The sequence below is a fragment of the Helianthus annuus genome, chromosome 16, assembly GCF_002127325.2.
Source record: "Helianthus annuus cultivar XRQ/B chromosome 16, HanXRQr2.0-SUNRISE, whole genome shotgun sequence".
Classification (NCBI taxonomy): Eukaryota; Viridiplantae; Streptophyta; class Magnoliopsida; order Asterales; family Asteraceae; genus Helianthus; species Helianthus annuus.
Window position 1 is genome coordinate 51083796 of NC_035448.2, and position 72089 is coordinate 51155884.

At 38.1% G+C, this 72089-nt stretch overlaps 2 protein-coding genes, 1 long non-coding RNA gene and 1 pseudogene across 10 annotated transcripts in view; all 4 read right to left on the reverse strand.

Annotated features, from left to right (window-relative positions):
• Positions 1–31586: 31586 nt before the first annotated feature.
• Positions 31587–53955, reverse strand: LOC110918794 (annotated as a pseudogene).
• Positions 40096–46169, reverse strand: LOC110918793. 2 transcript variants are annotated; one of them, XM_035985921.1, is made up of 10 exons: positions 45536–46169; positions 45348–45419; positions 43623–44560; positions 42820–43488; positions 42151–42445; positions 41960–42067; positions 41414–41875; positions 41153–41336; positions 40657–40891; positions 40096–40586 (listed from the first exon to the last, which is right to left on the reverse strand). In XM_035985921.1, exons 4-7 carry the CDS (start codon positions 43399–43401, stop codon positions 41745–41747), a joined length of 1116 nt encoding a protein of 371 aa, XP_035841814.1. In that variant the 5' UTR covers positions 43402–43488; positions 43623–44560; positions 45348–45419; positions 45536–46169; the 3' UTR covers positions 40096–40586; positions 40657–40891; positions 41153–41336; positions 41414–41744. The 2 variants fall into 2 exon arrangements, with proteins under 2 accessions (XP_035841814.1, XP_022018769.1); XM_022163077.2 differs by lacking the exons at positions 45348–45419; positions 45536–46169 and having other exon boundaries at positions 43573–44562.
• A 2292-nt stretch (positions 53956–56247) lies between the features above and the next one.
• Positions 56248–59540, reverse strand: LOC110917030. Of its 6 annotated transcripts, none has more exons than XR_004884582.1 (7): positions 58931–59540; positions 58700–58837; positions 58556–58609; positions 58113–58233; positions 57781–57823; positions 57504–57579; positions 56248–56971 (listed from the first exon to the last, which is right to left on the reverse strand). It is a non-coding gene; the product is annotated as an uncharacterized LOC110917030 (long non-coding RNA). The 6 variants fall into 6 exon arrangements; XR_002580249.2 differs by having other exon boundaries at positions 56248–56783; positions 56915–56971; positions 57781–58233; XR_002580248.2 differs by having other exon boundaries at positions 57781–58233.
• Positions 59541–65794: 6254 nt separating this feature from the next.
• LOC110918434 (O-acyltransferase WSD1) overlaps positions 65795–72089 on the reverse strand; it is a 10014-nt gene continuing 3719 nt past the window's right edge. Inside the window, exons 1-6 of one of the 2 annotated variants that reach the window (XM_022162750.2) lie at positions 68742–71903; positions 67937–68009; positions 67761–67828; positions 67343–67558; positions 66298–66435; positions 65795–66200 (exon numbers count right to left, since the gene is read on the reverse strand). In XM_022162750.2, the coding sequence (XP_022018442.1) occupies positions 66054–66200; positions 66298–66435; positions 67343–67558; positions 67761–67828; positions 67937–68009; positions 68742–69476 (1377 nt within the window). In that variant the 5' untranslated portion in view covers positions 69477–71903 and the 3' untranslated portion in view covers positions 65795–66053. Of the gene's footprint in view, positions 66201–66297; positions 66436–67342; positions 67559–67760; positions 67829–67936; positions 68010–68741; positions 71904–72089 lie in introns of those variants that run through there. The other variant, XM_022162751.2, reaches the window with a different exon arrangement.

Consider the following 72089-nt stretch of genomic DNA (forward strand, 5'->3'; position numbering starts at 1 on the left):
CAAGTGCTTAGAATCATACGAGACAACATCACATCATCATCCATTCGGAGATAGTATTGTGAACCGAAGGAGGAGCAATATGACTCAAGGCATCTTCACAAACAGCAGCGTCTTTAAAACTGTCGTCAATTTTCACCGACCAACCTGGCACATAAACCGCATCCGGATCAAACCCTTCAACATCCATGCTTGAAGAACCCTGAACAGGAGTAGCAGTAACCTTCTTGGCCGAAGCCTTTTTGCCATGAACAACTAGCTTCTTCTCTTTCTCAGAACCCGCCTCAACACCCTGATCCCCAGACACTTCGACATCATCACTCAACTCCACCGGTTCAGTAGAGGTGGATTGATGAACACCTTTTAAACGACGAGTAGATCGCTGGGTCGAAGTCTTGGGGACAAGAGGTTTAGAAAAACCCTTCACGTTGGAAACACTAACATACCCAGTACCCTCAAACCTTTGTTCAGCACCCTTAACCACAACATTCTCATCAGGAATAACAGGAACATCCCCAAAACCCACATCCGAAGTGTCGTCACTTTTAATGAAATCCAAGGCAGACATAACTGCAAGCAACAAACAGACAGAACATAAGACACAAATTAAGAAAAATACAAGAAAAGTGGAAAAGAAAGTGCATACCCGTGCCATCTCTCATCAGAACCGGATCCCGATTAGCTTTTTCCCATAACTTACTAACCCCTAACAAGACTAGCAAATGCTCAGGAAAGGGACGAACCCTTGAAGGGCATTCCCGGATGGCTTTCAGAAAAGCATCATTCAAGTCAGATTCAAGGGGTTCCGGTTCATTGACAACAGCATTTGGGTGCCTCCACACCATTTTAAATGGAACAATAGTATCGGAAACCCAGAAAAAACGATTCTTCCAAGTCCCGAGTGTTGTAACCATAGATGAAATAAGGCAAGATTCAACCTTGGATGTTTCAAAGGTAAACCAATCGCCATTTTTGGCCAAACAAAAAAAACGGCGAAAAAGCAATAACGAAGGATCATATCCGAGGGCACGACACAAAACCTCAAAATGTAAAACCCTAGCCATGCCCTTCGGATGAATCTGACCAAAGGAGACTCGATAATACTCCAATAAGTTCAACACAAACAAGGAAAACGGATAACGGAGGTTTGAAAACTCGAAATGACGACAATAAACAGCGACAAAACCAACCGGACATTTGTCAATCGAAGCATCACACGCAGGGGCAGTAGGTTTAAATTTAGTCCCAATACCATATTCCATACAAAACAACTCTACTTCTTCCTAGGTTAATCGGGAAAAGGATTTTGCTAAATCCTTAAGAGCACCCATTTTTTGCAAAGAAAATATGAAGAATGTAACGAAATAAAGGGAACCGGGACTAACCTTGAGAAAAAGGAAAGGAGTTGCAGAGAGAAACTTGATGGAATTGTGAGGAAAACAAATGAGAAAATGTAAATGTAATAATCTAATATAGGGGTAATAATGGTAAAACAATAAACCCTGCAAAAACCGCCACCCTACGAACTGCCATACATCAATCAAATCAGTTGTCAGACATTCAAAATTCAAACATTAACCGTCGACAACCTTCCAAGCCTTCAAGCACTGAACCCTTAAAACTTCCAGGCTATAAAACAAATGCATAAAAGTCAGAAGTCTTTGAGCTACTTCCAAAAACCTCTGACTTGAGGGGGCTGATGATGGGGGTAGCCCAAGACTAAATAAAATGACCAAATACGTAAACGCCCAAAAGGTTAAAAGGTTCAATGGTTGAAAAAGCTGAGAAGATAGAGTAAAGTAACACGGGAACAGTAAATAAGTCACGTCCCCAAACAGTCTCACCAACCACAGCCGTAAAAGCAACGCAGGTCCACAGAGCACACGCTATTATCCAGGGGTCAAAAGGCTTCAGCCCCCGAAAGGGTAAGCCCCTCGCTGCAAGCTAGTTCACTAGTCAAATGAATGCCTCTTTGGGAGATGTCTTCTTCTATATAAGTGACACTTCATTTACTGAGTGGAGACATTCTGATCAGACTTACTTCCTTAAACTCTGGTCCTTTACATCGTACACTTGCTTCACGCAAGTGTCTCTCACTCACATTCATTTCACACTTATTCTTTTTGTTCCTCCATCCTTTTCTGGACAACACTTCAGAATTGGATCTTCAAACAAGAAAAACAAACTAGTGAACCTCCTTCCACGTCTTGCAAACGTGGAGGGACCCCACGACCTGCGTTAGGCAAGGTTAAACCCTTTAACCCTTCTACCTAACCACCCTCGCTACTACATTTGGTCTATTATTTGTTGCTTCAACAAAACTAAACTTGAATCGACTCCACTATGAAGAAGTCATAGGGCCACCTTAATCTAACATCAAAGTTGAGAATATTTCAAATCAAGCATTGGATTTATTTTTTAGAACGTAACGAAACAAAAATGTACGATTTTGACCTTTAAGTAAATAAAAACATGGTAGTACAAATGAATAAAAAGATGGACCTTTTTCCAGTATACTATGTACCTATGAAGTACGGGGACGGCTATGAGCCTCTAGTACCCGTCCCAGGAACAGTTTGAGGCCGGAAACGCCGCGGGGACGGAAACGCCGCAGGGACGGCTGGAGACGTTTCAAAAACGTATCTTGAAATCGGGGGACGGCAACCAAACGTTTCGGGGATGACAACCAAACGTTTCCTTTCATTTTTAGGATTTCCAGGAAGAAGAAGATGAAGAGCAGAAGAAGATGAGGAAGACAGCGGCAACCAAACGTTTCCTTTCATTTTAGGGTTTTCAGGAAGAAAAAGATGAAGAGCAGAAGAAGATGAGGAAGACAGTGGGTGGGTTTTTAGGCTTTAGGGTTATGCAACTTTATGTATTTTGACATTTTGCCTCTATCTTTCACTAGTTTTTATTTATTCTCTAAAACTTGTAAAAATTTACATAAAAGTGTAAAATTAGTTTGTACATTTTATCATTCAACCTTCTTTATTTTCACTAGTTTACATTTGATCCTTGAAAAGTATAAACTAACATCATATGTGTATATATAAATTATAGATAGCTATTTTTTTATATTTTTTTTGCCGTACATTTGTCATACACGTATCTTGGATTTTTAAGTTTTGCCGTTCCCCATACCCTAGTCCTGTACCAGTTCCCGTGCTACATTGTTGTGTACAAATATACACATTGAAAATAATTAAACAAATACTATTCAGCAACCAATTTTATATGCATATATATATTTTTAAATTTGATCGGATAAAATCCATACGAGTTAGGTTTCCCCTATCTTGTAAGTAACGATCCTTGGACTTCTTGATCTTTATGCACTCAATATACTTTGAAATTCTAATAACTAGCCTAGGGGCGGATTTATGTGTATCCCACTTGCATAGGCTATCCCCAATTTTATCGAAGAAGTGCAAAATACCCTTAAATGAACAGTAAAAAAAATCTCCGTTTTATGAATGTAAAACTATTTTTTTATTAGATACCTCTGAGTTTTTCTTATATATCCGCCACTGATTACCGGCGCCAAGTAAAAAGAATGTTCTCGCATAAAAGGAATTAGAGAAGGGTGCTTTGAGCCATTCTCCAAGCAAAATTTTGTTAGTATGGTATTCAACATCGTTAGTTTCTTATTGTTTGACCTAAATTGTCGTTGGTAGAGAAGTTGAACTGAATGTAAAAAAAAATTAATTGCGATAGTCGGTTGAAAGGTTTTTACTACACTACTATCTCTCCAACTTAAATTATTTGCTCATTTTCGCATCTTCCTTTGAAAATTTTAGAAAATAACCAGACAAGTACGTGAGAGAAATGAAGGGATTGATAATTTCAAAGTACGTTTCAAGTAGGAATTAATAATTTCCATGCAAGAAAAGATCAAATGAAAGGTTTGAAACAGTCCACAAAGGGATCAAACATCGGGCAGCGCACGTTTAGGAGAAAAGAACGGCGACGACTAATGTGTGCAAGGAAGACATCATGTTAAGAGTCTACCAACTTGCCAAGTAGCACAAAAGAATTATCATCTGACTATTATTTTTTGTAACATAATCATTAAGTTCATTTTCTGCTTATTTTGTCATAAACCATTAACAATAATGAAAGAGTTTACATTTCCCTTATCAAAATGTTATTCGGCCATTCATATTAGTTAACGTGATTATACATAAAAAATGCCCTGCTTGTACATAATATATATAGGTAGGGACTCATGTGAGAACCATCCTTATTGTGAGAACCTTGAGAACCAATGCGAACACAACCTAAAATAGCTAAAAAAATCTAACCCCCACCCCCTCCCCCCAAGCTAAATGCTAAAAAAAACCTAAAAAGAACCTAACCCCCCCCCCCCCCCACCCCCACCCCCAAGCTAAAATGCTAAAAACTAAACCCCCAAAAAACCTAAAAAAATCTAAAATTTTTTTTTTGAATTTTTTAATATTTTTTATGTTAAAATCGCTACTTTTAGAAGCAATTTTTTTTTTTTTTTAAATTTAATTTTTTTTTTTTGCTTCGAAAAGTAGCGATTTTTTTATAAAAAATATTAAAAAATTCAAAAATTTTTTTTTTTTTTGTGATTTTTAGCTATTTTTAGGCATTTTTGGTGTGTTCACATTGGTTCTCGCGGTTCTCACAATAAGAGGTGGTTCTCGCATGATCTTCTCCCTATATATATATATATATATATATATAGGGGAGGGTTTAAATGAGAACGCTAAATATTGTGAGAACAAATAAAAAAAACCATGAGAACTTGGTCAAAAACAATTCAAATTCAAATTTTTTTTTCTACACTTATCATTATTATTCGAATACAATGTTAGAAATTCAATTTACACATTTAAATTTACGTGAATTCGTAAATAAAGAAAATTTACACATGTGTAAGTTTGCCATTTACACATGTGTAAATCTGTTATATTTACACATGTGTAAAAAAATCTAAAAAAAGTTATTTTGAAAGGAGAAATGAATTATTTGATGTTATAAATTCTTGTTTTGATGATGTATCTTAATTACAATGAGGTTTGTATTAAAAAAATTGGTTTTGATTGCTTTTTTTCATTCGTTCTCACGGTTCTCGCAATATTTAGCGTTCTCAAGATAACCCTCCCCTATATATCTATTACTATATATAATAGATATTGGAGAGAGAACCTGGATATGTTGAAAGTTTAAGAGTTTACCTAAAGAAGAAGGGTTAAAGGTGAGCATCTATTCTTCTTTTGTGAATGAATCAAATTGAGGAAAATTGGGCGGCTTCTGTAAAAAAGAAGATTCAAATTTTGAATCCATCACGTTTGATACTTTTAAAATACAATTTACCAGTCATAAATCTTTCATTCCCCCAATTTCATCTTTTCTCCCCCTTCAGACACACACGTCTGTACACACAGAAACAGAGAGAACTGATGATGGTGAACGGCCGGTCCAACTCTAGGGTTTAGTGTAAAACAAACGACAGGTCTGGTGGATAGAACGAACGACTGAACAAAACCCGATTTGGGTCAAAACCTACTAAATCGCATGATGGCGGGGGAAAGAGTATAAGCTGCATACGAGGAAACGACATAGTTTTATTGTTATAGAGCTTTCTGAGGTGTTAATTGGATCTCAGGCCTAGAAAACGATAGACGTTTGGCTGGGATGTGGCTCCTCTAAACGCCAAGGGTATGGTTCTTGTTTAGTTTACTTTTATCTGTGGATAATTATCATTGCTTTTGTTTTTTCAATCACTGTTTCCGGATCTTGTTGAAATCGATAACAGGTAAGAATAGTAGGCCTGATTTGTTTAACCTAATTATTTTACGATTTGTTTTTGATGAACCGCCATCGAAAATATATGGTTGTCTTTTGAGTTTGAATAATTATGATGGTAGTTAGCGCTTTTAACTAACTGTTATGATGATGGTTTAGAGGTAGTTATGAAATAATTTAGTTTCATTGGATCTAGCTTTATGAGATAAACTAACCAACTTTCATCAACTTCCATCGGCAAAATAGTGGTTTAGTTTACACGTATTTCATTTGTAACATTACTTAAACGCTTAGGACCTTTCAACAGTGTTTAGTATTGTCGGGGTGAATTTTTGTCAATGTTTAGTACCATTCATTATGTTCTTTGTTTTATGTAGCTATTAAATATTCGACTCTAACTAAAATAAATAATGTAATTGCAGCTGATGTGCTATACTACTTGGGAAAGAGTCATGAAATCTTTTCCCCTTTATGCCAACAATTGTTCATTGGAACTTCTGGCCTTAGGAGTTTTGCAAAAGGTAATAAAGTACATTAGTCGCTGTAGGTGGCAAAGGGGTGGGTTGGACAAGCACAAGATGAGTCACAAGGTTGACCTGCCACCATTTTCTGTCCTTATGCTTTCATAGATAACTATTATATAATATATGATTACAAAATTTAGATAACTATTATCGCTCGTGCATACTCTAAATTTGTAAATTTCAGTACTACAGAGGTGCATTTGTGCGTTTCATTTTGTTTTTGTTTGATATTACACTATCCGATATGAATTTGTTTCTATTTTTGTTTATGTGACAACTGGCACAAAACCGGTAATTTCCGTACACTTTAATCATTATTTAATGACTGCAATTATGTGCTTAAATATCAGCATTGACTGATTGATGTTAAGCAAGTGAATTCATGCACGTTGTATACTACAGAATACTGCTTTATGCATAAACAAGAGCGTTGCGTCAAAAAATACTAAGTAAACTCACCGGTAAGACACGATGTGTCAACAGAACTGCAGAAAGCAGTCAGACATTAGAATGGAGGCCTAGGTGTAGGTCTTACGACAAGAATACATTAAAACCCAAGGATACATATAAGGGTTTAATATATATACGTTGCAAAAGCAAAATTAAGCACCAAAAAGCACCCGAAACGCACTTTAACTGCAGAATATGTATAATTCAGCAATAATTCAGTATTTAAGCATATGAATATTATGCAGAAATGTCGTTTTAATATCCGGAATATGTCCCTAAGTGTTGGGCATCGAAAGGATACAAGAAAGGTACTTAAAGGACACTAAAAAGCGTAATTTAGCACTTTAACGAAACACTGTCTAACCGAACAACCGGACTATACCCGGAACATGAAAATATTGTTAATAACAATATTGATCTTTTCTGAGCCAGTTAGGGTCCCTGAATACCCTAACACCCACATAAAAGCTCCTCACACCACTAACCGAGTTAACCCCTAATCTAACTTGGTTTAACTTAACTAATCATCAACTATCTAGTTGAAATTGAACTAGACCCCCCCCCCTTTGGGCCGAATTTGGTTACCATGGGACTAGAATTGTACAAACTTCATTATTTTATTAACTCTTGTCTCATATCAAGAGAACATTGAAACCTTTGGTCCATAATCTCTAAATTATCTATAAGTAACTAGTTAGGCACATAAGATCATTCACACCTCATAACTTCACACATCACACTCCCTCTTGCTCTCTCAAGCTCACGGCCAAGCATCCCTAATCACCCATCAATTTTTCGAGCCTTATTCAAGCCATTCCAAGCATACCCAAGCATCAAGGATCACGTATTAGGAGGCTTGGTGCACTCGGAGCTCGAAGGACCTCTTTCTTTAGCTTTTATCCACTCATTTTTCGCATAGAATCTTCCCTAGCCCCGAGCTAGAGGTATAACACTTAAAACTCATACTTGTACTAATCTAAGGTGGTTAATACGATATGTAACGGTTAAAATTCGGAAAGTTGCGTTTTGAAGCATAAAAGTCTACTAAAACATGAATAATGTTGGTTAAAAGCATATAAGTTGTGTAAAAGTTGTAGTAATTGAAATGTGTGGCTATTTAGGCCCGATCTACGTTGTGGTAGCTCGGATCACCGTTTAACCCGACTTTGTTAAGATCATAGATCTTGACATAAGCTTGTTTCGGACGGTACAAGGGTTAAAAGGTGAAACTCTACCACACGAGAAACATGAACTTGTGTAAAAGTATTTTTTACTTGTAAAATAGTGTTTAAAACTTGCCGATCTATGAATCTACAAGTGGTATTTTCAAAAGACCAAGCGTCAAAAGAAACCACATGTTCTAACCGGATCTTACACAAACAAAAGTGATTTTTGTGAACAAACAAGTGTATGGACACTTGTGTAACAAAAGTTTTAACAAAGAAATAATTTTCGTAAAAACCGACTAGAAGTTGTGAAACTTTATATTCTTTGAAAATAAGGTTTTTAAGAAACTAAACTTATTTTTAAAGATAACAAGACTTACTAAATGTGCTAGTAAGTTACTACACAATTTTAGTAAATAACCAAGTTCATAAAATGGAGAAATTAGTGATATTTGTGGATGATTATTATTGATAAGTATTGTTGATAATTGTTGACGATTTAAAAGAAAATAAACACATGTTTTGAAAACATGGGAAACCTCCATTTTTATGGGAAACTCTGCCAAAATTTTTATAAATTTTGATACTTAGAAAAATATAAGTTTTTGAGGAACTTATTCCCTAAAGATGTATTTAAGAGTATTACCAAGGTTTCCCTAATTTTTGGTGATAAGAAATGAGGATTTCTTTAAGAATGAAAATGGATATAAGTATGTATATTTTTGAGAGAAAAATATATATTATTTTATCACCAACTTCTGTGCTAAGTGTATATAGTATGTGTTATGCGTGCTAGCGTATTAAGACGTAAAAATACACTAAAAACTCATGAGGAGTATAAACATGAAAATACACATACAATATACAAGACACATAATTCGGGTGCAAAGTGCAAAACACAAGATACTTATATTAATTTGCGAAAAATAATATAAGTAAGATACTTAGTTAAAAATATGAAATATTTTTAACACAACAATACGAATACAAAAGTGAGTGACCGAACTTGTACGACGTGAGTCTAGTGACTAACGTTAAGAAAACACGTATAGGTTACGACGTTAAATAAGCAAACCGGTGAAGTTTACGACGCACAGGAACGCAAAGTTGTGAGTTCATGCTCCCCCTTTTCTCTTAACTGTTTTCAGTTTTATAACTTCGGGGGTGAAATACATGTTACAAATATTTTTATGTTTAACAAATGGTATGATAATAAAAAGCACACTTGGTGAGAACGAGTACCAAGTGTGTAGCGATATAAGAATACAAGAAACACACTTGGTGAGAAACGAGTACCAAGTGTGATGTGATATAAGAATACGGGAAGCGCGCTTGGTGAGAAACGAGTACCAAGTAGGATGCGCTATGAAAAATGATGCGAGGAATCGTGTCACGAATAGGGTACAGAAGCACCATTAATCAACAATATACCTAGACCGCAGAACAAAAGGTTAGATCTAACGGGTGCCGGGCAGCCACACTCTCGGTGAGGGCGAGTACCGAGTAGTGCTTTTGTGTCTCAGAATATACCAAATTAAATGCCTAAGGTTTGGTGACTTCCTATGTCGTGTCACATGTTAATGGCTTTGCAACCCATTAACAATCCTGATACATACAGGAATACTTAATTTACATAAAAACTCATACCATTCTAAAACTTGATGAATACTTGAGTACGTGGGGTACTCAAGAAAAGCATGGATTATACTTGAGTACGTGGGGTACTCTAGAAGAATTTGAATCATACATGAGTACGTGGTGTACATGTCACACCCCCAAAATCCACCCGCGGATGACACCCGCTTCGAGGGCGTGACTGACCAGGATCCAGCCACCAATTATACTGACAACTTAAATTAATAACAAAAGTAATACTTACTAACCATAAGATTAGCAAATATCAAGTTCAGAGTTCAAAGTCTTAAGTTCAGAGTAAAATGTAGCGGAAGCATAATTAACAGTTTTAAACATTGTTCATAAGGTAAGCATGATAAATGCCCAACACACGGGCAGACGACCACTACACATCCCAAGCAGCTGCTCCAGTCACTGGCCACCTGCAAAGCATGCAGTAAGGGGGTCAACAATAATGCTGAGTGAGTTCACTAGTTGTCCAGTTTTAATTACCAAAAAACTTGTTTCACCAGTTAATTTATCCGTTTATACATGCCATGGGGAGCTACCCCAAAAGTTAGCGACTAAACTGTTTTTCCAATACCGAACACTAGGTAACCGTTTGCGTTTCCGCAGGATGCCCCGATGTCAATGTTCTATCATCATTGACGGATGCCTGAGTACATTAGTTCACGACCGATCCCATACCATGGCACGGTGTGAGGCTGGTAAGACCTAAATAGCGCTATCAACTAATAACCCGTTCGCCTGGCACCGGCGACTAATCGGTATTATGTAGTAGGGGCTTGAGTGATAGAGTTGCGTTTAGTGCCGTTGGTTGCATTCCGTATAAACAGTAATTAACTAAAAAGGTTTCCCAATACTAGGGAAGATAAAGTAAGTTTGTTCCCAGTAACCAGGGAAGGAATGTAAATGGTATCCCCTTTACAAGGGGGATAGGGTTGTTTTAGTCTCGTGTCCCAAACCACCGGGACGCATGCTTTTAAGTTGTGAACTCACCTTGGGTTGCTCGGTATGATACGTTACTTGGTTAAGTATGTTGGTCACCACGTCCTAACATGGTTACCAAGTATGGGTCAAGTCGGGTACAAGTAAACACACATCGAACACACATGGCAATACACAAAGCAGTCACGTATAATATGCAATACACAAACAGTTGGGGTATTGGGCCTAAACAGTAACAGTTACACAAGCAGTCCAGTTAACAGATAATCCAACAAGTTCTTTGGCCCAATAACAGCCCAGTCGAGACAAGGGTGACTCGCAACCAAGGTTGCGACTCGCAACCGAGGTCTCGGTTCGTCACGTTTTGATTACGAGTCGCAACCAGAGATTACGACTCGCAACCAGCAGTTCCGACTCGCAATCGAACTCGATACGCGTTGATTACGACTCGCAACTGGGAGGTCTCGACAAATCCTGCTGTGGTCTCGAGTCGCAACCAAAGGTTCCGACTCGCAATCGTGATAACGTGCACATGAAGACCTTCTAGAACCTGCAAACAGTACTGACCAATAGGATTGCAATATCATGCAAATTATGTACTATAACCACTAACATGTTTTCTTGTCTAAAATTTGCACAATTCGGATCAAACTTAGCATATTTGAAATATTCAAGTGACATTCATCATGTTCATCATTATTTAAGCAACATTCAAGCAACACTCATCATCATCAAACCCAAATACTATGCATAAAACCCTCTAACCAAACCCTTATATTTCTCGGACAACATCAATGCACACAAACAAGTTATCAAAACAACATTTTATCATGAAAATCCTAAAAATCAATTCTAAACCAAACCGATTCACATGGTGTCACACATATGCAAACCGGTTTTCATGAACATCACAAGTTAATGGTTTGCATCATATTTAGCCACAAAATGTCATGAACACATTAGCAACTTATCCGAAACTAAAAACATGTTAGCCGATTATCCATTTTACACACAAAACAACATCATCAAGCATACAACTACACTAGTCAAATCATGTCATTCATGCTATCATTTAACAACAACAAACATCATAAAGACACTAACCGGTAGAGATTCAAGGTGTGTGGGTATGATGGATCGATGAGTGAGCTTCCGGTTGGTGGTTCTGAGCTAAAGCCGAGGATGTTCTTGATGTTGGTTGAACCCGAGAAAAAGGAGAGGGATTGTAGTGTTGTGCTAGGGTTTTAGGGTTTAGTGAAGAAGGAGGAGTGAGTGAGAGGGAGAGAGTGTTGTAAAAATGGTTAAGGGAGGGGAGGGTTGGTTTATATAATGTACCGAGTTGGGCTAGGGGGTTTCCGGGTTGGGTTCTCGGTCACAAGGCCCTAACCGGCCCAACTGCTACTGTTCACTCGAGACCGGGCATGGTCTCGAGTCGGGTTTCGGCTCCTATATATATATAGCACACATATATATATAAATATATCTATACGTACATGTATGCACACCACACACAATAATGAGCAATTCAATTCATAATTTTTCACTTAATAGTTTACGTACACACATGTTACATCGAAAGGTTGTCCGGGAAAATCCGAAGTGTCACATTATCCCCAAGTTTTAGGAACTTTCGTCCCGGAAGTTAAGGCAGCCACTGTCAAGCTAGCGTAAGTGAGAGTGTTTCAACGGGGTGTCACATCATCCCCCCGTTAGTTTGGAATTTCGTCCCGAAATTCGGCTGTAGCTTCAGTGCTGGGGTTTTCGTTAGGGAACAGCTGGGGATACTTGTGCTTCATCTGGTCTTCCCGCTCCCAGGTATACTCTGGGCCACGTCGCGAGTTCCAACGAACTCGTACAAGAGGTATCTGGCTACGCTTGAGGATTTTGATCTCTCGATCCGTGATCTCAATCGGTTCCTCAGTAAAGTGTAGCTGTTCATCAATCGTCAGTTCCTTAAAAGGAATCACGAGTGTTTCATCCGACAAACACTTCTTCAGGTTGGATATGTGGAAAACATTGTGTACCGCACTCAGTTCTTCAGGCAGGTTCAATCTATAAGCAACCTTACCGATCTTCTCGGTAATTTCGAATGGTCCAATGTATCGCGGGTTAAGCTTGCCCCGTTTACCAAAGCGAACCACACCCTTCCAGGGTGAGACTTTAAGTAGAACCCGGTCACCGACCTGGAATTCCAATGGTTTCCTACGCTTATCAGCGTAACTCCTCTGACGGTCACGAGCTGCCGCCATGCGTTGTCTGATCTGGGCAATCTTTTCCGTGGTGTCTACCACCATCTCTGGGCCCGTGATTTGACTATCACCGATTTCCGCCCAGCAGAGAGGTGACCGGCATTTACGACCGTACAATGCCTCAAAAGGTGCTGCCTGAATACTAGTGTGGTAGCTGTTGTTGTAAGAGAACTCTACTAGCGGTAGATGCTTCTCCCAATTCTTGCCAAAATCGATCACACACGCTCTAAGCATGTCTTCTAGAGTTTGGATGGTACGTTCGGACTGTCCATCCGTTTGCGGGTGATAAGCAGTGCTCATGTCCAAACGTGAGCCAAAGCATTTGTGCATAGCTTGCCACAATTCCGAAGTAAATCGAGCGTCTCGGTCGGAAATAATTGAGGTTGGCACTCCGTGCCTCGAAACTACTTCCTTTAAGTAAATCTCTGCCAAGGTAGAAAACTTGTCTGTCTCCTTAATAGCCAGAAAGTGCGCGGACTTGGTCAATCGATCTACTATTACCCAAATAGCATCATTTCCGCGTTGAGACCTAGGTAGCCCTGTAACAAAATCCATGGAAATTTGCTCCCATTTCCATTTCGGGATTTCTGGTTGTTGGAGTAGACCTGCTGGTTTCTGGTATTCTGTCTTGACTCTTGCGCAAGTCAAACATTTGCTGACGTATGTTGCTATGTGGGCCTTCATACCAGGCCACCAATATGTAGTCTTCAAATCGTGGTACATCTTGTCCGAACCAGGATGTACTGAGTAGCGGGACTTGTGGGCTTCGTCCATCACGAGTTCACGTAAACCTCCAAAGAGAGGAACCCAAATGCGCCCTGTTACATAGTAAGCACCATCTTCTTTCTGTTCTAGCTGCTGTCTCGATCCTCGCAGGGATTCAGCCCTGATGTTTTCCGGTTTCAACGCTTCAACTTGAGCATTTCGAATCTGGGTAGGGAGGTTAGACTGGATGGTAAGTTGCAGTGCTCGCACGCGCTTTGGTATAGTGTCCTTTCGGCTGAGGGCGTCTGCCACGACATTGGCCTTGCCCGGATGGTATTTGATGGCGCATTCGTAGTCATTCAAGAGTTCGACCCATCGACGTTGTCTCATGTTCAATTCCTTTTGCCTAAAGATATGCTCGAGACTCCTGTGATCGGTGTAAATAGTGCACTTGGTACCGTACAGGTAATGTCTCCATATCTTAAGAGCAAAGATCACTGCTCCCAGTTCCAAGTCATGCGTCGTGTAGTTCTTTTCATGCGTCTTGAGTTGTCGTGAGGCGTAGGCAATAACTTTCTCGCGTTGCATTAACACGCAACCGAGTCCATGAATAGACGCATCGCAGTAAACCACAAAGTCGTCAGTGCCGTCAGGAAACGAGAGAATAGGAGCGCTACAGAGGTTATCCTTAAGTCTCTGAAAAGCAGATTCCCGCGCTTCATTCCACTTGTAGGCGACGCCTTTCTGAGTAAGAGTCGTGAGGGGTTGTACAATCTTCGAGAATCCCTGAATGAATCTGCGGTAGTAGCCTGCCAAACCCAAGAATTGGCGAACTTCAGTGGGGGTCTTAGGTGTAGGCCAGTTCTTTATCGATTCGATCTTAGCTGGATCAACATGAATTCCGTTCTTGTTAACTACATGGCCGAGGAAATGGACCTCTCGAAGCCAGAAGTCACATTTAGAGAATTTGGCGTACAGCTGCTCGTTGCGAAGGAGTTCCAGAATAAGGCGTAGGTGTTGTTCATGCTCCTCTTGACTTTTCGAGTAAATCAGGATGTCGTCGATAAACACAATCACGAATTTATCGAGGTAAGGCTTACATACGCGGTTCATAAGATCCATGAACACTGCCGGCGCGTTGGTCATCCCCAAAAGGCATGACGAGGAACTCGTAATGACCATAACGAGTCCTGAATGCAGTCTTGGAAATATCTTCATTACGAACTCTCAGCTGATGATAGCCTGATCGCAGGTCAATCTTTGAATAGTAGCTCGATCCTTGCAACTGATCGAATAGGTCGTCGATACGCGGGAGAGGGTAACGATTCTTGATGGTAACCTTGTTCAACTCACGATAGTCGATGCACATTCGGAATGTGCCATCCTTCTTCTTGACAAAGAGTACTGGGGCTCCCCAGGGTGATGAACTAGGACGGATAAATCCTTTATCCAATAGTTCTTGTAGTTGCGTAGAGAGTTCCTTCAGTTCTGCAGGGGCTAGACGGTACGGTGCACGAGCTATGGGTGCTGCTCCGGGAGCGAGCTCGATTTGGAATTCGACCTGACGGTGGGGAGGGAGTCCAGGTAGTTCCTCAGGAAATACCTCGGGATAGTCGCGTAGTACAGGAAAATCTTCAATCCTCTTTTCCTTTTCGTGGGTGTTGGTGACAAGTGCTAGGATAGCGGTGTGCCCTTTCTGCAGACACTTCTGGGCTTTTAGAAGCGAGATAATGCCTGTGACTTCTCCACCTTTGTTGCCTTGAACGATGAGGGGCTGACCAGAACGACGAGGTATACGAACTGCCTTCTCTTGACAGAGGATCTCAGCGCGATGTTTGGATAACCAATCCATACCAATGACGACGTCGAAGCTTCCAAGTTTGACAGGGAAAAGATCGATATTAAACGTGTGGCCAGACAATTCTAGCGTGCAGTCGTGGATCACATGCGTGGCCTCGATGTTCTTACCATTAGCTATCTCGACGACGTGCTTAGAACTTAATAATGCGGGCGAGTGCTTAAGTTTCTTACTAATGCGAAGGGATACATAACTGGCATCGGCACCGGAATCAAATAACACAGAAACATAACGATCATCAAGTAGGAACTTACCCGCCACGACGTTGGGGTCGTTCCTTGCTTCTCCAGCTCCAATCACGAAAGCTCTTCCCCTTGCATTCCCAGCATTGTTGTTCTGCTCAATGTTCCCAGCTCCCTGATTGTTGTTGCGATTCTGATTCAGTTCAGGGCAATCCTTTCGCATGTGCCCTGTTGCCCCGCATTTAAAACATGCTCTGTTGTTTCCCTGCTGCTGTTGCTGTTGGGGTTGTTGCTGATTCTGTCTTGCCGGGAACTGACTTCTGCAATCCTTGGCTTCGTGCCCCATCTTGTGGCACCGCTGACACTGACCCTTGTTACATGCCCCATTGTGGTGCCTGTTACACTTGTTGCACTTGGGGTAGCTTCCCCGGTAGCCACCCTGTTGCTGAGTGCCTTTGTTGTTGTCAGTTTTCCTTTGCTGAGTTGGGGCTTGAGTAGGGTTAGCATCCTTGCCCTGATTTCCATCCCACTTTCGTTTGCCATCACTAGAACTTCCTTCCGCAGCATTGATCCTTTTGGGCAACCTGCCCTCCTCCACAGCCTGGTTGGTGAGTTTGTGGGCAAGACGAACCACAGGCTGTATAGTGGGGAGGTTAGCCGAGGTTACATGGCTCCTGATCTCTGGGACTAAGCCCTTGATGTACAATTCGATCCTTCGGTACATGGGTCGGGACAAGTTTGGACAAAGAGCAGCGTAGTCGTTGGACAGCTTGGTGTAGGTCTCAATCTCTGACCCAACCATCTTGAGTTCATAGTACTCGTCCTCGAGTTTGTGGATGTCATCCCTGTGACAGTACTCTTCCTTGATCATGTCCTTGAAATCTTCCCACGCAGTAGCGTTAGCAGTCTCCAAACCAAGCATTTGAATTTGCGCTTTCCACCATGAAAGTGCACTTCCCTCAAGAGTACCAGTAGCAAACTTCACCCAATTCGCAGGGGGACACTCGCAGACAGCGAAGACAACTTCGACCTTCTCGATCCAGTGCAGGAGACCTATGGCACCCTCAGTGCCACCGAACGGAAGAGGCTTGCAATCCATGAAGGTCTTGAAGGTACAAACACGTGGTTGCACAGGCGCAGGCTGACCTGTTGTGAGGAGTGAAGCGAAATAGGTTTAGAGGCGAAAAGACGATGTGGCGGTAGGATCTAAACATCCTAAAACAACGAGTTTACCTATAGGGTGAGCTGCGAAAGCTGCAGCCACAGTGTTGAGCAGGTTAGTGAACTGAGCCTGAGTCATGTTGACGTTTCCTCGTCCGCGTCCACTCATTGTCTTCATAACCAGAAAACATAGTATGAGTGTGATGTCGTAACATAGCGAGAATGAGATAGAAGAGAGAAGGTGTATCTATCTAATCAGGCAAACTAGTACGTATAGTAAAGCAGAAAGCATAAGACAATTAAGCGAGTAAATATGGGTCCGAGCTATGAGGTTAGATAAGTCGAGCCTTGTACTTGGAGTGTAGTGTCGTCACGAGTCACGGGTTATAGTCTGGTTTTTCTCAAAAAGATTTTTCCCCTTTTTAAAACCAAGTTCACTATAACCAATGGCTCTGATACCAATCTGTCACACCCCCAAAATCCACCCGCGGATGACACCCGCTTCGAGGGCGTGACTGACCAGGATCCAGCCACCAATTATACTGACAACTTAAATTAATAACAAAAGTAATACTTACTAACCATAAGATTAGCAAATATCAAGTTCAGAGTTCAAAGTCTTAAGTTCAGAGTAAAATGTAGCGGAAGCATAATTAACAGTTTTAAACATTGTTCATAAGGTAAGCATGATAAATGCCCAACACACGGGCAGACGACCACTACACATCCCAAGCAGCTGCTCCAGTCACTGGCCACCTGCAAAGCATGCAGTAAGGGGGTCAACAATAATGCTGAGTGAGTTCACTAGTTGTCCAGTTTTAATTACCAAAAAACTTGTTTCACCAGTTAATTTATCCGTTTATACATGCCATGGGGAGCTACCCCAAAAGTTAGCGACTAAACTGTTTTTCCAATACCGAACACTAGGTAACCGTTTGCGTTTCCGCAGGATGCCCCGATGTCAATGTTCTATCATCATTGACGGATGCCTGAGTACATTAGTTCACGACCGATCCCATACCATGGCACGTTGTGAGGCTGGTAAGACCTAAATAGCGCTATCAACTAATAACCCGTTCGCCTGGCACCGGCGACTAATCGGTATTATGTAGTAGGGACTTGAGTGATAGAGTTGCGTTTAGTGCCGTTGGTTGCATTCCGTATAAACAGTAATTAACTAAAAAGGTTTCCCAATACTAGGGAAGATAAAGTAAGTTTGTTCCCAGTAACCAGGGAAGGAATGTAAATGGTATCCCCTTTACAAGGGGGATAGGGTTGTTTTAGTCTCGTGTCCCAAACCACCGGGACGCATGCTTTTAAGTTGTGAACTCACCTTGGGTTGCTCGGTATGATACGTTACTTGGTTAAGTATGTTGGTCACCACGTCCTAACATGGTTACCAAGTATGGGTCAAGTCGGGTACAAGTAAACACACATCGAACACACATGGCAATACACAAAGCAGTCACGTATAATATGCAATACACAAACAGTTGGGGTATTGGGCCTAAACAGTAACAGTTACACAAGCAGTCCAGTTAACAGATAATCCAACAAGTTCTTTGGCCCAATAACAGCCCAGTCGAGACAAGGGTGACTCGCAACCAAGGTTGCGACTCGCAACCGAGGTCTCGGTTCGTCACGTTTTGATTACGAGTCGCAACCAGAGATTACGACTCGCAACCAGCAGTTCCGACTCGCAATCGAACTCGATACGCGTTGATTACGACTCGCAACCGGGAGGTCTTGACAAATCCTGCTGTGGTCTCGAGTCGCAACCAAAGGTTCCGACTCGCAATCGTGATTACGTGCACATGAAGACCTTCTAGAACCTGTAAACAGTACTGACCAATAGGATTGCAATATCATGCAAATTATGTACTATAACCACTAACATGTTTTCTTGTCTAAAATTTGCACAATTCGGATCAAACTTAGCATATTTGAAATATTCAAGTGACATTCATCATGTTCATCATTATTTAAGCAACATTCAAGCAACACTCATCATCATCAAACCCAAATACTATGCATAAAACCCTCTAACCAAACCCTTATATTTCTCGGACAACATCAATGCACACAAACAAGTTATCAAAACAACATTTTATCATGAAAATCCTAAAAATCAATTCTAAACCAAACCGATTCACATGGTGTCACACATATGCAAACCGGTTTTCATGAACATCACAAGTTAATGGTTTGCATCATATTTAGCCACAAAATGTCATGAACACATTAGCAACTTATCCGAAACTAAAAACATGTTAGCCGATTATCCATTTTACACACAAAACAACATCATCAAGCATACAACTACACTAGTCAAATCATGTCATTCATGCTATCATTTAACAACAACAAACATCATAAAGACACTAACCGGTAGAGATTCAAGGTGTGTGGGTATGATGGATCGATGAGTGAGCTTCCGGTTGGTGGTTCCGAGCTAAAGCCGAGGATGTTCTTGATGTTGGTTGAACCCGAGAAAAAGGAGAGGGATTGTAGTGTTGTGCTAGGGTTTTAGGGTTTAGTGAAGAAGGAGGAGTGAGTGAGAGGGAGAGAGTGTTGTAAAAATGGTTAAGGGAGGGGAGGGTTGGTTTATATAATGTACCGAGTTGGGCTAGGGGGTTTCCGGGTTGGGTTCTCGGTCACAAGGCCCTAACCGGCCCAACTGCTACTGTTCACTCGAGACCGGGCATGGTCTCGAGTCGGGTTTCGGCTCCTATATATATATAGCACACATATATATAAATATATCTATACGTACATGTATGCACACCACACACAATAATGAGCAATTCAATTCATAATTTTTCACTTAATAGTTTACGTACACACATGTTACATCGAAAGGTTGTCCGGGAAAATCCGAAGTGTCACAGTACACATGAAACTGGATTTTATGAAAACTTGATTTATTCACAAAATATGTTTTCATACAAAGTATACAAAAGTGCAAAACAAAACGGCATGAATTCACACCAACATTATGTTGACGTTTTTCCAAAACTCACATGTATTTCAGGTAACTAGGATGGATGTGCGCGTGGTCTCTCTTATGCTCGTGGATGTCGCTTGTGTTTGTCTTTAAATAAAGTGTAAACCTTTTAAGACAATGTTTTATGTTAACTCGCGTTGTAAACGCTAACTTATGATTTCAAGTTATGGTATTTGAAGTTTTTTTCATGAGCATGTAGTATGTTTACCTTTCGTATGCAATGAGAACCTTTCATGATCACACCTCGTGCTTCCGCCGCAGAAAGGGGTGTGACAGATTGGTATCAGAGCTGCGATTGTAGTGAACCAGGATTCCTTCTCGAGTCTAGTCTACAATCTCTAGGATCCTATCACGAAAACAATTTTCAAAGAGTTTTCATTGCATAAAACGTCCCGCGACATCCACTACCTGAAACTGACTACACGAGTCTAGAAAAGACACTACGAGACTTAGGGTGCACAGGAGTAGCACTTGTCTTAGCTGAGAAATTACGTGCAATTATGTGTGATAATTAGCATATACTAGATGTAGAATGTCACAGGTATACGTGACTTTACCTGCAACGATGGCCCATCCGAAGGAAGAGATACGAGGATGAAACGAACTGTGCGGACTGTGCAAGGAGTTACATAATTATGGATGCATACATAATTATGGAATTCAGTGCACAGAAACCACAACAAGTCTCGACGCGTATAGATTCCCTCAGTACAAGCCTAATGAGTACTCTGTTAGAGTAATAATTGTCTGATGTCGCTTATGTGGTATATATACCTGTAAATATATATGATACTACTGTCAAGTGTGACGATATCGAACGAATGCCTAACCCTGCTGTGTTATGTTCTGTCAGAACATGGCACCCAGGAAAGCTGTGAATGCTCGCAATGATGATCGACCTCCTCCTCCCCCACTACCAAAAACTGCTGAAGAGCTGAACGCTCTACTGGAAGAGAGAATCTCTGCTGCTATCGCCCAGTACGAGGCGAACCGTACCCAAGACAGTGGAGGGCCAAGCAGTGCCAGGCGTAACGGACATGGAGATTCGTCCGGTGGAAACGTAGTTCAAGGTAACCTTAGAACAATTTACTAAGCATGAAGAAATTTATGAACGGTCTTTGTTTCATTATCTCTTCGATTGCTCATAAGTAAATTGGTTGGGTTAATTACAGGCTGCACCTTCAAGCAGTTCCTCGACTGCAAACCAATGAACTACGATGGCACTGGAGGAGCAGTAGCATTTGTGCGTTGGACGGAGAAGACTGAGGCCACTATCCGCATGAGCAAGTGTACCGCGGATCAGCAAGTCACCTTCGCTACTGGACTGTTTGTCGATGAAGCATTGACTTGGTGGAACCTACAAGTCCAAACCCTGGGTTATGAGGCTGCGTACGGCATGACTTGGGATGAATTGAAGGAGAAGATGAGAGAGAAGTACTGCTCTCGTGCCGAACTCCAAAGGTTAGAGACAGAGTTCTGGCACTTGACTATGGAGGGTGCTGACATCACTGGGTATACTCGAAGGTTCCATGATTTGTCTAGGGTGATTCCTTACATGGTGACTCCCGAATTCAAGCGCGTTGAACGCTACATTTGGGGATTAGCCCCAGAATTTCGTGGCATGGTGACGTCGGCCAAACCACAAACAATCACCGAGGCTGTAACTCTGGCTGTCAGCCTTACTGAAGATTGTGTTCGTATGGTGAAGTTATCGTTGAACCCAACAGAGAAGACCGAGACACATGTTGAGTCGTCCGGTGACAAGAAGAGGAAGCATTCGACTCTGACTCAAGCAACTCGCAACAACAAGGGTTCCAACAAGAAACGTGACACCAACCCCTCTAAGGAGGCAAAGAATTCAGCCAAAGGATACCAAGGCACCATGCCTAAATGCCAAAAATGCAAGTATCATCATGATGGAGCTTGTCGCATTCCAAGGTGCGACAAGTGTGGTAGATTGGGTCATCGAACAGAAGATTGTTGGAGTAAGGGAAAGAATCAAAATGGAAACGGTGCTGGTAACAAGAATGATAACGGGAAAGGGCGAAACCAAGGATGCTTCAAGTGTGGAAGCAACGATCATTTCATGAGAGACTGCCCAAAGAAAGACAATGCTCAGGCTCGGGCATTTGTGATTGAAGCAAAGAACGCACGCGAGGACCCTAACGTGGTCACCGGTACGTTTCTCATTAACAATCACTTTGCATCCATATTATTTGGCACTGGCGCCGATTATAGCTTCATGTCTGTGGAATTTAAACGCATACTCGGAATAGAATCTAGTAGATTAGAAGTTCCATATTCTATAGAATTAGCCAATGGAAAACTTGTTGAATCAGGCGAAGTTGTTAGAAACTGCACACTAGAACTTGGTGAGCGAAGGTTTAGCATCGACCTCTTACCTATTCAATTGGGTAGCTTTGATGTAGTAGTCGGAATGGACTGGCTGTCCAAGAACAAAGCTGAAGTTATTTGTCATGAGAAGATCATTCGCATCCCTTTGGCGAATAATGAAACTCTCATCGTGCATGGAGAAAAACGAGACGCGCCTCTTCAAATCATCAGTTGCATGAAGGCACAGAAGTGCTTAAGGAAAGGATGTGTTGCCTTCCTAGCACACGTTATAGATAAGAAGGCTGAGGAACCGAAACTCGAAGATATTCCTGTGGCGAAGGAATTTCCTGATGTGTTCCCTGAGGATCTGCCAGGACTACCTCCGCAACGACAAGTCGAATTCCGTATAGACTTGGTTCCGGGAGCTGCTCCTGTAGCCAAGGCACCGTATAGACTTGCGCCATCCGAAATGCAAGAATTATCTACACAACTTCAGGAGTTGTTGGATAAAGGATTCATAAGGCCAAGCTTCTCGCCATGGGGAGCTCCAGTTTTGTTCGTGAAGAAAAAGGATGGAACCATGCGGATGTGTATCGATTACAGGGAACTGAACAAGCTAACGATCAAGAATCGGTACCCACTACCGAGGATTGACGACTTGTTTGACCAGTTACAAGGGTCAAGCTATTATTCCAAGATCGACCTTCGGTCTGGATACCACCAGCTGAGAATCCAAGAGGAGAGCGTACCAAAGACTGCATTCAGAACACGCTATGGGCATTACGAGTTTCTTGTGATGCCATTCGGGCTGACGAATGCACCAGCGGTCTTTATGGATCTGATGAACCGCGTATGCAAACCATATCTCGATAAATTTGTGATTGTATTTATCGATGATATCCTGATTTACTCTCGGACGAAAGAAGAGCACGAGCAACACCTCAGAACCATCTTGGAGCTACTGAAAAAGGAGAAACTTTATGCAAAGTTCTCAAAATGCGAATTCTGGATTCGCGAAGTACAATTTCTTGGTCACGTTGTGAATGAGAAGGGCATTCATGTAGACCCGTCCAAGATAGAAGCAATAAAGAATTGGGAAGCTCCCAAAACCCCAACTGAGGTTCGCCAATTTTTGGGCTTAGCAGGCTACTATAGGCGATTCATCGAGAATTTCTCAAAAATAGCTCAGCCGCTAACTGCCCTTACACAGAAAGACAAGAAGTATGACTGGGGTGTTAAACAAAAGGAAGCTTTTCAGCTACTCAAAAGCAAGCTATGCGATGCACCAATATTGTCACTACCCGAAGGTACGGAAGACTTCGTGGTATACTGCGACGCTTCGCGACAAGGCTTGGGTTGCGTGCTCATGCAACGCCAAAAAGTCATCGCTTACGCGTCAAGGCAACTGAAGGTGCACGAAAGAAACTATACCACTCATGACCTGGAGCTGGGCGCGGTGGTATTCGCCTTGAAAATCTGGCGACACTATCTATATGGTACTCGATGTACAATCTTCACAGATCACAAAAGCCTGCAACACATATTTGATCAGAAGGAATTGAATATGCGCCAGCGGCGATGGGTCGAGCTGCTAAATGATTATGACTGTGAGATTAAGTACCACCCAGGAAAGGCGAACGTTGTAGCAGACGCATTGAGTCGAAAAGAAAGGGTTAAGACCCTAAGAGTTCGAGCGTTAGAAATGACCATTCGAACGAACCTCACTACACGCATTCGTGATGCACAACAAGAAGCTCTTAAAGGAGAGAACCGTAAAGCTGAATACCTCCGAGGTGCATTGAAGTACATGACGCCAAATGAAGAGGGAGCCTTATACTTCAAGAAGCGTATTTGGGTTCCACTCTATGGTGGCATACGAGAAGTCATCCTTAATGAAGCCCACAAATCGAGATATTCAATCCATCCAGGATCGGACAAGATGTATCAAGACTTGAAAGAGTACTATTGGTGGCCGAGACTCAAGGGCGATGTTGCTGTCTATGTTGGAAAATGCCTAACCTGTGCTAAGGTTAAGGCCGAATATCAAAAACCGTCCGGCCTACTACAGCAACCAGAGATTCCCGTGTGGAAGTGGGAACAAATCTTGATGGACTTCATAACGAAATTACCCAGGACCCCGAGAGGGCACGACATGATATGGGTAATAGTTGATCGGTTGACGAAATCTGCGCATTTCCTGCCAATCCGAGAGAAGGATAGCACTGGAAAGCTTGCAGAAATATACTTAAGAGAAATTGTGGCACGTCATGGAGTGCCTATCTCAATCATCTCAGACAGAGATGGACGCTTTATCTCAAGAATCTGGCAATCATTTCAGGAAGCCTTTGGATCTCAGTTAGATCTAAGCACGACATTCCATCCGCAAACAGACGGCCAGAGCGAACGGACTATACAAACGTTAGAAGATATGCTTCGCGCATGTGTCATGGATCTAGGCGGCAGCTGGGATACTCACCTACCCTTAGTTGAGTTTTCCTACAATAACAGTTATCATACAAGCATAAAGGCCGCGCCGTTCGAAGCTCTGTATGGCCGCAAGTGTCGATCGCCCTTATGTTGGGCAGATGCCGGAGATAAACGTATGGTTGGTCCTGAACTGGTTCAAGAGACAACCGACAAGATTGTGCAGATCCGAGAACGCATTAAGGCGGCTCGAGATCGACAAAAGAGCTACGCTGATCCGAAAAGAAAATCGGTAGAATTCGAGGTGGGAGACAAGGTGTTGTTAAAAGTCTCACCATGGAAGGGCGTAGTCAGATTTGGAAAGCGTGGAAAGCTGAACCCACGATACATCGGACCATTCAGAATCTTGAGAAGAATTGGTACCGTGGCGTACAAGCTGGAGTTACCGGAAGAACTTAGTGGAGTACATGATACGTTTCATGTATCCAACCTGAAGAAGAGTCCAACCCAAGAAAACGTGATCATCCCGATGGATGAAGTGCATATTGATGAAGCCCTCCGATTTACAGAAAAACCCGTTGAGGTTACTGACTGGAAAGTCAACAAGACTAGGAGGAGCAGTGTGAAACTTGTCAAAGTACGTTGGAGCTCTAAGCACGGACCCGAGTATACATGGGAACGCGAAGACCAGTTCAAGGAAAAGTATCCCCACCTATTCGAAGAGACTCCTGCGAGGGTTAGTTCATCCTGAATTTCGGGACGAAATTCTTTTAACGGGGGGAGACTGTGACAACTGGCACAAAACCGGTAATTTCCGTACACTTTAATCATTATTTAATGACTGCAATTATGTGCTTAAATATCAGCATTGACTGATTGATGTTAAGCAAGTGAATTCATGCACGTTGTATACTACAGAATACTGCTTTATGCATAAACAAGAGCGTTGCGTCAAAAAATACTAAGTAAACTCACCGGTAAGACACGATGTGTCAACAGAACTGCAGAAAGCAGTCAGACACTAGAATGGAGGCCTAGGTGTAGGTCCTACGACAAGAATACATTAAAACCCAAGGATACATATAAGGGTTTAATATATATACGTTGCAAAAGCAAAATTAAGCACCAAAAAGCACCCGAAACGCACTTTAACTGCAGAATATGTATAATTCAGCAATAATTCAGTATTTAAGCATATGAATATTATGCAGAAATGTCGTTTTAATATCCGGAATATGTCCCTAAGTGTTGGGCATCGAAAGGATACAAGAAAGGTACTTAAAGGACACTAAAAAGCGTAATTTAGCACTTTAACGAAACAGTGTCTAACCGAACAACCGGACTATACCCGGAACATGAAAATATTGTTAATAACAATATTGATCTTTTCTGAGCCAGTTAGGGTCCCTGAATACCCTAACACCCACATAAAAGCTCCTCACACCACTAACCGAGTTAACCCCTAATCTAACTTGGTTTAACTTAACTAATCATCAGCTATCTAGTTGAAATTGAACTAGACCCCCCCCCTTTGGGCCGAATTCGGTTACCATGGGACTAGAATTGTACAAACTTCATTATTTTATTAACTCTTGTCTCATATCAAGAGAACATTGAAACCTTTGGTCCATAATCTCTAAATTATCTATAAGTAACTAGTTAGGCACATAAGATCATTCACACCTCATAACTTCACACATCACACTCCCTCTTGCTCTCTCAAGCTCACGGCCAAGCATCCCTAATCACCCATCAATTTTTCGAGCCTTATTCAAGCCATTCCAAGCATACCCAAGCATCAAGGATCACGTATTAGGAGGCTTGGTGCACTCGGAGCTCGAAGGACCTCTTTCTTTAGCTTTTATCCACTCATTTTTCGCATAGAATCTTCCCTAGCCCCGAGCTAGAGGTATAACACTTAAAACTCATACTTGTACTAATCTAAGGTGGTTAATACGATATGTAACGGTTAAAATTTGGAAACTTGCGTTTTGAAGCATAAAAGTCTACTAAAACATGAATAATGTTGGTTAAAAGCATATAAGTTGTGTAAAACTTGTAGTAATTGAAATGTGTGGCTATTTAGGCCCGATCTACGTTGTGGTAGCTCGGATCACCGTTTAACCCGACTTTGTTAAGATCATAGATCTTGACATAAGCTTGTTTCGGACGGTACAAGGGTTAAAAGGTGAAACTCTACCACACGAGAAACATGAACTTGTGTAAAAGTATTTTTTACTTGTAAAATAGTGTTTAAAACTTGCCGATCTATGAATCTACAAGTGGTATTTTCAAAAGACCAAGCGTCAAAAGAAACCACATGTTCTAAACCGGATCTTACACAAACAAAAGTGATTTTTGTGAACAAACAAGTGTATGGACACTTGTGTAACAAAAGTTTTAACAAAGAAATAATTTTCGTAAAAACCGACTAGAAGTTGTGAAACTTTATATTCTTTGAAAATAAGGTTTTTAAGAAACTAAACTTATTTTTAAAGATAACAAGACTTACTAAATGTGCTAGTAAGTTACTACACAATTTTAGTAAATAACCAAGTTCATAAAATGGAGAAATTAGTGATATTTGTGGATGATTATTATTGATAAGTATTGTTGATAATTGTTGACGATTTAAAAGAAAATAAACACATGTTTTGAAAACATGGGAAACCTCCATTTTTAGGGAAAACTCTGCCAAAATTTTTATAAATTTTGATACTTAGAAAAATATAAGTTTTTGAGGAACTTATTCCCTAAAGATGTATTTAAGAGTATTACCAAGGTTTCCCTAATTTTTGGTGATAAGAAATGAGGATTTCTTTAAGAATGAAAATGGATATAAGTATGTATATTTTTGAGAGAAAAATATATATTATTTTATCACCAACTTCTGTGCTAAGTGTATATAGTATGTGTTATGCGTGCTAGCGTATTAAGACGTAAAAATACACTAAAAACTCATGAGGAGTATAAACATGAAAATACACATACAATATACAAGACACATAATTCGGGTGCAAAGTGCAAAACACAAGATACTTATATTAATTTGCGAAAAATAATATAAGTAAGATACTTAGTTAAAAATATGAAATATTTTTAACACAACAATACGAATACAAAAGTGAGTGACCGAACTTGTACGACGCGAGTCTAGTGACTAACGTTAAGAAAACACGTATAGGTTACGACGTTAAATAAGCAAACCGGTGAAGTTTACGACGCACAGGAACGCAAAGTTGTGAGTTCATGCTCCCCCTTTTCTCTTAACTGTTTTCAGTTTTATAACTTCGGGGGTGAAATACATGTTACAAATATTTTTATGTTTAACAAATGGTATGATAATAAAAAGCACACTTGGTGAGAACGAGTACCAAGTGTGTAGCGATATAAGAATACAAGAAACACACTTGGTGAGAAACGAGTACCAAGTGTGATGTGATATAAGAATACGGGAAGCGCGCTTGGTGAGAAACGAGTACCAAGTAGGATGCGCTATGAAAAATGATGCGAGGAATCGTGTCACGAATAGGGTACAGAAGCACCATTAATCAACAATATACCTAGACCGCAGAACAAAAGGTTAGATCTAACGGGTGCCGGGCAGCCACACTCTCGGTGAGGGCGAGTACCGAGTAGTGCTTTTGTGTCTCAGAATATACCAAATTAAATGCCTAAGGTTTGGTGACTTCCTATGTCGTGTCACATGTTAATGGCTTTGCAACCCATTAACAATCCTGATACATACAGGAATACTTAATTTACATAAAAACTCATACCATTCTAAAACTTGATGAATACTTGAGTACGTGGGGTACTCAAGAAAAGCATGGATTATACTTGAGTACGTGGGGTACTCTAGAAGAATTTGAATCATACATGAGTACGTGGTGTACACATGAAACTGGATTTTATGAAAACTTGATTTATTCACAAAATATGTTTTCATACAAAGTATACAAAAGTGCAAAACAAAACGGCATGAATTCACACCAACATTATGTTGACGTTTTTCCAAAACTCACATGTATTTCAGGTAACTAGGATGGATGTGCGCGTGGTCTCTCTTATGCTCGTGGATGTCGCTTGTGTTTGTCTTTAAATAAAGTGTAAACCTTTTAAGACAATGTTTTATGTTAACTCGCGTTGTAAACGCTAACTTATGATTTCAAGTTATGGTATTTGAAGTTATTTTCATGAGCATGTAGTATGTTTACCTTTCGTATGCAATGAGAACCTTTCATGATCACACCTCGTGCTTCCGCCGCAGAAAGGGGTGTGACAGTTTAATAGTTCACTAACTCTAAAAACTTACAGGTTTATCTGATAGGTGGTTACTACGGCGCCAGAGACAACATAAAGTCAAATTTTCTAATGGCATTCACAACAATGCTGGCATGGAGAGTAATCGATTTTGGGTGGTTAATGGGCGCTGAGCTCCGAAACACGATTATGGCAGTAAAATGGGGGAACATATTTATATAATATGAAAGAGAAAGGTCGGTGGCTACAGTGTCACCAACCTAACTCTAAATACTTTCACATTTCACACATGCAAGTGTACTTCATGCGCTGGCCCACAACTTACACCATGCCACTCCACATTCAAATATTATTATTATTATTTATTTAATTTATTATCCATTTCATTAACTGCCACTATTCTTATTTTCCTGATCTTTCAAGAAACCTTCATGGCTTCAAGTTTGACAAAATCACCCCTTAACTTTTTCAAATATACAAAATTCAATGCTCAAATTTCAATTTAACAAAAATGACCCTCCTACTTTCCAACTTGACAAAAAAGGCCTCCATACATTCTAACTTCTCTTTAACCCTCATACTTTTAACATGTAACCCATTCTACCCCCAAACGTTGCTATAACGTCAGAGGTAACCCTCTAAACTTTGAAAATGTCATTTTGACTCCCTCAAGTTTCTAAAGTTTCAAGCTTACCTTAAAACTAATTTCTTAAATTTTTATTTTTATGGACATGTCGGTATAAAATTCGAGTTTGTCTACGCATTAGCGTAATTTTTGTCTGAAAATGAGCCGAGTCAATTATAAAATGTTTTTATGTATGTTTTGAGTTGGACTACGATTTGACGTAAATTCTATTTGGAAAAAAATCGGGTCAAATGTAATACGTTTTGATTCGAAGGTATAAATCTGAGTTATCATACGATTTGACTTAAATTTAGTTCGCAAATGAGTCTGCTTGATTGTAGTATGTATGTTATCATTTCGCGTATGGCGCCGCCGCAACGCGCGGCGGGTAAAAGAACTAGTTACTTATTAAAAGCAAGTACAACAGACGCCGGTTATGTTCAACTAGGGGATCCTATTTCGGACCATAACTGTTGGGAGAGGCCGGAAGATATGGATATGTTGCGGACGGTGTATAAGATTGATCAGAACCACCCTGGATCTGACATGGCATGATGATACTAAGCAAGCAGATGATATCCCAACTAATCCAAATGGTGCTTTTTCTTTACGTGAGATAAGGGCACAAGGTCGGTTCCGGTCCATTGGTCCAAGTCGGGTTTAACCATGAAAAGAACCGAGAACCGACACGACCCGACCCGATTTTATATGAAAAATTGGAACCGATCTAAATACCTAGGTTCTTTGGTTCGGGTCGGGTTGGGTATATTTTTGGTTCGGTTCTCGGTTATTTTCGGTCCGGACCTAAACTTGCTCACCCCTATTATTGGATGCACAAAAAAAGGTTTTGGCGATAAACCATCCCACATCGTATGTTACGATGAAAGTACTAGATACTTTGTCATTCAAGGATTTGCAAGACTCATGACATAGATAAAACACACCGATGCTAAGAATAAGAAAACCAACATAAATATTATACAATAATTAAGATGTGTAAGGCATATGTCTAAGTTTATCTCATCACAATACAAGTTGTTGACATGCGGATTTTTATTTTTAAATGGCTATGTTTATAACCTAGGTTTATTTTTGTGTGTTGGTTTATTACATACGACTTACATTTTCTTATTCATGTTTACGACCTTTACTTTTTTTGATCGGCTAATTTCTTTAATCCCCTGTTGTCTGTGAGACTTGAACCCAAGACCTTCCCCTTCCCAACCTAGGTGTTTTTAAAGGCTTTGCCTTTGCCAATGGACCTTCCCCTTCAAAGATTTTATGTCTGATTTTCGCTCGGCGTTATTTTTTCCCCATTTTTATTTATTTTGTTTTTACGAGTTTTTCTTGTATTGGTGATCGCTGACAATGGTATAGTATTGCTACTAGTTAACACAGTTTTATGACAATCGCTGCAACGCAGGAGCTTAATACTAGTGATTTATATTAGAAAAAAAAACTGCAATAAGCAAGAAACAAAGGTTACAATCCATAACCAACTCCGAAGACATCAAGAAATTGACAAAATTAAAGTTACGCCTTACTAATACCATTGTAATTATCATCATTTTAGGAGGTATCACGGTTTTTATAAAAATGAAAATCCCATTTTATGGTAATTTGTTGGTTATTGATTTTGTACACCAGAATCAGCAACAAAAAGTAACTGGGATGCTTCTAGAAATGGATCAAACCGAAGTTCTTCACTTATTGTAATGCCTTTATGCTCTGAAAGCAAAGGTTGCAGCGAGTCAGCGACTATGGGGGTCTTGAGGAATAATGGCATCTGAAGGTTGTAGCAATATTTGTTATGTGGTTTTGGGTGGTATCAGATTTTGATCAGTGGTAATAAGTATACTATAGTCAAATCACCTCAAATGCCCCAGTTGTAAAAGATTAAGGGGCTGTTTGGCAACATCTGAATGGTTAAGTGTTAAACCAGTAAGATGTCTGAAACATTAAGAGCCAGTATACTGCTTAACCGTTCAAAGACAAATGCCTGACCAATTCAGATTAAAGGTCTTAACCATTCAGACTCAGTATAGTGCTTAACCATTAAGAGGCAAATGTCTGAACCATTCAGACATTTGCTTGCGAAACAAACAGTCTGAACCATTAAGTGCTGAAACAGTAAGAAGTAAGAGGTCTGAACCATTAAGAACCTCATTAAGAGGTAAACAAGCAGCTCCTCAGATGTAAGTAACACCATAAGATATACAAAAATCCCAACTTTTTACATCTTTCTAACACGATGATACCCATCATTTTTGTAACTACATTGTGATTATATGGTAAACTTTTTTCTTTCAGGACGTATACAAGTGTACATTGCTATTTTATGTAACACAACAAATTAAAAAACCCTTCTACCACCTCTAATCTTTACAACTCATATTCACAAATTATGAACCCAGTCAAGTGCCACCGAGTTGACTCAACCCTGGATCAGAATATTCCGTCTATGTCTCAAACCAACATCAGTATCTGGGTCCAACACATTTGCCGTCTCAACCTCACGTTGTGTATTATCTTCCCCGAAGTTATGAAGCCGTCGACCAATCAAATACCGGTCATCTCTAATTGAGTTGTGGAGGTTGGTGAACCACACATGGAACCGTTTGGCACAAAAACACAAGAAGCTCAGACCAAGGCACCCGAGCCATGCAAATCTGTAAACAGCCTAGTTAACCACTAACGGGTACCCAAATACAGGAAACACCCCACGGGCTAGCACATAGGGGACACATAGAGCCGTAAGAAGTTTAATGATTTTAATGGGGATCACGATCTCTCGTAGGACCCAAAAGGCTTGTAGCCTTGAGAAACCGTCTTCCCTTACTCTCTCGAACTTTACTGGCCAGCTGTCATCCTTAAGAGGTATCACATGATCCAGCATCGCCTGTTTTAAGTATACCAAACAAATAACTAGATTTAGGTTATGTTTTATCTCTAAGGGTGGAGTTCTAGAGTGAACACTAGTGTATTTGCGAACTGAGTGAACAAATCCTGGCCATTGATCTACACACGTGTATGGCCAGGATTTCATCATCAAATCATAAAATACATTAGTGTATTTCAACATCAAATCCTGGCCATTGATCTACACACGTGTATGGCCAAAATTAGTTCACTCAGTTCGCAAGCTATACTAGTGTTCACTCTTGAACCTAATCCTTATCTCTAATGTGTCAAATAGGAAAATACAAGTATCAACGACTTTTGCTGAGCTTGCACAAAAGTCCCTATAAACCGGGTTTTTTTTCATAAACACCTCCTATTGACCTTCCTTTAAAAACTTTATAATCTGAACTTGTAAAGATGATTACAAATGCATTTTATTTGCAATAATAACCTGAGGTTTTTAACAAGCGATTAGGGAGGCAGGTTCCATGCATTTGAAATACACTTAAAAAAAACATCATCCCGTTTTGACCGTTTCTTCTTAGTTAAATCTTTTACATTTAAACCAATTAATCCATCAGAGAAAAAACATAACCCTGTCATAAGTGAGTTGAGATTTGACATTATAGAATTACTATTAGTTACAGCTGCAAACGAACCGAACGTTCAGCAAACTGTTCGTGAACCGTTCGATGGGAAGTTCGTTTGTGTTCGTTCGTTTAATAAATGCATAAACACGAACAAGAAACTTCATTCATTTAGTTAAATGAACGAACATGAACAGAGGCTGCATCCGTATGTTTGTCCATGAACGTTCGGTAACATGTTCGTTTATGTTCGATAGTTCATTAGTGTTTTTAGTTTATATATTTTATTTAAATACTTAAAAATTCCGACAAATAAAATATTTAATAAGTATCAATATATCAAATATTATGTTCATGAATGCTTGTTTGTGTTCGTTTGTTTCGTTGTGTCCGTTTGCTTAACAAACGAACATGAACATAAAATCTCGTTCGGTAAGTGTTCATGAACAGTTCATGAACACATATTTCCTTGACAATTGACAAACAAACACGAACAAGGTCTTGTTCATGTTCGTTCGGTTCAATTGCAGCCCTGCTATTAATGATTAGAGCAAAGAAAATACGCAAACGTACTAGTCGAGTCCAAATCTTGAAGACAACAAGCCCAAGAGCCCAATCCTGGTACAACAGAAACACCGGGCTTTCATCCACAGCAACCCTCATTGGTACAATAACCAAAAGTTCAAATAGCAGACCAATCAACACCGGGATAACAAAAATCTGTAAAACAAACGTGGCAAACAATTTTTTAATCTTTCTTAGAAAAATATAACAGTACAGAGCTCTTGACAACGATAGAACACCATATCCATATTTGAACTAGTAAAACTGTAGCTCTCCTTGTTCTAATTTGATCGATGCAATACCTTATGCCCGCCAGTGCGGTCCAGATGACATAACTTCCAATAACAAACGCATATATGTCTGAAATTAATGGAAACAGATGTAAAATCAGTTTTTACTTCTAAAAGTAAAACTGCAAATATTCCGAAGCACCAAAAAGGTGTAAAATTTGGCATAAACCATCTCCAAATAAGAGCTGTACTTTGTCTGGTGTAATACTATTCATGTGATTGAACAACACTAGAAAACTATAAAGATAGGAAGAAATTGGAAGATAGGGTGATCTATTAACTGCTATGCAATTAATATCGGTGATATATCACCGATATATCGGTTATCGGTCCCCGTGTAAAATATATGTGTCAAATATCGGTCAGAATATCGGTACCGATATTATCGGCGATATTGACCGAAATATCACCAATTTTCCCGATATCAGTACCTTTCTTCTTAGTTCTACCATTCGTCTTTCTTCTTATTGCTGCTATTAGTGTTTTAAGTCTTAATTGTTAATTGTTGTGTTGTTAAGTCTTAATGAGTTCCTACTTGCTACAATTGTTGGTGTTTTGCAAGTTGCAAAAGCTTAATTTGATAATGGTAGGAGAGTATACTGAATTGTTAGTGTTAAATTGCTATATATATATATAGAGAAAGTATAATGTACAAAACCCCTAATCATACTTCACGTACGCGACCATCCTGACCGTCAGATTTGTGTGATTAAAGCGTGATTACGCAGCGATTAGGATTTTTCATTAAGGGCAAATTAGACATTATTCATTCTTGAACCAGGGTAATTCAGACATTTTCTAACATCAACGAAATTATGCGAGTTCGTTTTCTCCTGCATCCCGGTAATTACGATCCGTATCAGTTTCAAATAATTTCCGTTTTTCAAATTATCAAATTAGCGGTTATTTGTGGGCGATTAGGGTTTCCATCTCTTATTGTTTGTAATGGATCCACAGAGTAGTAATGCTCGAAACATAGATGATATTGAATTTGAAGATGTTGAGGTCAATGCCGGTCATGATGCTGCAGAGCAATATAGGAATCCGACATCAGACAACCACGTTCTGTTAGATGATCAGACCAGTAAGTTGTCAATTAAATGGTTTCAATTTTCCAGAATTCAACCAAATTATGAAGTATATGATGTGTTGTTTTTGCTCGTTCATCATTTTTGATTATTAGTTTTTTTGAAATGTAATATAATCCCGCTTGGTTATAAGATGTGTTGAAGAAGACATGTGTAATTCACTAACCATGCGCTATTTTTATGAAGTATACATTACTGGATGCTTTTTTTCCTTCCTGCGGTATTATTTTTTGATGCGTTATTATTTTTGATGCAATTTTGCGTGATTTGTTCTTTTCCCTGTGTGTATTTGGTTAGAGGTCATGTTTATAATTTTTTTTTGTCATTTTTAAAATGTGTAGATGAAAGATTGTATATTCCGGAGGTAGCTTCATCATGTGTTCCTGTTATCGGAATGGAATTCTCTTCCATAGAGCAAGCATATGTTTTTTATCAGACGTATGCCAAGAAGGCAGGGTTCTCTGCTCGAAAAGGAGGTGAACATCATGTTGATGGTATTATCAAGACTAAATACTTTGTGTGTTCAAAGGAGGGGCATAAACCACAGGAATTTGATGATCCTTATAGGAAGTTGTCTAAGCCATATAAACGTAGGAACAGACCGACTATTCGAACCGGCTGTAAAGCTCAAATTAAGCTTTGTTCAACCGATGGGGTGTTGTATAAGGTCAATTAGTTTGTCCAGTCGCATAATCATTCATTCGTGTGCCCTAAAGATATGCATTTATTACCAGCTTATAGACATCTTTTCGAAACACAAGAAGAGATGATATGGGAGCTTGGTACATTGAATCTTGGGCCAGTGAAAGCCTTCAATATAATGAGAAAAAGATACGGAGGTTTTGAAAATGTTGGCGCAACTAAAGACGATTGCAAGAATTTTAGAGCTAGGATACATAGCTATATTGGAGAGTATGATGCAGATATGGTTATCAATAGGTTGACCGATAAAAAGCAGTTTATGGTTAATTATTCATTCGTTCATTCAGTCAATGAAAACAAACGTTTAACTGGCCTGTTCTGGGCCGATGGTTTGTGCAAACGTAACTATGCTGAGTTTGGAGATGTCATATCGTTTGATGCTACATTTAAAACCAACAAGTTAGTCCTCACTTCTATGTTATTCCTGTTATTTTATTTGTTTGTATAGTCTTCTTGTTTTTTATTCATTTTTTAATCCACATTTTGAAGGTATAAAATGGTTTTTGTACCTTTTATTGGTATTGATAACCACTGTTGGAATGTGACGCTTGGAGCCGGGTTGCTAGCATACGAAAGCATTGAATCATATAAGTGGCTTTTACAATCATTTTTGGAGTCATTTGGTAAGCAGCCGAAGGTGGTCGTCACTGATCAGGATCCCGCGATGAAACAAGCTATCGAAGCAGTGTTCGATAAGAGTAGGCACATATTATGTATATGGCACATAATGAAGAAACTTGCTCATAAGGTTAGGCTCAACTACAACATGCGTGCGTGATTATTCATTACAACCTGCGTGAATAGTTTCATGCGTTATTATTTCCTTCATTCAATTTTTTTGCCCTTGTTCATTAAGTTCCAATTATTCTTTGTTTTAATAGGTGGGACATGAGTTGTGTAACAACGAAGAGTTCAAGAGACGTATGTGTGACATTGTATGGACTGATTCGATTGCGCCAGAAACGTTTGAGATAGAATGGAAGCTGATAATGATTGAATTCGGTCTAACTGAGAATAAATGGATTGATGATATGTTTGGCATGAGATCTTCGTGGATTCTAGCTTTCTATCATTATGAGCCTATGCCTGGGCTTATGCGGACCACCTCCAGATGAGAGAGCGAAAACCATTTTTTCTGTCAAGTGGCGAATTCTCAACTTATGCTTGTTGAGTTCTTTAACCATTTTGATGGTGCAATGGACGTGCAAAGATTTAACCATCGGAAGACTGACCATATATCTAGAAATACAATCCCAGATAACTTTTCTGAATCTACTTTAGAGGATGATGCTATGAAAATTTACACCAGGTCAATTTTTGCTGATCAACAGTCAGAGATACAAGGAACACTGTCCGAGTGCCTTCCTATGGAGACCAAAATTGAGGAACCATTTTTGAAGATAAGTATGAAGGATTGGAAAACACACGACGACGGTTTACTAGAGGTAAGCTAACATGCGTTATTACATAACAACGTACTTTTTTATTTCATTTTTAGTTTTCAATTGTTTTTGTTTAGGTTTGTTTCAAGAAGGGGGAGGATGTAATAGCATCATGTAGTTGTCGCAGGTTTGAACAATATGGATTGTTGTGCAAACATATATATTTGGTGTTCAAGATGTTCAAAGTGAAAGAAATTTCCAACAAGTACGTTATGAGAAGATGGACCAAAGACGTGGTACCGAATGATCTAAATAATACATTTGATTTAAGTGTTGATGATAATGATGCGCATAAAAAGGCCAAAGAGGTTGCGTATGAGATTATGCAGACCGGAGAGTATCTTATTGGTAACTTGATGAAAGATTTTGATCATCTTCTTATAGTCAGGGATCGGATGAGGGAGATGAAAGAAATGGTTGATGAACTTCACATAACCAAGCCCATCGACCCTAAGTTTGATAGATATTCAAGGTTAATCGGTTACGAGAAACCGAACACTGATGCTCCTCCTACAGTTTCTGTGCCAACTGGTATTAGAAACAAAGGACGCGGTTCACATAAGCGGATTAAATCAAAAAAAAAAAAGAAAATTAAAAGTCTAAAAGGCAAGAGAAGTCGGACTTGCAGTGTTTGCAATATCAAAGGTCATGATATTCGAACTTGCAAGGTTTTAAAGGGTAAAGCTAGTGTTGCCGATAAGAATGCCAATAAAAAGGGGAGGAAAAGAAGAGTAATTCAGTTAGAAAACGATCCTGGTTTAGTTGACGAAGAGGACGAGGAGGTAGAAACTGGTGAGGAAGAGGAGGAGTATGAGGAGGTTGACGAAGCAGATGATAGTGATAGTGATTCTGAATGGCAAGACGAGTAATTTTTTAACCATAGTTGCATTCATTTAAACATTCCGTTTTTCATGACTTTATTAAGACACAACTTTATGTAATCTGTTACATTCAGCACATTTTTACCATCCTATGCGTGATTAAATATGTCATTTGATTCTTTTTTACCCCTTTTCGATATCCTATGCATGATTAATCATATCTGTTACATTCACAACTTTATGTAATCTGTTACATTCAGAACATTTTACCATCCTATGCGTGACTATCTGAAATGGAGATCTCAAATTGGCCCTCTATAGCATTTTTGCATAACCTGTTCACAGCGACTTCCACCCAAAATATACCCAAACACAGATTTTCATCATCATAACTTGCGTCATAAAAAAAGACACATACATGATAATTATTAGCATGCATTTTTCATATTAATAATGCTAAAATAACATTCATAAATATACCTACATTCATACCATGATTTCCCTAAATATACCCACATGTGAGTTTAATACACCGAAAACCACCATAGTTCAAAATACCAACAACATTAGGACATCCCAAAATATCAACAAAAAAGTGGATTAATCAGCCATACCACTTAGTTTGGTGTCACTATCTTCCCAAGCTCTTTCTCAGTCGTCTCCATCTTCTCTTTAATCGTATCAACTGCATCTTTCAGACATGAGTAAACCAAGTTATTTGCAGATGACTGATCCTTCATCATCTCTATGACATTGTCCCTTAAAGAAGATTTTGGTTCTTCTAGGAGTTTCCCCCCAGACTTCCTGGGTCTTCTTTTGCTGTTCTAAGAGTCTCCCCTGCACATCCAGAATACAGTTAGAAGAGGTAACATTAGAAGCAAGCTCTGTCAACCTGCGGGTTGACAGGAGCTCCTTGATTGCTTCACTTGAGGGGTCAGTAGACATTGTGGTTTTCTTTGAAGATAGGTTTTTTTTTTCTGCATAAATCTAATAGGGGGAATGATATATGTATATAGACTGTGAATTAATATGGTAGTTGAGAGAGATTTTGTAATTAAAATTAGATATCTTACATAATGACTAGTCATATCGATTTAAGGGTCTATGTGTAGGTTTCATAAGAGAAATAATTATATTTTATATCAACTTGTATCCTGTATATTGTATAATATTTTTAACAAATATCAATAGCCTACATAATTCAGGAGCTTACATAATGCTCAGTGATTAAACACATGCGTGATTATTTCAGCTTTAAGTTGATACATACGTCATTTTTAATAATGCTTATCCATGCGTGATAAGATGTTATATGTGTCATTTTAATACACGCGTGATTTGGTATACCAGCGTGATAATATGTAAATGCGTGATAATTTGTACTGGGCCAAGAAAACTCCAAAAAAACCATGGTTGCAAAAATCGCGACTAGCCGGCGATTAATCGCCGACTAGTCGCTAGTCGCCCATCAACTGAGTAATTTTCAGCTAATCAGTAAAAAAATCGCTAGTCGGCCGAGTCGGCCCTAAATCGCCCTAGTCGGCCCTAATCGCGACTAGTCGGTCCGGAAAAATCGGAAAAAATCGGGAAAAAACAAAAAAAAAATCGGAAAAAATCAGAAAAAATCGGAAAAAACACATATTCCGGCCAAAACCTCCCAAATTCCGATTAAAACTTGTCCACTTAAAAAAATTACGTATAAAAATATATGTATATATGTATAAAAACTTGAAATTATACATAAAAAGTCCGATCCGATTAATCCCGAGTAATCCCGAGTAGTCGCTAGTCCCTACCTCACCGACCCGCTAGCGACTAGTGAGTTCTCCAACCTTGAAAAAAACAGCTAGGATGATTCCTGAACCATACAGTTGTCATGGTTAATAATTTTAGTTGTCCTCTTGTTTGTTATTTCCTTTATATATCACTGGAAAACCATTCAAATATTATATTTAAAGATGGCAGATTCTTGTAATTCATCGTGTGGTTCTTCTTCACCATCCGGTATGCGTGCTTATCTTAAACACAGGATCGAGGATCAAATAGCTGTGGACAAGTCATGTAAAGACTTGTTGGAAACTAACATTTCTAGGGTGAGAGAGAACATGAAAAGGCGAGAAGAGATATTCAATTTGTTGTCCGGTATGACAGATTCAAGCATCAAAGAGCTGGCTATGATGTTTATGTTTGATCTTGGCAAGCGGGATGAGAAACAGTTAAAGGAGCTTGCGGATGCAATAACCGTCTTAGGATGCTCTATGGACACGAAGATCAAGTTTTTGAAGTCCTATTTCTGATGGTTATTATGTATCATCAATAATCTGGGTAAGTGAAATCATGCGTTTTTTATGTTTTATCTAAGTGTTTTATTTTTGTATGGAAATTGTGTGTTGAATAAGAAAATTTAAGAATTAAAAATAAAATTAAAAAACCAACATGTCTAAGATTTTTGCAACAAAGTAGTTTTACGACTTAGCATTTTGTTTCCCCTTTTTTAAGGCTGAAGAACGATCCAATCGGTCCTTAATTTTGTTATCTAGATCGCGCAAAATATCCACGGTGCTTGCTTTCTTCGTAAATTCCTTTGCTTTGTCGAATACTTCTTTCCTTATAAGATTGTAGTCGGACAATACAATCTTACTAAGATATCGGTACCGCAAGATTCAAAGTTGAGAATCTTGAATCTTCATTTTATCTTCGTTCTCAAACCCCGGATTCCATGGAGATTTTCCTTTGTATGTCTCCATATGTCTCATAGTGAAGACACCACAGTCGCAACCGTTTTGAAGAGTTCTCCAATCCATTTCCTTTCGAATTATGCTTGTTGTTTCCAAGTTTGTTATCCACTCTTTTTGTCGAATCTTGCCTTTTAGGTATAGTACTAGAACTCTTCGCTATAATCACAAAAAAATCATATTAGTACCTACCTATTCATTGGAGTAATATAAAGCTACTTAGAATTACCAGCTTTTCGGGGCGCCCACGGTAGCGTTTGCTAAACGGTTCGTCAAACCTAGAGTTATCAATTAACTCGATTTCGCCATTTTTCAAGTGAAAGCATAGGCACCAGAAATGATCAGATAGTAGTACAGATTAGATCCAATGTGTCAACTTTCTTCACCAGTATATTGTCTACGATTGGTGCAAATACTTTCAATCGATCATTGTCTGTGTATTTTGGCCCAAACATTTCGTCTTGCTGCAAAAATTATGGTGACTTTTTTCGTTAAACTACATCGGTCCATTAGTCTTAAAAAAGCGTGATTATCATAACAAGCGTGATTTAATTTATAGTATGTGCATCAGCTTTTAAACAAGCGTGACTATCATATAGTATGATTGATTAAAAACCTTAGGATGTGTGATTATATTTCAATATGTGTGGGTAACATTTAAAAGTTCAAACATGCGTGATTAATAGCATAATTTATACATGCGTGATTATTGTGGATTAACTTACAAATATTGTACTTGGCAAGAACAGCCTGTAGGGTGATGATTTTTTGTCCCTTTTTTTCTCTTCAAAGTTTAACACATCCACAAACGCGTCCACTCCACTTGAAGCTATGTATTGCGATGGGTGAAAGCTTTCAAAAATGATTTTTAGTGTTTCGACTCCACTTTCAGATTTGAATATCAATGTCCTGTTGTTTAAAACCATAAAACGACAGTTTAAAAAACAGACGAAAATTTTGAAAATTTTAGAGACAAAACATCTTACCCAATATCTTCTACCGGAGCTAAGAGATAACAGATGATCGTTTGGTCACGATCCAGAAGTGGCTCGTATAAGTTGGTTATCCTGTTGCAGTAAGGTGATTTGTATGCGTCACCTAATTCTGCCATTCGTTTTTCGTTCTTTTCCCTCAACATTTTGAGACACGTTCTCACTAGTTGTGTATTTCTCTCGTCATCTGTTAGTTGTTTATGTATCTCGTCACCCGTTTTCTTTGTATTTGCAGACACCGTAGTGTTGCGGTCACTTTCATTTGGTGTTTGTAGAATTGGAGCCAATTTTAAAAGAGTCTTTACCGACTGCATTTCTGCATCCGTCACTTCATCAGTTTCTTCAGCGGAGCGGATGTGGTCGGAGGCATTTCTTTACCACTTTGTGCTTTTTGCTGGCTGCACTCTGCTAAATTTACAGCTTGGTCCATTTGGTGTACCACATCTGCTTGTGTCACTGTTTGTATGTTCGAGTAGGTTAATTTTTTGTAAACACAAGTTAGAATACGATTAATAATTTAGCAATGATCATATTTGTTACCTTCTGTCGTCTGCTTGTATACACCTGGTTCGATGGTTTGTAATGCAGCCAGACATGAGTCTGAAATACCCCCATCGTCATATGTCATATTATCAACATCATGACATCCTATAAAATCCCAAACGTTTTCTTTATTATTAAACATAAATTCCCGAAAATCTTAAGAAATAATACAAATTCTTATTTTTTACTTTTTGTTTTTCCTGTGTTTTCATCTTCCACGGTTGCATCTCCATCCCCTCCTAACTCTTCAATTGTATCGCCACCCTCTCCAACTTTGTTTTGAATCGCCTCATCACCTCCAGAGCTTACTTGATCAGTTCTCGTCGCCACCGTATTTTTAACCGCATCATCCCATCTTTTACACATTCTCATTATTTCTGGATTCCAGAAACACTTTTCCTTTACGTCCTTAACGAGATTATTCATTTCCGTAACGAGCGAAATGTATTTATTTATATTCTTGTCCATTGTTTTCAACAACAGCTGCATAATTGGAGTTTTATCAATATCATGCGTGATTATGTCCATCATAAGCGTAATTTTCCTTTTTAGCAATAGCATGCGTAATTATCTAGGTAACTAGCGTAATTTTTTTTTTTGTTTTTGTCCATTTATGTTAATGTTTCTGCTAATAAATTGGTAAAAAAACGCCAATGTTTCTCCTAATAAACTAGCCCCACAGGTTAATCTAGTGTGGTAACAGGCCAATGTTTCTCCTAATTAACTAGCGTCATTTTCCTAGATTTACATGCGTTATTTTTCTAACATCATAAACAAGTATTATTCTGTATTAAGAGGTTCTTAAAGATCTTAAAGCATGTGTTATTCATAATATCATAAACAAAAATCCAGTTTACCTTCTTATTTTTGTTTGAGGCTTCCCACGCAGCGTGATCATAGATCACCCCGGTTAGTTGAAGCGGAGTGTTGCAGTAGTCAAGCTCTTTTTGCGTTTGTGTCCCTATGCCCATTTCTTCTAGGTTCAAATCTGAAATATGTTCACTAGGATTCCAGCCCTCAAACCAATCGGTAGTTGATGGTATGTAACCTTCGTCAATCGAATCTTCACCAGCCAGGTTTCTTCTTGTGTAGATCTGTGTGGTATCCACTGGTGGTATTGTGTAGTCATCCGTATTTGTCCTAGGCTGAGCTGAAGTATCGAATGCGGTGAGGTTTTCTTGTACTGCAGCTGCCTCGTGTAATGGGATGTTGTCAGCGAACAGGTCCGTGAATACCGTTGAAGTTTGTTGATTGATGATTTTGAATGGCGTTGTTGGAGTCTCTTCATTTTGATGATCATCCTTATTGATGTCCGAGGCAGTCACATGTTGTTGATCTTGGCGATTGTCATGCGTTTCTTCATCTTTGTCAACTTCATCACAATCTTCAACATTCAGCGGCCCATTGTTGTATAAATATTCTTCCACGTCGTCGATCATACCCGATGTTATATACTTTATGACGGGCAGTTTGACAACTTCATCAAAAATTTTGTGCCTGGAGTTGAAATAATGGCTGTATAGAAGCTGCATATAGTTGTTTGGAAAAAAACAAATTACTACTACCAATATTGTATTAGCATAAATTTTAAAGATATCTACAAAACATACCGTTAGAAATGCAACTGGTTCATTGTATTGTGAGTCCAGTTTTTTCCAACCTTGTCTAGTTCGTTTGAGAGATTCTAAAACAAAGGAGCACCAATCCAGCTTTGAAATGTCTTCCTCTTTGTCAATGGCAAGTAGAAAACTTTGTTTAACCGTTGTTGACTTTGTTATCTCTACAAACAAAGTGTTCCAGTAGGCTAGAAAATTTAACTTGAACAATCTGCCGCCATTTGTTTGTTTTTTCATTGTTTTTGCAACTAATGTATGAGTGATTTTGTTTGGTGTCCGGCCACTGGTTTTTGAACTCATCAATTGTTGTTTCGGCCCCTTGAGTAGCAGTATTTTTTGCGACTATCGCTCCTTTCCGAGGCTTATTTTTTTCCCGTACTATAACATGCCCTTTTGGAATACCAAACACATCATGTACTAAATCTCGGGTGATTTCTATCTTATGATTTCCTATGCTTAGTGTGCTGTATTGCTCGTCATAGTTTCGTACGAGCCAATAACCTAGACGTGTGCTTATATGATTAACTTTTATATCAAGCACATCACCAAATCCTATGCTTTTCACATCTGCTACCTGTGCTTCTGTAAATTGTTTTACTGTATCTAAGAAACCCGAAGGACTACACCGTAGGCTTATTACATCATGATGGTATTCATAGTACGGTCTTGGTTCCGTCCTAATTGGTTCCGCTTCGGTAATCGTCTGTTTCCCCTTTCTAGGTTCCATCTGCTTGTCTTCTTTCGATGGTTTCTTTTTTACTGGCTCAAAGTCATCATCATTTTGGTCAGTTGAAGTCTTTGGCCTCTTTTTTGTCTTTTCGGCCCTTTTGCCTATCAAGTCTTTAATCGGTACTTCAAAATCATCATCATCATCTTGGAGATGTAATTTTTTTTTGCTTTTTCTTTACGTTTAAATTGCGTGGTTGGTTTGTTATCATCGGCTGAATGGGGGGCTCAAAGTCATCATCATCATCAGCCGCCACTACATTCATATTTCAAAACAAATTAAATCAAGCAAGTTAGCTTTTTTCATATAATAACAGGCGTTATTATTTTATTGGTTGTGCTTAACAACTTGCGTTATTATTTTCATTGGCTATGCTCAACAAATATTATACAATAGGCGTTATTATTTTTGCCAACAATTTTTTTTTTTTCATAACAGAAGTTGTTTAGTGGACAAAAAACAAGCCACAGGATGTCCATCCTTGCATCAGTTTCAATGATTTTCCCACCAAAACTAACTAATTCTAATCTTAAGACCCTTTTGGACATGTTAATACCTGTATTACAGAATGCATACTAACATATTTTCACTTGGACATGTTAATACATGTATTACAGAATGCATACTAACATATTTCCCCACCAAAACTAACTAAACTAATCTTAATCACCATGCGTAAATATGTTCATTTGATGCGTTATTATTTTCATCCTGCTAAATCAAAAATTTTGCTTTTAAAAACGGATGAAAACAAAGGGCAAGTTAGATAAGAAGCCTTAATATCAAAATTTAACCCAATAAAACATTCGACACTTTTTTAAACAAAATGGCAAGTTACCCCAAAATCCCCAATTTCACAATTTTAACCTAATAATTCAGTGGATGGTGGATGAACAACCTAATACCGCTAGTTCATATCTAACAATCGTCTAATATCAACGATGCTAATACCGCTAGTTCATATCAATGAATCAACATCAAATTACGCTAGTTCATATCAAATAACGCTAGTTTATCAGACCGGATTTCTTTTAGAAGATACCTGGATTTATGCCGCTAGTGTGTATCGTGTGCACCGGATCGTTTCGTTTCTTGCTCCTTCTCGCACCTTTAGCTTCAATTTTTGTGTCACCATACAATCAAACCACCGATTAGTATGACAATTCAACTAAAACCTTGTGCGTGATTGAAGAAGGAATTAAACGGATGAGAAGATGATTTAATCGATACCTCTTAATGCCGTATTCGTCATCTTCACTTCAAATCGATGCTCGTTTGTTGTTCACTGTCGTCGTCGTTCTCCCGTAATCGCCTTCAACCTCACCGTCAATTTTGGGGTTTAATTACGGTTTTTGATTTGAGTGAGAGATTTAGCCGGGTATATAGGCATAGTAAATTTACGATTTTAACCTTTTGTTACAGTAATTACGCTTTAGACCCGCTTCTTATCATCTAATTAATCACGCTTTTAATCCCCTGATCTGACCTGACGGTCATTATTGTCGCGTACATTATGTACGATTAGTCATTATGTATGTTAACTGTCTCTCTCTCTCTCTCTATATATATATATATATAGAGAGAGAGAGAGATAAAGGTTAACATACTTCACGTAGGAGACAATGGTAACCGTTGGATCAGGGGTATAATCACGCATGGAACATATAATCACGCATGGGACCACATAATCACGCATGGGACCACCTAATCACGCATGGGATCCAAAATCACGCACGTTATTTTGGTCAAAAAAATAATTACGCATGTTATATATTTCACGAAGTACGTTAATGTACGTTAAGGCGTGAAGTACATTATACTTTCTCTCTCTATATATATATACATATACATATATATATTGCATGATCCCACTGATATCCCACCACGATAACCGATATCTCAAATATCAGTCCTTGACCGATATCCGATTTTTTACCGCATTATCTGCTTAGATTAACAGAATTTTGGGACGTTACCCAACCTGCCCAACCCATACTATAAATATGGTGGTGGGTTAGTTTGGACCCATTACCATTGCATTTGATACCATGTGCGGTAGGGAGAAGGGGAACTGCATTGAACAACACGCGTCCAAGAGATACAGGCAACACAATTATAGCAGAATTGAAGATCAGCAATGTCATCCAAGCCACCAACAAAAGCAGCACAATACACAGAACAAACATGTACCTCCTAGAAAATAAAACAAAATATCATTAAGTAAGCTTACCATGTACATAAGTGATCTAAAATATATACATATATAATATTTAAAATGTACCCTTAAGGGGTGTAAACGAGCCGGGCCGAGCCCGAGCTCGGCTCGTCATGTTTTTATGAAGCTCGAGCTCGGCTAGGTTCGAGCCTACTACTTTGAGCTCGAGCTCGGCTCGCCGGTAAAACCCAAAGCTCAAGCTGGGCTCAACTCGGCTCGAGCTATTTTGGGAACAACCTCAAACGAGCTAAAAGCTTGGCTCGATCTCGCTTCAATATCGCTTGAATGAGCCAAAGCTCGGCTCGAGCTCGGCTTGCCAATATTATCATATATATAAAAAATAAAATGGTGGTTGCGCTCGTTTAGGCTCACGAGCCTAAACGAGCTTTGTATTTCAGGCTCAAGCTCGGGCTCGATAAAGAAACGAGCTCTATTTCAGACTCGGGCTCGTTAAAGGTTGGCTCGTTCAAGCTTTTAACCGAGCCGATAACGAGTAGCACTCGGGCCTTACCCTTCACTGAAATCATCTTTGGACAAGATGACATCCCGTCATGTGAGTTATAAATAATTGGCATTTCATTGTGCAACTAAATTCACCAACTTAACGAAAGTCTTTATTCTGTAAAAATGTGATGCTAGTTTTATTGAAAGAGTAAAGAGTAAATGCCATTTTCGTCCCTGAGGTTTGACCAGTTTTGCGACTTTAGTCCAAAGGTTTGTTTTTCCGCATCTGGATCCAACTTGCCAGATGCGGATGAAACAAACCTGTGGACAGAAGTCGCAAAACTGACCAAACCTCAGGGACAAAAATGGCATTTTACTCTATCATGAACTATCACAAAGATTCCATATGATAAACTTGCAACAGTCACACTGGAACTTACTCTGAATCAGATTGCTCATCGTCATTATCTTCTTCTGCAAGACTAGCTTGGTTCAATTCGCCAGGGGGTAAATACCCAGCTACAGCTCGATGTTGACCCCCGAGTTGACCACCTAATTGAGAATGTATCCTGTCCAGCCTTGCTGGATCATTCTCGTTTTCTTGTCCAGCGATGTCTTCGGGTCTGGGCAATAAGTAATCTGTTAAACCGAGGGCCCACCCGACTGCAGTAAACCAATAGTGCAGAAGTGCTTTGATTGTAGCACGCAGCTTAAAATGCTCAAGGGCAAACGGAATGCAAATTTGAAAGAGAAGCATGTCAGCAGGAATCTCCGTGAACGGGTCAGATACTCTGCAATACAAAGTATATTAGATTATATTAGCATTACCATTAATAAATACTAGTTGGTTGTATCAATAATCTTATAGCTTAATACATTTTTACCAAATTTACCCTTATCATAGCTATTATCAACTCAAAAGCTCTGTAACTAAGCAGTTAATACGGTAAAAAAACAGATATCAGTCAAGGACCGATATCGGTAATCGCGGTGGGATCTATGCAGTTAATGCGGTAAAATATCGGATATTGGTCAAGGACCGATATTTGAGATATAGGTTATCTCGGTGAGATATCGGTGGGATATCGGTAATTTTAATATAGTGCAGAATTTATGTATCTAGCAATTTAACACCAATAATTCAGTGATATATAGGTTATATCGGTCAAATAGATATATCGGTTAAATATCGGTCATATATCGGTCAATATCGCCGATAATATCGGTACCGATATTTGACACCGATATTTTACTAGGGGACCGATATTACTGATATATCACCGATATTAACTGCATAGGGTGGGATATCGGTATTCTTTAATATCATGCTGAATTTTTATATATAGCAATTTAACACTAACAATTCAGTATACTCTCCTACCATTAACAAATTAACCTTTTGCAACATGCAAAACACTAACAATCGTAGCAAGTAGGAACTCATTAAGAGTTAACGCTAACATTTAACACTAATAATTAACAATTAAGACTTAAAACACTAATACCAACAATAAGAAGAAAGACGAATGCTACAAACTAAGAAGAAAGATACTAATATCGGGAAAATCGGTGATGTATCGGTCAATATCACCGATAATGGGGGTGTTTGGGATTCCTTCTCAATAAGGACTTATTAACTTATATAAGTCATAAGTGAGAAGTTAGAAATTCTAACTTCTCAAAAATAACTATTCAACACATAAAACCTTCTTAAATTAGTTAATATAAACACTACAAAAACAACTTATTAACTTTTATAAGTCAATAAGTCATAAGTTATATCGTGATATCAACTACATAGCTTTGTAAGCAGACGCAGAGTGCCAGATGAAATAGAATTTGAAAAGTCAAAGAAAGATATCTTACGATATATCAAGAGGGAATATCGAGGGAGCCATTCGCATAGCAAGTTTAACTGGCAAAAATACCAGCATTACAATTAAACTCCCATAAACAGCAACTGACAAGAGCACCCTGCGAGCATGCTTATACACAGGATCATCAATCAAATCCCTAAACGGATTGTAATTTGGATCAGCTGGATCCCGCAAAAAATAAAGAACTCCATTCCGCAAAACCTGCATTTCGCATGCAAAACTTTTAGAAATTCAGAGAGACCGTAACTATAAACTGAAATTTAAAGTAGGGATAGCATATACCCCACGAAGAAGACTAACAAATATGGATATTTGCAACATGTAGGCAATCCCGACAACCCAATGAATCAACGAGCTTGCTAGTGGAGAAACCGAAAAGAAGTCAACTCTTTGACCGATTGACTTCCCAAACATCCTTATAGTACAAACATCTAACCACCATCCACACATTAAAGGGAACACTCCTAGTTCAACGACCAATAGGAAAGCAACCTTTATCATAGTCATTAAATGTCTCATCGCAGCTAAAAACTGCCTAAAAAGAGACGGGGTTGTTTCTGCAATTAACGTAATACCGTAAAATCTCCCCATGGTCAACGGCTCGCCCCTGGCGTACCTAACAAGTGCTATAACTCCTAAATAGAAAATAATCAATGTGAAAATGGAAATATATCCGACCGCAAGAGTTGCAACATCAGTTAGTCGGGAATCTCCTTTAAAAATGTTGACTGAAGCGAGAGCTGTATCGTTTACGTTTGGATTTTTGTCATATGTCGAATTTGTGACTGTGGTAAGTGTGTTTTTTAATGTAATATTGACTAATGAAAGGGCTTGTTCTGTAATTGGTAGAACGGTTGAAAACGTTGGGCTGGTGACAGAAGATAACATATATGATAACTGATGGACGATAAATCGTCCTAAGTGGAACGGTAAGAGTACTACAACACCAAGAAATATCATGTTACTTGCAAGAACCTGCAGGTAAAAATAAAGGTTTAAAAAGACGTAAGCATAGAAAAATGTAACGTTTGTAGCTAGGCTTGTAAATGAACCGAACGTTCATGAACTGTTCGTGAACTTGTTTGGCGGGAAGTTTGGCGGGAAGTTCGTTTAGGTTTATTTATTTAATAAACGAACAAACAGAGCACAATTTTTTGTTCATTTAACTAAACGAACGAACATGTTTGTCCGTTCATATATGTTCGTGAACATCCGTTTATGTTCATTCATTTATGTTCGTTTATTTACATTTGTTTATGTTTGTTCGTTTATGTTTGTTTCAACTTAAATACATAAATAGTTATATTTACATATATATTAAACATAAAAGGAACTTTCTAAGTCCTTATATAAATATAACTAATTGGTTATTAGGCTTTCTAGTAATAAGAATGGGGTTTTCAATGGATTTATCGTAATTAATCACTAATTTATAAAAAAATATTAATTTATGTTCATTTGTGTTTAGTAAATTATGTTCCTTTGTGTTGTTTATTGTTTGTTAAATCATGCAAGTTTAATTATGTTTGTGTATGCTCGTTTAGGTTTTAAACGAACGAACATAAACAAACACGAACATGCCCAATTTCTTAATAGACGAACATGAACAAAAAAAATGTGTTCAATTATATGTTTGTGTTCGTGTTCGGCTGAAGCAGGGGCGGACTTATGGTTTGCCCAAGGTGGGCGGGCGCACCCCCGGGAAAAAAAAAATTTAGTGTTAAGTTCCGTCAAAAATCCCGTCCGCACCCCCTTGAAATTTTTCGTCCGCGCCCCTTGGAATTTTCCGTCCGCACCCCTTAGGTAAAAAGTGTTATCAATTTATATTTTAAATTTTTTAGTAAACTCTTATTTTTTTAAAAAACACTACCTAAATTATATAACTTTTAATACCTAAATAACTAAACTCAAATACCGAATACCTTTAACTAGCTCACTACTAAGTCTTAGCCCAATAAACAAACCCAACAAATCAACAATATTTCATACTAAAATAAAATAAACAAGCCTAAAACCCTTACATATTCTCTCCTGCTCTCTATCATCCCTGCACGCACGCCAGCGATCAGAACATCAGCGACAACAGCAGCTGCATACCACCGTAATCAACCATCATACCACCGCCGATCGAACACGGGTAATTTTCTTTGTTATTTTTGATGATTTTTGGTTGATTTTTGGTGGGGTGGGACGGAACCGGTAGCCACCGGAAGTGATTTTTTGATGGCAGGAGACATGTGCTTGTTGTTAGTGATGATATTTTATTTTGTGGTAGGTTATATATTTATATATTGTTAGTGATGATGATGATATTTTGTCTTTTTTGTGGTGGGTTATATACGATCAGAGACCTGATGTCTGGGTTTTTTTTAATGGTGTATATGATGTTTAGATGATTTTTAGTGTGATTTACATTATGATTTCTAGTGTTTGAATACTTGATACATTATGTAATGGAGCCATGAACTTATAGATCAATTTGTTTGTGATAGCCGATAGGAACCACGAGTAGGGACGTTATGGCGCGGTTTCTCAAGAGGAAAGTTGATACATCTTCCGAATTCGTTGATGTGGATACTCTTCCTTCGGATCCTTATAATCGCAAGCCGATTGAATCATATGACGTGAATCAACAAGATGAGATTAGAAGGGCATATCTACTAAGAGGACCATATCAACCATTTAGTTTGATGTTCTTTTGTTTTACATGACCCGACCCGACCCGACTCGAACCGATCCGATACGAACCAATTTTTTTACTTATATACATTGGGGCCTAAAATTTTTGAAAATGTTCCGCACCCCCATGAAAAAAATCCTGGGTCCGCCACTGGGCTGAAGTTATCATTTACAGGCCTATTTGTAGCAAAATCAACTGCAATAAAATAATATACTCACAGTAAATGCATTTTCCACCAAATGGAACACTGGCCCCTGCATACCAACCAGTTCATCAAATGGAACATCCTCTGCACCATCACCGTCATCCAAACCGTCAAACATCTGTTCCACATGTGCCTCGAGCCGAGCCGCTTGCATCTCCCACCTGGCAGCAACGTTTTCCGCATTCCTTCTAATCAACTGACCGGCCCCACCAATACCGTGGGCCCCGACAACATCTTCACCATTCCTTGCAAATAGAGCACCGTTTTCATCTAATTCATCCTCTCTGTCACCTTCCTGCCCTCCAAGTTCTCTTAAATGTCGAAAATAGTCCCTCAAAGATGTGGCACCGAGAAAAATAAACACGATGCTTGCAGAGAAGACGAACCCGTGAAGACAGTCGGTGAGAATGAGTGTAGTTGAAATATGACTTAAGAAAAGTCTCTTGGCTTCGTTAAAACTCCTGATGAATGAGAGTCGCCATATCCAGAATGTGATAAATCGTATGATTAAAAGCCATACCGACAGCACGAATATCAAACGTATGAAGAACCGGATCACGGTATAGGCTTTCATTGCTATTCCAATAATAAATTCCTGAAAAGGTAGCCTTCTAGGGGCATTTTCGGCATATACAGGGGAGAATGAAAAGGGGTGCTTGCATACCTGCAGTACATGGTGTTATTATGACAAACCAGTGAAGTAAGGCGAATAAATCCCCTACATTATGAAATCATGCTGGAAAGTGGAAACCTCATAACAAAATTCCTAATCCACATGCTATATACTTTTTCACTTCAAGCTAGCCTTTCTGAGTTTCAGAAACAAGATCAGCATACTCACAAGATGTAAACTTCATCAAATCTCCTATATATTTTTATAACTATAATGAAACAAACATACTCAAAACAAATGTATGTGGAATGAGAGAATCGAATCATCAACACTGCATTTCACTTAAGAATCATAACAGAAAGATACCCAAATTAAGAAAAAATATGCATCACAATCACAGGGATTATAACCAGTACTAATAGAGAAGCCTACAAATGTACAAAAATCCCACGTGCGCCAGCAAATCAAAAACCATCTACTGGCCATTGCAGAACACAGGATCTTTGTTTGTTGAAGCACCAAGATAGAGAGAAATATCCATATAAGATTTGTGATATTATACATACAAGATACTCATACCCCTAGTCTTTTCAGTAAATTATTAAGATTCGAAAACAATTAAAAAACACCAACTTGACAATACAATTGTTACTGCAACATTTATAAACAATCAAACTTAGAGATGATACAGCAGTTAGTAGAATACACAGTAACCGATATACATAAAACTGAAAGTAAACTGATGTGTAGTAACTGCTTACATAAACTAAATGTGAACTGGCTAACTGCTCTAATAGAATCAGTACCACTATACATACAAAGAGTGATGGATGGTCTAGGGCTGTTTGCATAAGGGCCAAATCAAATTCACAACAGACTATCCACATAAATAAGCAATTCAATTCAATTCATTTGTTACCACAAGCTTGCCACTCTCCTACTGTAACTTTTTATCTGCTCCAGGTCACAAAACTGTCTCCTAATTATGATGATGGAAATCTGTACAAAATATTCAAATAACCTGTGTAAATTTCTTCTAATTTTGAGAGAACAGTTTCGCATACATATCATGATTAACCTAAAATTTTAATAATTAAGAGGAAGAGAGAAATGAAAGGAACCTCGCAGTGACGAGCGTTGCTGTGATTAAGCCACTGAAGAAGACAGTCTTGGTGAACATACTTAATACTGCCGCTACAAGCACACGGATACCGGAGTGGATTATCGGCGTCTCCTGGATTCCGGCAGATCCGGCAAACGTCCTCTTCTTCTTCTTCTTCATCGTCGTACCTGTTGCTCGATAAGTTATTGTTATCGGTGGAAGTAGATGAGGATTCAGGTAGGTTTCCGACGCCGTCGGGTGGTGCGATCTCCATCGGTTGGGCTACAGTCTGTAAACGTTTATGTGTATTTGCGATATTGGCGGTGGAAGGACTTGAATCAATGATGAGTCACACGGTGGTTAACGGTCGCAGCAGAGACTCAAATTTATACATGCTATTTTCATGACATAGATAGAAGGAAAAATTACAAAAATGATTTTGTACATATCGTCTCTAAGGTGTATGGAATTCGTCTTTGAAAATCCCTTTATTGATGCGTTTAGAGGTGCATGGAATGCATCTGAAATGGCATGAGATGGGTCTGGAAGTGCATGAGATGTGGCTGGACCTACCTGCAACATTTGAAATGTCACGTGTCCTTTTTTTATTGGGTGTTTGAGATATCTACATATGGATGGTTCAGGTGTTTGAGAGGTCGCTTCAAGCAGGGGCGGACCCACGTTAAGCGGAACGGGGTCCCCGGACCCCAATCATTTTTAAAAATGTAGTAGAAGTGGTATATAAAATTTTCTTTGGACCCCATAAAATAATTTAGTTGGACCCCATAACAATGAGAGTGAGTCTGGTGCAGTGGTAAAACCCTTTGTTTACACCCAAAAGATCCCCGGTTCAAAACCTATTAGTTCCATTTTTTTTGTTTTTTTAATTTTTTTTTATAAATTCTGGGTATTTTAATACCCTTTCAATATAATCAGATCACACACGCACAGGAGCGACTCTATGTTTTCTCTCCACACCATAATCAAGAAACCCTCACCTTCTCTGCTTCCGGCCTCCTTCTCCTCCGCCTCCGGCGCCGGCCTCCCTTCGCCTCCCTCCGCCTCTGGCCTCCGGCCTTCTCCTTCGGCTATCCGCCTCCACTGGTAAGTTCAATTTTGTTATATATCTAGTTGTTTATGGTTTGCAAATTTTGCTATGAATCTTTGTATATATCTACAGATTTTTTTTTTTTTTTTACTTCTATAAATTGAATCTAGTGTTTAGGATTTGCTAAGATTTTTTTTTACTTCTATTAAGCCTGTAACTTACAGTCATGTGTTAGAAGTTTTGTAAATTGAATTTTGTTATTTGTATAGTTACTTATCATCTTAAAACTTGAATTATAGGCCAAATTATGCAAAAATCATTGAAAATAAAGTTTCATGTCTCATCCAGACTGACCCAAACGACAAAGACCCGAAAATTTTAACTTTTAACACCGAAAAAATTGGACCCCATTGAAAAAAAATCCTGGGTCCGCCTCTGGCTTCAAGAACGCATAAGGTGGCTTTTTTGAAAGTAATAATGGTCAACGGCCATTTTCGTAATTTTTCCTAGATAGAATCTAATAACTTTTATTTATTATTATAAAACATTAAAAGTAATATCTAAAATGTTACAACAAAATAATAACAACAAGTAATGATGCCTGCGCGCGTTGCGGTGCGGGTACATCGTAAATATTGAATGGATTAGTCCAAGCATTATGTGTCGCATTAACCACACGAAAACGCGTGTTTCAACGTATCCGATTGAACTTAATGTAACCTACATAACCATTGCGATTTGATCCAAGCATTATGTGTTGCATTAACTACATGAAATCAAATTTGAAAAATCAGAAATGTTACATTTCTAACCGAAACATTGGGGGAGAGGGGCGGGTGCACCTCCCATCCCTTAAAAGCTAAGTCCCACTCTAATATAATGATGATGGTTTGAATAGGTGACATGTGGTTTTGTATGGTGGTGGCTCATAATATTGTTCATAGGAGTGGAGACGGTTACTGTTAGTGTTTTATGCCATAGGTTAAAAAATTTTGGGGTGGTCGGTGGCACCGACTTTCTCCTTTAAGATATAGGATAATAGATTTTTAAGAGTCCAGCACATATCTAGTTTCGTTCAAGTCCCGCCACTAAGATTAGCACTTTATCATGCTAAATATCATTCTGACTCGCTACAGATATTGATTTATTTATCTTACTAGGTTATATACCCGTGATCTTCACGGATTATCACCCGGGACTGCTTCCCGGGTAGTTTTATTGTATTACTTATTAAAAATTTATACTTTTTTAAAATATAAAATATTAATAGTATTCACGGGTTCAGAAATTTAAATTTTATGAAACACAATTGTGTATATATTTAAAAAAAAAAGAATAATGCGTGATGACTAAGGTATATTAATTAAACATTAAGAACGTCTTCAAAATTAAAAATAGTTATCAAATATAAGAGAAAGAACAAAGTTGATCATATTCGTTAACATGATCATTAAAAGAATCTTAAATTACTGAACCCAACAGTGGTTTCAAACCACCGTTTTTGCTCAGTAGTGTTATATATGTAGTTTTCGTATAAATTTTTTTGGGTATATACGTTTTCGCCCCCCCCCCCCCCCCGATCGAAAACGTCAAGCTTCGCCACTGGGTTAAACAATATAAATTATAATTTATAATCTACAAATAACCGAAATATAAATAAAATTACATAAGAAAAAAGATCAAAATTACAAGCATAGTTCACAAACCTATAATTTTGAATATGTGAAGATGGAAAATGATATAATTAATAAACCTACAAGCATAGTTCACAAACCTATAATTTTGAATATGTGAAGATGGAAAATGATATAATTAATAAATCTAAAAGAATCTCCTCGGTGACCAAACCTCTATGACATGATTACAAATTCTAGATACATCATATGTGACCAAAAGGAACCCCGTCATATCAAACGGACGGATGAGAAATATCTATTGAGATTAAAGGGCAAACAGTAGAACTCTTCACTTCTGGAATCATTCTTGAAAGAACGAAATTGCTCCCACAAATGTTTACCTCATCTTTTCTAACGGAACAGTCTTTATAATGAAGTGTATCATCTAGAAAATACACCATGATCTAGGCTACAAACGCTTTTACTTAGATGAACAAAAAAACCCAAGATGGATTAAAATAGAGAAGACCACAATTGAGAAAAAGGCCAAGACGGATTGTATGGTTGAAGGGAGTTCCGTAAGTAAAAGCGATGACCATCCTGAGGTCGCCTCACGCCTAGGCGCGCCTCAGGCGCGCTTTTAAAAACCAAGCATACTCAAAGCTATCAAATCCGTACCTTCAAATTCAAACCCTCAAACTAAATACCCCCTTAGAAGACTAAATAAACTTCAAACGAAGATAGGCGACAAAAATCATGTTGATAGGAAAAAAAAACAAAAAGAGGCTGGTAATTTTAACATGACTCACATCTTCTGGTAAAAAACAGTCGTTTAATCTCTTGGTTGCCATCGCAGCTCTTGTGTCCTACTTTGAAGAACCATGTTATAAAAAAATAATAATTAATCGGATATTATTTAAACGTAATACTATTAAAATATTGAAGAAACCATCATAAAAATCAGTAAAATAAAGAAGAAACATAACGAATGTCTACCCAACAATAGTTTTTGGACAAGATTCGCACTGACCAATGGCGGATTCAGGATTTTATTCTAATGGGTTTCTCTTCTATTTTTTTCTAAATTCTATAAGGTTCTCACTAATCTTTTCCATTTTTTTTTTCAAACGCACTAGGTTCCTAGGAACCCACAAATGTTGGTTGGATCCGCCCTTGATTCGCACACAGTAGATTGAATGTTAGCCACCGTCCAATTCCATGATCTTTTCAAATTTTGATCTCATGTCTTTCTTTCTCGGTATAAATAAATGAACGACACAATGCCATACAGGAAAAAAAACGTTCAACAAACAATAAATTCACAAAATGTAACTCCACATGTGACCCTTATTAATGGATAGTTACCATATTATTATAAAGATCCAAATTAAAAATTACCAGTTCCCTACTTGTCCTGGTTCACATCAACACCTATGATCCTCTTAGCTCTATACAATCTTGCTCATTTGGCTACCTGTAGAAACAATCATGGCTGTTGTTATTGGTCATTAAGCTCACACCAAGACATATATTAACTTAACACTAAGCTTTAAAACCAAATATGTCACAAACCTTGTCTACAACTGTATTTTTCTAATGACAACAAAAAAACTGGATTAAGTTTAATTTTTTGTTTAATTAATTGATCAGTTGTGATTAATAAGATAATACTCACCTCATGATCATCCAATAGTCTAAATGGAGACGTGGAGTACCATCTGCAATAAGGTTTTTCGTTGAAAATCTCAATGGCAGAAAAATTCAGCATAAATTTTCTATCAATTTGTTTCAAACAAAAGCATATATAAGTATGAAGTTTCAAATGGAATGACCCATTAAAAGTTACACTTTCATTCACTTAGTCAACCCGTTCTGACCCGCCCATTTTCCCGCCAACCCGTAGACAAAAAAATATCAGTGGGAACGAACGGATTGGAGGGTTGAAAACCGCCTCAGTCCTGTTCTAATAATTTATGAATGTTACTTAAAAGATTCAACATTAATTACATCTTTGATAATGCACACTTATTTTGTAACATAATGTAGTTATAGTCCTTTCATAGCTTAAGAGTACATAACAAACTGCTGCCATTCTCCCAAGCTTTGTAGATTGAGCAATGTTGAAGGTCTGCATGGTGATGGAACATGTAACAATCACACAGTTATTAAACTAATCCCAGTTAAAATCAAACAGAAAAATTATATTATCAGGCACAACTCAAACAATTAGCTTTTTATGTTAAATGTTACTTACACTTATTATAAAGTAAAATAAATATCGCATAAGCTTATTTTAATTAAAAAGTGAGGATCTTAATAATATTCACCTTTTATTAATTATAAGAACATGCTCGAGACAAAGGCACGAAAATAGGCGAGCAAAGGGGAGGTACATTAGCGACAAAGGGGAACATAAGAATGGTAAAACGACATCGGCATGTAAAACGTACCTCCCAAAAGATGACCAGCAACATGAGGTGCAATCACAATAACCTCCCCTTTTCCTTACATAAGTTCATTAAATATATATTAAAAAACGTGATTTGAACTTAAAAAAAAAAACTGAATATTAAAAAAGACAACGCTCACCGTACCAATGACAATTCTGAGAGCAGGTTAACCTTGTCACATTTTGAAAGCCAGAATCAATATCATAAAGTGTGAACAAATCAAAATCTGATACTTGCTGCAGGTAAATGGATTTAGCTAGATTTGTTGTGGTTAGGGTTCTTCTGCATTAGAATACATACAAAAAAAATCAATATACATTTTTAAAACTGATAAATACCAAAATTATTATAGCAAATTGTAAAGTTATTTTTAACCTGGATTCGTGGTTGATTCTTCTCCAAATTGCAACAACAACAGCCGCTATCAATAGCTTGAAGAAACCCTAACCGCCGCCATCATTCTAACTATCGGATCTAATCTTTTCGCTGGATTTGTTCAACGCGTGCTCATCAAACATGAGGACCATGGATACCGGTTCCACCTGATCCGTCCAGAAAACATTGCAGCCGTTGCCGGAATTTGGGAGAGAAAACATAAAGAACTTTGAAATCGAAATTGAGAGTGAGAGTAAGAGAGAGAACGTATGTCAAAGAATTTAAGTGTATTTGAACTTTGCAATGAAATTAGGGTACCCCCTATGCTTAAAACTTTCTCCTAATTTTGAAATGGAACGTTAGTAGACTTTTTTCTAAATTGGTGATCAATACAAGAGAGAAAGAAAAGGATAGAGAGGGAGGAGAGAGGCGTGAAAGATGAAAGAATATGGAACACAGAGAGAGAGGCTTTCAAATTCAAAACCTCTATTTCAAAATTCAAAAGCAGGAAAGGAGAGCATGATCAGAAGGAGCAGAGGGAAAGAAGAAGGGAAGAGAGATGGTACGGGGGTCTGATTACCTCTTTCACGTTCAACTTTTTTTTTGTTGGTTCTGTGCACTCTGACTCTGGTTCAACATACCACTTTGACTTAATTAAAGTTTAATTAAAAATAAAAAATATAGGAAAATTACACCTAGGATTGGATTAAGGAGGGAGGGTTGAAAAGTTGACACCTAGGATCGGATTAAGGGGGAGGCTTGAAAAGTTGACACCTAGGATCGGATACTCTTCCTTTATTATATAGGAAGATTATATCCGACTTAACATGTTGTCACTCATTTTAACTCGTTATAAATATTTGTTCATTTGACTTAATTATATTCGTCTAACTTATCATGTTATAAATAATTTTAACTCGCTTTAAACATGTAGTTTTATCAATTAAGACTATTATAATAGATGTTAAAGTTGTATCCTTGTAATACAAAGTATCATAAACACACATCAAACTAAATCAATATTTCACGTTTTAAAAAACATACCACCTTTGAAAGACATTTTGATTGCTATTATCCTTCTAAAATACATTTTACGAACTATAAATAAGTTATAGTTAAAATATATTTCTATTAATATATTAAAGTTAAAAGTTTGCTAATAAGGCCACCCGTAGTGAGGCGCTATTAAAAAAATTGAAAAAAAAAAACGCTCAAAAAACGCCCCCCCCCCCCCCCCATTACATGGGGCGTTTTTTTTAAAAAAAATTCAAAAAATTGAATCTGGCGTTTTTATAATAACGCTGAAAGAGAATTGCATGTGGCTAATTGGAGTGGTCCAAGGTTTGACTGGCCAATGATAAATAGTTTGCTTTTTTTTGTTTAATGATTGGAAGGGTCATTATTAGACATTATTCCCACTACGCCACTTTTGCAATAACGCCCCATGCTGACTGGACTGCCACGTATCGAATAATGCCCCATAGTGGAAGCATTATTTTGTTTAACCACTACACATGATCTAAAGATTAGCACTATCATCAACATTATTATCTCATCATTAAGAGTACGTTTCTCACTATTATCCATGATTCAAACTCAAAGTTTCAAACAATTGAATTTGATGAGTTAAATATAAAATTAACCAAAAAAGGACAACTCTTCAAAGCAGATGAGGACACGCATGGCAGTATGAGTGTGTAGTATATAAGACAAAATTGGAACATGCATGGCAGTGTGAATGTGTAGTATATAAGACAAAATTGAAGAGATTTGCCACCGACTTTCTCTAGATGTTACTAGCAATAAGAACCGCGCGCGTTGCGGCGCAGGCACATCGTAAACGACGAATTGATTAGTCAAAGTGTTATGTAATGCGTTACCCATGTAAAACCATGTGTTTCGTCGTATCCGATATAACTTAATGTAACCTATATAAGCAATACAGTTGGATTAATAAGTGAAGTAAATCGAATTTATACTGTATAAAAACGGAATTAAACCCGGGTTGGTTCGTTTAATGGGCTCGATCGACTTAGAAGTGTAAAAAGTTACAATAATTTTTACATCAAAATGTAGACCAACTGAAAACGTATTATAATTGACCATACTGATTTCTGAAAAAAAAAATTATGTCGAAAAGTGAATTTATACCGTTTACGGCAAAACGTGAATTTAACCCCAAACGTACGTAAAAATAAGCATGTGAGGAAATAGATTTTTTAATCTACGTCAAAACGTAGACCAACTTAACCATACATAAAAATAAGTATGAAAACGTATTATATTTGACCCGTATCATTTTCAAAAACTTTAGGTATCGTATGTAAAAATTAGCACGTGTGGAAATAGCGTTTTTTATATTTACGTCAACACATTGACCAGTTTAAATCGTACATAAAAATAAGCATGAAAACATATTATATCTAACCCGACGTATATAAAAATAAGCACGTGAGGAAATCGTTTCAAAGCGTGGACCAGCTTAAATCGTACATAAAAATTAGCTTAAAACGTATTATATCTGACACGACTTATTTCCGAAAACTTTAGATTTCGTACATAAAAATAAGGACGTGTCATGAAGACAAACATTTTCTAATTGATCTGAATCATTTTCGAAAACTTTAGGTCCAAACGTGAATTTTTACTGATACATACATAAAAAAACATGTGAGGAAATCGTTCTTTTTTAAGTAAAAGAATGAAGATATAGTGTGAACTTGAAACATTAGAAACTAAAGGCGCATGTTATATTTGACCCTACTCATTTCTAAAACTTTAGGTTGAAACGTGAATTGATACCGACACGAATATAAAAATAAGCACCTTAGGAAGTCGTTTTTTTTCAAGTAAAAGAACAAAAATACGGAGGAACTTTAAACGTTAGAAACTAAAATGGGTGAGGGGGTGTTTGTTTTTGCTTAAAACATCTGCAAGGGGCCAATGTCTTCAGGCGGGCAGATAAAAGACAATGAAGACTGTTTGTTTTTTTTTTTTTATAAAATAAGATCTGAAAAGTGCTTTAATTAGCTTAAAAAAAAAGCTTATGTCTTACATCTTCACACACAATCAGATCTTCAAAACATCTTTCTCCCCTCTCTCATTTCTCTACACAATCAGATCTTACCCACCACCACCACCTCCACCTTCAACCCACCTCCACCGCCACGACCACCTCTACCTCCACCTCTTTCTCTCTGGCTTCTCTCTCTCGCTATCCAGCAACCACACCCGATTTCAGAAAGACCATAAAAGGAACGAGAGGAAATTTCTTACCAGGAAGCTTATCGGATAGGGGAGGTGGTCGTCGGCTGAAGCGTCGCCGTCGTCGGAGACGGTCCGGCCACTGTCGTCTCCCTCTCATTTCTCGATTCTCTCTGCTTCGATTCTCTCCTCGCCTTGACTTTCTCTCTCTACAGGCCTCTCTCTCTCTCTTCGATCCCTCTATCTTCGTCGTCTCCAGTCCGGTGTGGGTGTGAGGGGGGGGTGTAAGAGGTGAGGGTTGGGTGTGGGTGAGAAGAGGAGGAGGAGGTCAGACGAGAGAAGAGGAGGAGGAGGATGGATAGATCGATTGGGTGTGGTTGCTGGATAGCGAGAGAGAAGCAAGACAAATTTATGTGATGGCGGTGGTTGCTGGATAGAGAGAGAGGCGGTGGTGTGATGGCGGAGGTGGTGTCGGAGGTGGTGCGGTGGTGGTGGTGCGGTGGTGATGGTGGTTGTAGAGAGAGAGAGCAGACCTGTGTGTGAAGTTGTTTTTGAAGGAAAAAAAACAAACCCTCTTCTCGTTGCAGACTGCAGACATTTGGTCCACATCTTCTCTTGCAGATGCCTGCAGATGTGGTTCGCAGACTACAGACATTTTACATCTGAAAAAACAAACAGCACCTGAATATGACATTTCATTAAATATTAAAAAATGTAAGGGGTGAAAGTGTGCAATCTCAAAGTATGGGGTGTTTTGATTCGTGACAAAGATGTAAGATGTATAATTATGAAAATTCAAAATTGGGGGTGGTTTTGTCACTTTTTAAATGTTGGGGTGTCGGTGGCGTAAAAGCCACCGACTTTGTCTTTTAAGACATATAGATAATTTTTAAGTAAAAAAATGAAGATATAGTGTGAACTTGAAACGTTAGAAACTAAAGGCGCATGTTATATTTGACCCTACTCATTTCTAAAACTTTAGGTTGAACGTGAATTGATACCGACATGAATATGAAAATAAGCACCTTAGGAAGTCGTTTTTTTTACAAGTAAAAGAACAAAAATACGGAGGAACTTTAAACGTTAGAAACTAAAATGGGTGAATATGACATTTCATTAAAATTTAAAAAATGTAAGGGGTGAAAGTGTACAATCTCAAAGTATGGGATGTTTTGATTTGTGACAAAGATGTAAGAGGTATAATTATGAAAATTCAAAATTGGAAGTGGTTTTGTCACTTTTTAAATGTTGGGGTGTCGGTGGCGTAAAAGCCACCGACTTTCTCTTTTAACACATATAGATAATATAATTTTCTTTGAGGAATCTTATAAACGGAGTGTTGAAAATTCAATTATTTAGGCTAGAGTATGATTTTTCTTTTTTTAATCAAGAAATTCATAGGTTTTCTAGAATAAATATACCAAGAAATGCATACTCTAAGATTTAAAGTTTAAACCTTATTGGTTTCGAAAACACATCATTTAACTATCACAATGCAATTCTTGTCACTTTATATATTTGGATAACTATGTATGCATTATATTTTTTTTTCGTTTTCACATTGTTTAGCTGTTTTACAAACATTTTTTTTATCTTAAAAGATATCAATAAGGAATATTAATACGTTCATATAAATTTCATAATTTGTTTAGTTATACCTCATATAAAAATGTCTACTTGTCAATTCTAATAGAAATAGAAATTAACAAGTATTATAATATCTGCCAATAACGATATATAGGAATATGTGTTAAACTTAAACTGGACTTGCTAAATAACATCTAAGATTATATTAATTCATTAAACTTGAAGTAGACTTGTTCACATATGCTCCAACTATCCAAGAACTAAATTGTAGTAAACTCTAGTTAATAATGTATTTATTTTATTTTAGTTACCGCAAATAGACAAAACTACAGAAAACTTCTCATCCTCACTTTAACGAGTTAATCCAACTTTACTCGATCTCTTCAATTTATGCCAAGTATTTAATCTTTTTTATTTATATTCCAACTATATCAAACCACCCATTTTGACTAAGGTCAAAATGTCCTTTATTTATATTTTTAGCAAAGCAAAGCATTTTTTTCTCTAATGACCCAAACGGCCAAACTTTATATTGACACATAATTAACATTTACCTATTTTGTGGGATTATTTTGCTCATTTAATCTAGATAACTATTAACTTACACCAATAAATTCCTCAAATTCTTAATAATTAAGTTACTTCCATTTATAATATTTACATTGCATGTTACACTTTACAGTATTACGTTTGTTACATGCTAAAAGAAGTCAAAAAAGGCAAGAGAAAAAATAGTGAGATTATTTTTCAAAGTGTAGTTTCTTTAAGGACTCAAACACACACTACTTTAATAGAGATAAACACTTGATGATATTAGACAAAGAGGTTGAAGTGATGGACATCATTAACATAAACACACAACTACTCTGGCTTTCAAGAACAACCATCTCAAAAACACACCCTGTTCATAGTTTTTTTTTTTTGAACGACAATGAATCCTCCAAATGGGCTGCTGGCGAAATTCACTACATCGGGATACACTCGCCTTCTGAACCGGGGAAAACCCTCACCTAGAGCCGAAGCCCGTGAACACTCACCCGAAGTCACGACAGTGTGGTGAGGTAAAACCCGCTCAGTTCAAGGATCGAACTAGCGATCGTCGCCTACTCGTCCAGTCTCCCATCATCACCAGGTGCCACAGAAACTAAGGATCGAACTAGCGATCGCCGCCTACTCGTCTAGTCTCCCATCATCACCAGGTGCCATAGAAACTAAATGCTGGGGGCAGGAATTGAACATGTGTCACTTGGAACAATAGGTCTCTCCCTTACCACTCCATCACTAGCTCATTGGCCACACCTTTTCATAGTAAATTCTCTTTTGTCCAACATCCAAACCCAGACACATCCCTTGGGTGTTAATCTACCAAATGACCAAATCCATTAGTAACTAGATTCAAATGGTATGTAATTTTGTCTTGATTTTAACTCCAAGTTGTGGCTTCGGTTTACCATTGACTTTCGAGATAATATTGAATGGATGAGAACAACTCATGTGCTTATGATAAATTTAAAATTTGTTTTCAATCTTTAAAATGTGACTTTTTGTTGGTGAGAACAACTCACCATTGGTTTACTTTCGTAAAAACCATGACTAGGTTCGTTTAACAAGTTGTTAGTTGGTGTTAAGTGGTGTGGTATAGGCTCAATTAGGGTGGGGGTGGTGGTTCGATAGGGTCTATAAGGGGAGAGCGGGATAGGATGGGCGACAATGAGGGGGGGGGGGGGAGGTTAGAGAGACCTAAAGGCGAGAGGGCCTATGTTTTCTATGACTTGATTAGACAATAAAATGTTAAGTTTTAAAAGTAAATTGGTAATTTTTACTATTTTAGATAAGAGAGTAAGACACATGTCTCTAAAAACATTATTTATTTGTAACGCGAATCGACATAATGATAAGACTCTGTGTTGTGGGCTCTAAAGGTACGGGCGTGGAGAAGTCACGTCGGCAGGTGGGGTGTTGAACACGAACACACTGCGACGACTAGAGTGCAAAAAGGGCGTGGGGCAGCGGCGACGGTTTGATTTTTTTTAATAAATTTAATAATATATAACTGAATCATAAAAAACCATCTTAAGCCACAACCACATTTCACATTTCACCTCTTCACAACAAATGTTCTTGGGTGTGATATGTGAAACTCTCCACCGTCTACGTCTACGTGGCACTTTTTTTTTTCACTTCTCACATTCACCACAACACAAATACCCTAAGGAAACAAGTATCATAGAATCACAATCCTAACGTCATGTGGTATAAAGACAATAAAAAACGAAGTCTTTTAGATTGGATCACTTTTGTATACATTTCAAAGTACTTGAAGCGGATTTTTTCATGTTTGTACCGCGTGTTGTTTCATTTCAAGTAGCGCATCCTCAAAACATTTTGCTAACTTTTCGGGGTCTGGAATGATGTCTTTGGCGACTAGAATCTGCATATCGGCTTTTCCTGCATAACTCACCATATGCATTGTAATTGCCTGCAATCAATCAACATCAACACAAACCATTAAAACACACATTTTTCTTACAAATGTATGGTGGTGGTGTTTGTACTTAAAGCATAGAAAGTTGTACGTGGGGTAAACTTGATGATGTAGCTCTCATGTATGTGATCGGGATGCCCGTAACCGTAATCTCTTCTCTCGGGCCAACAACATTTGAAATGGTGAAAGATGTGTTACAAATTACTTTGTACTCAAGCAAGCTTGCAACCTACAAATATAAATTGTTGATCATTACTTAAAACTATAGCAAAGATATAAAACTGATAGTTGTAATCCCTTTATTTATATAATAGAAAAAAAAAAAATAAACGAAATAAAGTCATTCAACCTTAAAATATCCCAATTTGTAAAAGATCAAAATATACTTCAACAAATATTTACATGTCTAAAAGACTAAAACTAATAGTTTAAGATTAATATACATATTTTTTATTTTTAAGGTAGAAATACGCTTACCATCATAGATTTTGCTAAATATACCTTATGTAAGGCGTAAACAAGTCGAGTCTTTTGTTAACTACTCATAGAGCGCACTAAAAGCGTGAATCAAGCCAAACTTAAACGGACTCAAGTCTAATTTGGAGCTGGTTTAATAAACGAGTTCGGACCAGAACTTGACTGGGCTTGCGAACCTAAACAAGCTTATTATTTATATAACTATGATATGTATAATTTCATATAACAAATATTATTACATGTATAGTTATGATACAAATAACTAAATAAAATATATTATCTATTATAACTATATATATAAAAATCATAATTATAAATATATGTATAAATAATAACATGAATATGTACATAAATGAAATACTTAAATATTTTTTTGAACGGCGTACGCTTAGGATATCGCTAACCGGGTTAGTAGTTAGTATGTTAGTATCACCAAGTTAGTATTAAAACCCTCATTGCCTGGACTTAAACCCAGGACCTCCAAGAGAAGCAAAGCTTCAGCTTAGACAAGTTCAGTTCGGCTCGTTTACACTGCTAATCTTATATCTTCCTAGAAACGAGTCATCTATAAGTCAAATGACTTGTTAACCAATGTAACAATACTAAAACAGATTTTAACCTTAATTTAAACAATTATTAAGAACTTAATGCAAATTCACCTTAGCTCCAAAGTACTTCATAACAAAGTATCCAATCTGGTGTGATAGAAAAGCCTCCATAGACAACTTCTTCCTATCCATCATCATTTTGGCTCTCTTCAAATACTGAAGTGGATCAGACCGATTTCTATGATAGTAAACAGGTAGGAGCACAATACCAACTTTATTTCCCCACCCTGCTGTCCCTGCATTTTTCTTCATCAATTCTTTTATATCCTGATAAATTTACAAATTGTCTTCAGAGTTTACCCATATAAAATTTAACTTATAAAAACTTACCCAAACCTTAACTTACTTTTTTTCTTCCTTTATAGATAATATATTTATAACTATGGTTTTTTTATATTTATCTGTTCTATTATATTTCAGATTAACAATTATTTTTACAAAGCCCCTACGATGTTTCAGGGTACGTAACCTGGAGTCCTGGCGATGGTCTTAGATTAACAAGTGCGACGCCTGTCATTTGAAGCCCCTCTGGAAGAGCTAGGAATGATTAAAAACAAGTAATTAACTCGATAAGCATAATATCAAACTTGCAATTTGATTTTACTCTGTACAAATCAAATAAAGTCGAATGTAAAAAAGACATACAGTCAGGTGATCGGCTGTCCAAATATTTTGATAGCCCTGATGATATTACGCCAAAAAGAACGTCATTTATCGTCTGCATTCAATAATATGTTATGATGTTTATACGCATGACAATGAAAATGATAAGTCTACACCATGACTAAATTTAACCCTATATGGATGATCATACATTTATGATTTATCATTTGACAATCGGTCCATTAACTCGACTATTGATGACATTCGATGATTCTCGTTTCTCAATTTAACCGGTAGGAGATAATCAAAAACAAAAAAATTGTTTATGCAACACATAAAGTAGTTGATTATCACAATTCACAAACTACTAGATAATCTGTTTAAACGTCTTCTTGTAATCTTAAAATTTGATAACTAAGTCGACTCTATATTTATGGCTCAAGTCCATTATTACGTCCAATTATATCAAATAAGATATTCGCGTATTATAAGTTGATGTATAATGATTGTAAAATAAAATATATACCATGATACCTAATTATGTTTATGCAAACATAAGATATTCCTAGTAGCTTGTTTTCAAACATATTATATATCATAGGGGCGTGAAAGGGTTTAATAACACCTTCTTAGTCATTATATATGCGTGAAGAGAAAGAGATATTAGTAGAATAATGCTCAAAAATGAGAAAAATGATGGAAAGTGACGAATAAATGGGCACTAAGCGACATTAACCGTTACACATTTTTTGGGCATTAAAATGCTGATGTAGCGAAAAATGTCCCTTGGGGGACATTAACCGGCCACTACGCATGGTCTAATGCGTAGAGGGATTTTAAAAATTACTGCGTTAGCGACGGCACTCTTCACCGCTTTCATATCTTCAAAGCTAAATTTGGCGGTAACAAGTTTTCTCGGCCATAGCTCCACCCCTTCTCCTCCTCGAACCTCCGTCTTTCCGTCTTTAACCCATGCTCCCCTCATCATAAACTCAAACACATAAACCAAAGTAAACCAAACCATTTTCACTAGCTTCAAAATACTCTCCAGAGTCCCCGAATTCTTATGTTTTTGCGTAGATGAAGTTAGGGGACCGATCGTAGGCGTTTGCTCAGGATCATCCAGTTTTCTACATAGAGTCAGCATCAACGATACGAGAGAGATTCCGTCACCGAGCGCGTGTTGAATGCGCAACACCAAACACTTGTGCGCGGATAAAAGGTGGACCTCCCACAACGGTTTATCCGTGGTCAACGGAGACAATACCGTGAGGTCGGCTAGGTATTCGTTGACCACTTCCTCATTGTTATCTCCTTCACCTACCGGGTTGGAACGGATGATGATGTGGCGGTTGATGTCGATTTCGGTTTTACGCCAGTGTTCACGTCCGTGGTTGTCCGTGACTAAAAGGCTGGAAAATCTTGGGTGCTTGATCAAGAGAGAACCGGAGATGACGGTTTGGAGGGCGTCAAGTGTAATCGGTCGTTCAAGGCCGAACACTATGTTTATAATCTGATGAGTTGCCGGTTGCACGAACAACCGGCCGCCCGGTGATAGTGGTTCCTCGTACTCACTATCCATTGTATTCACTCGTCTAAGGTTGTACTGTATATATTTATTTTAAAATAGTTTGGTACTTTTTCTCTTCTTAAAATAGTAAAATTATGGTACTTTAAAACTAGAAAAGTACGCCGAATGTCCGAACCAAACATAAAAAGGTGGGCGACGGAATGGAACAGGTGTCACATGAGACTGACAAAATGATAACAAATTTTAGCAGTGGCAAACATACGATGACGGCAAGGATTGTATGTATTACCATCTTTTATCTTTATCAAAACATATAGACAAATACTTGATTAGAAACGGGTGTGTAAACGAATCAAATCAAATGCTAACTAAACTGTTTATGAATTGTTTATCGACAAGTTTTTGTTTATGTTCGTTTATCTAATAAATGAACGAACATAAGGGTGAAAGGGTGCTCAAACACATGGGAGCGGTAAGCTCTTTACTTAGCCAATTATCTCATGTCATGTCATGTCTCTCCTCTTCTCTCTCCCCTCTCTCATCGATGAGTAGTCACCGCTTACCGAAAGGGTGTCGGCGGCGTTATGCCGCGTGGCAAACCCCCTTCCCTAATCACTTTGTCGAACCCGCCCATACCACCCTAACAAATGTTTTTGTTCATCTAGTTAAACGAATGAGTATGAACATACATTTTATTCATTCGTTATACATTGTAATTTGTTACTTTACTTTTGTTTTGTTTTAAGTTTGTTCATTTGTTTATATACTCCATTAATTAATATTCTTTAGAACATACTATAGTTAGTTTTAAGAAATTAAAATTCCATGCATTACAATTAAGTCTAGATTTATTGATCTTTTTGGACCAACACAATGATGTTCACATTTACCTTTGTTGGTGTTCGCTCGATTTTGTTTGTTCATCTATGTTTATTTGTTTACATTTGTGAACCCTTCGTTTATGCTATTAATAAACAAATGTGTACCCAATTTTTTTACCGAGTGAACAAGAAAACTCCATTCGTTTACTTGTTCGTGTTTGGTTGTTTTTTGGTTAAAGTTAAAAGAACGAACATGGACACGCCCCGTTCGTGCTCATTCAGTTTGTTTACAAGCATAGTTACAATAAACCGTTTTTAGCATTAATGTATAACTAACAACGTATTTTACGTGTCACTATTTTAAATTTAAAAAATCATATTGATATATAATTAACTATTATTTGTTATTACCCTGATTTCAAAATATATAGTAATATTATTATTTCTTATTCTCTTGATCAATTCTTGCGTATTTATAGTATGTGTGGCTACGATTTTTGGAAGAGTAATTCTTTATATATGTCTTTGTCATGTGATTAATGGAGAAATTAAAATCCACATCTACACACCACCCAGAGAATGGATGGATGTAGTTTTTTTTTCAATGAATATTTTAGATGTAGGTATGAAAAGAATGACAGGTTGTTCGACTTTCTTTCACGTTACGTTACTAGGAGGTTTTATTTCTTGTTCATCGTCAAAGAATAGCACATATCTTTCGCTTAATTTCAGTGATAACCCAACAACTGTTGGTGGGTGGTTTATATTGGTAAAACCTCGTTTTACAATATTGTTAGTATATATTTTTATAGGGTAATATTCATTAAAATCTCGAAATAACAAATTACAAACAAGTTAACTGTTTTCTATATGACTATTAAAATTGTTAATGCTAAAAAGACAAAGTAGGACATGATTACCATGTTTGAACTAAAAATGTAATCATTAAGTGCTTCATCTAACGATTATGTTTTTTTTTAGGAACTAGAACTCTTAATGTTGCTAATGAGGTGGTGGTGGAGTGGTAAGGGAGAGATTTGGTGTACTCAGGAACTATAGGTTTGATTTGAGCCCTCCCTATTATTTTCTGTGGCACCTGCTGATGATGGGAGACTAGACGAATAGATGAAGATCGCTAGTTTGATCCTTAAACTGAGCGGGTTTTACCTCACGGTACTGTCGTGCCTTCGGACGAGTGTTCACGGGCTTCAACCCTAGGTGAGGGTTTTCCTCGGTTCGGAGGCGAGTGTACCCCGATATGGTGAATTTCGCCAATAACCTATTTGGAGGATTCGTTGGTCGTTCAAAAAAATATTATATATATGCTGAAAAAATATGTTGCGTCCTAGTAAAAATATGCAGTTGTGTAATATACACACATATACAACTATTGTAGATCAACCGACACTACAAGAATGGACCCCCTTTAGCGGCGACAGTTGTCGCCGGTATTGGTCGAAAGTGTCGCCAGTATTGACCTTTAGCGGCGACATGTCGCCGGTAAAGGGTTGCCGGAATTGATCGGCCGCTATTGGCCTCCTGTCGTCGCTAAAGGTCAACGTCGCCGGTATAGATAATGAATTTAAAATAGGAAAGATATTATGGATAAGGAATTAAAATAGAAAATATGTAACTGATTTCAATTATTAAGATAACGATTTAAATCTAATTTTTTATAAAAATTACAATCCTACCCTTAACAACTAAAAAGGAAATCAAGGGTACAGATGAGTTCACACAGTTCACTCTTGGGAGGTTGTTCACTCTAGAACCCTACCATATATATATATATATATATATATATATATATATATATATAGGGGACCGCTAGAATGAGAACCAC

Coding starts and splice junctions, on each gene's coding strand:
- LOC110918793 (XM_022163077.2), bottom strand. CDS start 43,878: ATGAGTTCAAAAACCAGTGGCCGGACACCAAACAAAATCACTCATACA. Junction 43,489..43,572: donor AACCAGTTGCATTTCTAACG/GTATGTTTTGTA, acceptor AACTATATGCAG/CTTCTATACAGCCATTATTT. Junction 42,068..42,150: donor AAACACAGGAAAAACAAAAA/GTAAAAAATAAG, acceptor GGGATTTTATAG/GATGTCATGATGTTGATAAT.